The sequence below is a fragment of the Leptosomus discolor genome, chromosome 4 (assembly GCF_034619465.1).
Source record: "Leptosomus discolor isolate bLepDis1 chromosome 4, bLepDis1.hap2, whole genome shotgun sequence".
Classification (NCBI taxonomy): Eukaryota; Metazoa; Chordata; class Aves; order Leptosomiformes; family Leptosomidae; genus Leptosomus; species Leptosomus discolor.
This window is the reverse complement of record NC_141394.1, coordinates 57,357,689-57,428,867: the sequence shown is the minus strand read 5'-3', so window position 1 is coordinate 57,428,867 and position 71,179 is coordinate 57,357,689. Positions and strand designations below refer to the sequence as shown.

General features: G+C 43.5%; 4 protein-coding genes across 4 annotated transcripts; 3 read left to right on the top strand and 1 right to left on the bottom strand.

The window, feature by feature from the left end:
* The first annotated feature begins 13,551 nt into the window (after positions 1–13,551).
* RHOH (ras homolog family member H) lies at positions 13,552–14,127 on the top strand. Its single transcript, XM_009954694.2, has one exon. The coding sequence runs from the start codon at positions 13,552–13,554 to the stop codon at positions 14,125–14,127; it is 576 nt and encodes a 191-aa protein (XP_009952996.1).
* A 24,839-nt stretch (positions 14,128–38,966) lies between these two features.
* LOC147415678 (uncharacterized) lies at positions 38,967–40,475 on the bottom strand. Its single transcript, XM_086464822.1, has 2 exons — positions 40,310–40,475; positions 38,967–39,877 (listed from the first exon to the last, which is right to left on the bottom strand). Exons 1-2 carry the CDS (start codon positions 40,473–40,475, stop codon positions 38,967–38,969), a joined length of 1,077 nt encoding a protein of 358 aa, XP_086320948.1.
* A 1,066-nt stretch (positions 40,476–41,541) lies between these two features.
* LOC147415677 (uncharacterized) lies at positions 41,542–43,265 on the top strand. The gene is made up of 2 exons (XM_086464821.1): positions 41,542–41,699; positions 42,353–43,265. The coding sequence occupies exons 1-2, from the start codon at positions 41,542–41,544 to the stop codon at positions 43,263–43,265; spliced, it is 1,071 nt and encodes a 356-aa protein (XP_086320947.1).
* Positions 43,266–53,645: 10,380 nt separating this feature from the next.
* CHRNA9 (cholinergic receptor nicotinic alpha 9 subunit) lies at positions 53,646–58,242 on the top strand. The gene is given in 4 exon segments (XM_009947439.2): positions 53,646–53,774; positions 54,581–54,735; positions 55,401–55,933; positions 57,713–58,242. Coding segments are annotated over 4 exon segments (1,332 nt in total). The 5' UTR covers positions 53,646–53,660.
* The last annotated feature ends 12,937 nt before the right edge of the window (positions 58,243–71,179 follow it).

The window sequence follows — 71,179 nt, the reverse complement described above, 5'->3', positions numbered from 1 at the left end:
GAGATAGGTGTTGTGTAAACCTGCAACATCTCAAAGGACAGCCTTCTTCCCTGTTTGTGAAGTACATCAGGGTTATGAGGAAATTGTTCTGCTTCATCTTAAATATTCCCAAGCAAATTGAAGTGAAGATTTTACTGTGAGAATTTGAGAAAGGTGAAATTTAGGTTCTTAGGACTGAAGTGAGATTCAAAGTGTTTTTAATTTGTCAACATATCTGTCACTGGCTCTGGTTCCAGCAGCTACCTGGCCCTGCTGGGTCTCACAAGCGCCTCTGCCACCTTCTGAGCTGGAAGGGCTTCATTTGCCATCTAAATGGCCACAGCTGTAAATCTTTGCTTTCATTTCACCCCTACGGCTTCTCCTCCTCTGCTTTTTGAGCCAACTGTGGCGTGCTCATGATGTGGGACCCCCTTAGAGAGCAGTATGTGTGCGTGTGCATGTGTGCACATCTGTGCACACCCATTTCTAGATTCTGCTTACAAAACCTACATCTTACAATGCTCTAGCAGCAGTGGGATGGACTTGTCACATTGCCAATGAAAGACTGTTAATCTAAAAGGTGAATGAGAAGGGAGCACACAGAGGCCGGAACCACCCCTCTGACACAGGTCCCTGTAAAAAAATCTGAATGTGGCTTTAAGATTTCCTAACTCCTTCTTTCAGCTGTGTTTCCACCTGTGGATGGGGTGGGAGTGGTGTCGTGCCATCTGGAGGAGGCCAGCTTTAACACAGTATTTATCCTGAAGAAAATAACTCACAGAGGAAAAAGGTAGGATAAATGAGATTAGCTAGTTGTTAGCAGGCACATCTGTCAGCATTTTTTTTGGTGTCAGTACATGCCTGCCTGCTGCTGCTGTCAGAATAAGGTGGGATTGTGCAATGCATTGTGCTGCTTTGTGTTTCACGTTTCCAAACCCCACCGTTTAGCTCAGCGGGTGTTTGCGAATGTTCCAGTAGAAAAGACCATACACGTATATTTATTTGACTTTGGAATGGGGTTTAACCTCATTTTTCAAAGACAGGTCTGAAGATGTCTCACACAAGTGAAATCAAATTTACCAGAGAAAATGGGTCCAGACTTGATGTGAATACCATGTATGAGACTTGGGCAGTAACCACAGGGTAGAAAAGCCCCACGTGCTTCCTGCTAAGTCAAGAGAGTAGGCCTTGGTGGGGCATAATACTGAGTTTTATATTCACTAGATTAGGTGCTGCAAACCAGGAAAAATGGTAATTTTGTATTTATACCGAATCTGTATTTTTATAAATAATCTGTACTTACTAAGTTCCAGAGCAAAGAATTAAAATTTTAAAAATGGGCTTGATTTTCGTGTATAGCAAGACACAAATTCGTAGTCCATTGGCAGGGCAAAGTGGCTGTAAATTACTGTAATTTAATCCCATTTTAAGGGAATGTTACCATGCCAAAGCAGTGTGAGATGGTCTTATGTCTGAAGAGCATCAGGCCTCACATGATTGCCTGTATCAGATAACAGTCTCTACATCTACACACAGCACATGGTTTACTAAACCATGCAGTTGGAGATATACTTCCAGAAAGTTACTAAAAATACTTTTCCATCCTGCTGTCCAGCTTTCAGAAGAAAATGTTTATATGTAGAACTTTAACAGATTCTGGCTCAGCTGCTCCATTGGGAGTGTGGCTTTGGGGTGAAATGAAAGCATTCTCCCTTCTGCATAAACACGGTGACCGAGAGACTGATGCTACAGTCACATCAGCTGATAACAGCTGCCAGTGCCAGTGATAGCAGGGAGGCAATCTCTTGTGCAGCGAGGGGAAGCCGTGTAAATCCTTTGCAGTATAGCCAGAGCACAGAGGAAATGAGCAGACATTGTGGTGACGGTCTTGCAAGCTGTGCCTCTGGCCTGTCTTGTAGAGCAGTGGGTCTGCACCAGTGGAAACTCCCAAGCAGCTTTTCTCGGTGACTCTTTCTGATTGCCAGTCGGGAGGACACCCAGGTAGGGAAAGGAAATTCTGCCGTTCCACCTCTTGCTTTTTCTGTGCAGCTCCATGTGCATAGGGGCTTTAAATGAAAAGGATTTTCAATGAAAAGTACCTCTTCTCTCTAAAGCAAACACCCCCTATTTTCTCTGTAAAATGTTGGGGCTGTGATTCTACAATTTTCATTAAGAAACAGTTGAATGTTACTGAATGCACAGTTCAAGTGATTAATTAGATTTGGCATTGACCATACACTGAAAAATTGCAGATTTTTTTGTGATGTTTTTGATTATGATTTGAACAGAAATAAAAGAAGTAACCGTGAAACGTGCGTTTTTCAGTCTTGATGTGACACATCAGGCATCGTGCTACACAGCTTAACAGCATTTCCAAATTAGGTCCTCACTTTTGGCCAGCGGTGTGGGGTTTCATTAAATCAGCAGTTTTCAGATGTTTCCATGCTGTAAGCACAGCTCACAGCTGAAAAATATCTTGGGATAACCCCAGTGTAGTAGTGAAGAAAGGAAGTTGGCTGCAGCTGTCGCAAACCCACTATTAAAGCATTATGGCTTTAAAATACTGGACAGGATCACACAAATACAGCAAAGTGATGTAACAACAAAGTTTGTGGGCTGTAGGTCTGCTCCACAAAACCAAATACGGTTTCATATGCACTTGGCAGAATTTAATTGTGCTTCAATTCTTGTGTCAGTGAAGAACTGGAAAACATTCCTAATCCACCAAAAGCATCCGTCTACAGTGGAAGGGGAGACATTTGGAGCCAGCAAAACCTCTGTAATGCAGTAGTGAGTGTGAGCACTGGAAGTCACGGGTACAAAACTGTGGTGTATCGGGTCTAAAACACGCAGCTGCCAAAGCAGCAGGGAGCAATAGTCCCAGCAGTCACAGTCTGCTGGAGGCTTGCCAGAGGATCGCTCTCAGTGCGGGCACAGCTGCTGGAGGATAGCTGGGAACACGGTCTGAACGCTTACTGTGTGCATGTATTCCTCGCAGAGTGGATATGGGAGTATTTGCTTGTGCCTAGCTCCACTTGTGGCTGTGCCCTGTGTTTGCTGCAGATTCTTTGATCTTTCCCACCCTGCACAATCGGTTGCTGCTGTGTCTGTGTCGTACTTCTGCACAAGGAATCGCATTTGGTCTTTGGTTACAGAAGCCAAGAAGTGTAAATTCCTAAGGAATGAGTGTGGGGCTGAACTTGGCATGCTTGTCTTTACCTGATGAAATGTATGAAACTGCTGGAAACCAGACGAGGATTCTGCTATGGTTTGGGGGTTTCCCCAATGGGGGGCTGTGGTGACCTATCACATAGGAAAGACCCAGCATGTGCCGGAAAGGGAATGAACACCTTTCCTAGCAGAAGGTGGCGGTTATATACTGTGCGTGATGCCGCTTGTCACACACAAGTGTGAGCATGGAATACTGGTCTCTATAACTGACACTTGCCCAGTTTGAGGTTTTTGTACCATCTGGTGATATTGCTTTTCCTCATGAGTGACAGTGAGCTGCTTTTGAAGGTTATCCTGCTTTATGTCAAACTACATGTGAGACTGCCTCTCCTAATATAAAAGTGTGAGACCAAGACCCCTATGTAGTTGCGGGTCTGTTTTGGTCGTCTCCTGTGCACATGGTCATTGAAAGATTTCATTAAATGACTGTGCTTAAAAACAGGTATAGTATTTAGAGTTCAAAGTTATTGAATTAATGACATACTGAATTATCTATTAACTTCCTCTCATCATCTATGTGCTCGTGTTTTTCTCATTACAAAAATATATTATAAAACATCTGTCTTAAAAACCCCTCATGTAGTTTCTTTTGTTTCCATCAATTTAAATGCAGGTTTTTAAATTCATGGATCTTTCAGTGGAATTTTAATTCTGGATAAAAAGACATTGGGTAAAATATCTCTGAGTTTGAATTAAGTCCACCAGGATTCAAAAATAAAGCAGGGGAAGTATTCTCATAATGTTCAAATGTAGCTCTCCTAAAATGTCTGTCTTTTCATTTGTGTGATCATTTTCATGCAAAATATATAAAAATCAAGAAAATCAAGGAGAACTTTCTATGCTTCCCACTGAAAAACAGAAACTCCGCATTAAGATTTATCGTAGCGTGGGGATTTGCATGATCTTTAAACCAACTGAAAGCCAAATTGATGTCAGCTTTAAGTATCTGAAATGGCTTCTCAAAACACTGAGTTGAAGAATGAGTGAGAAGGATTTGTGCATTACTTTGGTGGTAAAGAGAGGAGGCTTTTCTCCTCTTAACCTATTCCATATGACCCAGTGCTGTCTGCAGTATGATATTTTATATAAAGGTGACAAGAGATTAAAGTTATTCTGGAATCAGAGAAAAGTAAAGGAAAACAGGCCCTAAAATGTATGTTCTGCTCTAGCATATGGTTGGTGTAAGATATAAATCAATATAAAATCTGAACTACCAGGTATGACTTGTGCTAGCTCCAGAAAGAAAAGAAATCTTGACAGCATGTTCATTTGAAATTGGTTTTAATTGGTTTTAATCATAACTGTGTGCAGGACATAGGCAATATGACGTAGGCAAGTATGCATGCCCATTTATTGTGTTGAATTTAATTTACTACAATTAAGGAATTCTAGGGAGGCTACATAGTGAGAAAAAATATTTTCCTACCTGTCCTGTAAATACATATTAACTCCTATTTTATCCTTGTGCTGGGTACAGTGCATGAATACTGAGTTGTGGGATAGATTGTGGAAGGTAACTCCTTTTTTAATTTATAAAACAAATAAAAGGATAAAGACCTTAAATCAACAAACGCAGGAAAAGTTATGATAATTGTATGTTTTGTATCGCACCTCTACTTCCAAAGTGATTGAAATTATTTCCAAGCAAGCTCTCCAAGTTTCTAACATTTTAGTGTACATGTGTGCACACACAAAATATAAAAATGAACTTAAAAAGTTGGCAGTTCCCCTGTGGCTGAAATCTAGACTATGTTTTTAAACAGTCTAATAGACACAGAGACAAGAAAAAGCTTTTTGTTGCTGGCAATTCTAAGGGGAAAAGCTAAAATTTTCAGCCAGTTTCTCAGTGTTATAAAATAAATAACCAATCAAATTATTGTTGCATATTTTACTAGTTGTGTTCATTAACTCGAGAAGTTTAACATTAATCACAACAGAACTGAACAGTGACATGGGGTAAATATGCATTCTTCCCAAATAAAAAAATAATGTATTTTAGCAAGAAGTCGTCATTGTGAATTGTTTGAGCAACTGAAGCATCATTGTTTGCTGCTCAAAACACCTATATATTCCACACATTTTATTCTTATCACAAAAGATGCAAAAATAATCTTCCATTAACCACAATGGCTAATTCAGTTCTAACTAATATTTTCCTCCTCTACCTTTACCTCCCACTGAAATCAAACTTAGGCAAATACAGGACTTAATGAACATGGAGAACCTCCTTCTCCTCCCCCCCTAAGGTTAGGGGGAGAAGATCTGGGCTTGAGAATCTTGTTTTGTGATAGGCATTTTATAAATCCAGAGCAAAGTAAAACCTGAATAGACCTCTGAAAGTAACCTTGGAGATCTTGTGAGGAATCCATGGAGGGCAGCGGAGAAACGGTAGGACAATTTATTAAAGACTTTTTGACGTTCAGGAGGGTGTTATATGATCTGTATCATTCATGTATTAGCTTTTAGCTATACCATTAATATCGATTGCCTGGCATTTTTAAGCCATGAAGATCAGATACTGTACAAACAAGGGAGAGGAGTGCAGTCCTACCGCAGGTTAGAGTGAAAACACGCAGAAGTCAGCCCTCTCCACTGCAGTGGGCTCGACTCAGGCTCTGAAAGAGAGGAAGCCCCTTTGCTTGCAGATGCAAGAGTGTATGTGGAGTTGCCAAGTCGTTACTTTTAACATTTGCCATGTTACACTTTCATGTGATTTAACACAAATCCAGCTTCTCCTTAACAACAAATCATTGTAACATATGGTAAAGATGTGTCTAAAAAATGTAATGGCTGCATACACAGTAGAAATGTAATTGTTTACAATGTATTTGTATATTTGTCTGTATGTAAGACTTTATTATCTATCAGGTACACTGCAAATCCTGATTTAGCACAGCGGGCATTTCTACCCATGTGTACGCAAATACACGTGCGTATCTATATGTAGAAATAAAGTAATTTAAAGAACATGGTAATTTCAATGAGGTATCCATTCTTAGATGTAGAATATACATGCATGCTTTCAGATGATGGTAAGATATCTTTTCCTGAATATGCAACTATTTTGTACAGCAATCTGCAGCAAAGTCTTCTGCAAACAAATTAACATCAATGTGTATATATATATATATATATACACGTCTTTATATGTATATAGACATACAAACTCACATACATGTACATATGGATGTCATATTTTTCGTACATGGATGTATAGATTAATTATTGAAATATGGTTTTAAATACAGACTGATTTAAGTATTTTTGTTTATATATATGCATATACACTTCTACGCATCCAGTCTAGCAAAGAATGCATCATTCTGCAAGAAATTACAAATGCTTATTTAAAGCTAAAAAATATTACTTGTGTATGAAAGGGAAATAAATGAGTACTTCATGATGATTATGCCTGTATCTGCAGATGGTAAAAAAAAAAAAATCCAAACAGAAAGAGGGAAAGAGTTGGGCTTTCTGGAAAGAAAACACAATCGTTTTTGAAAGGTTGTAAGTAAGAGAATACTTCATATTTTGTCAGCCAAAAAAATTTGTGGAGATTTAAGGGAGTTAAACCTGTAAAAAAAATCTACAAAAATATGTTATGAGTGCTTTTTTGATTGGTCTCAGACTTCAAGAAAAGTGAACTGTGTTAAAAGAGGATGTGGCATGAAAAATTTGAAGTGGTTTGGGGCCCAAAGCTGCAAACATTTCCACATGTGAATAATTCTACACACACAGTAGTCTCATTGAAATAAATTACTTAAATATCATGCATTTTATAATATCAGTCCTTCAGTTTGGCTACAATGCAGTTAGAATTGGGTGCAAATTTGCTATTTAGCTGTGAGTCCATTCTGATAGAGTGACTTTTCATAGGTACGTGTGATAGCGCTATAGTCAGCACGTAGCGCTTTATCCATGTTCATCTGCAAGTGTATCTGTATTCCCATCTGGACCCAAAAGTAGTTCTGTGTCAGTGGTGAATATATATATATATGTATATGTATGTATGCGTCTGTGTACAAAAACAGAGACTATGAGGGAACGCAGATGGACAGATGGTTGGCGAACTTCTGTGCTCGAACATACACACGTGTGACATTTGCACACCAGCTGCTCCATGTATGGCTGTGTCTGTGGTGAGACTCAAGAATTTATTCTCCGTTTAAGAGCAGAGAAGAAAAATTATCACAGGGAAGGGTGGGAAAGAAAGGTGGCATACCCAGTATCTTGCAGAAGGCAAACATTTGGTGAATGCAAGGGCATGTGCCATGCTTTGGGCACAACATGCCGCTCCATTTCTGCTGACCTTGGAGGGTATTGGATCAGAGTGAGAATGGGACATGAGCTGGTCCTCTGTGAAGGGGTTACTTTCCTACACTCCAGTTATCCACATTTTGATTTGAAGAGGATGCAACATTTATACTGAAAATGGGTCACTTTTGAAAATGCCCTACAGTGCCATGAATACCACATAGTCTGTAATTTACCATGTCATGCCATAAACATGTGGAGAAAAATTACTTCAGACTCATGGCTTGAATTTTGAAGCAGGTACTTAGCACTGCCAGATCTCATTGACTTCTATTGAATTTAGGATCTCGGATCAATACATGAGAGTCTTACAGATTTTTGTTCATTTTTGGAGTGGTTCTAATTATTTGTGTTCATGTTTAATTTTTATGTGGCTGAATCAAGGTGTGATTAGTCACAGCTAAAGGGTTCTTGAAGATAAAATAAATATTTCTTTTGTCTAATTGGGTAATTAAAATGGAAGTTAAAAATATTTTTTCTCAGTGACTAGAGTAAATTGAATAGATCTCTAGACATGTCATTATCTGTTGCTTGTATGTATTAATTACAGGTACCGTTACTAAAGCAATGAACTAGCAATTTTTCATTTAAGATATCTCATTATACAGCTTTATATGTATGTGCAGTCTGTAAGCATGTGGTAAATATGTACATTTTCTTATAAAGAAAGCTTTCATCCCTGTACTAGGACTTCATGTCTCATCAGTATCATAAATATACCAGACAGCTGAAGCATTCTGCCAATGAAATAACCTGCCATCTTGCTCTTAGGCCAGGGAATAAGGATGGTCCCTGTGGTAGCCTGCTTGGAAAGTGAGTGAGTTGAATGCAGATTTTTTGGTGGAGTAGTTTGGGGAAAAGATGCAGCACCTTGCGAAGGGACGGCTGTAAGCCAGTTCTCCTTCATGGCAGTGGTACCACCACTGAATGCTACTATAGAATGAAACACTGACACTGTCTGAGGCAGTGGGAGGCTGTTTCCAAGACTGGCAACACAGGGCCACTTCGTACTATAGATCAAAATAATCTTAAAATGAGTTTAAAAACCATGAAGCAGCTAACGCAAATGTCAGAGCATCAGTTTAATGAATGTATGACAGGAAACTTCGCAGCAAGGGGCCATTTGCTTGCAGACTAGCTGCAGTCTCCAGACAGACTGCAGCTGATGTTCTAGTTTTCGATCGCCCTGTGCTGTGGCAGCGAAGGCCTGTGCAGCAGTCTGGACGTTTGTATCTGGATGGATCAAGTACAACTCACACACGGAGTTGAAAACAAGGCAGCATGACCTTGGCAACCTGGAGATCTAGCTGCACGTCCAGACTGGATCCACAACAGCCATGGTGTCTCCGTCACGGGGGCCAACCATCTCCCCTGCTGCATCTGCTGAGTGCCGCCCCTAACCAGGGAACAGTGTCTCTGCCCTGTCTTGATTTCCTGCCAGCCTTTCTCCTCCTCCTCCTCCCCCTCATTCTGCTAGCAGGAGTTGTTCTCAGGCCCCGTCTGTGCCCTGCAGTGCCCACTGCACCCACAGAGGTGAAGGTGTAATGCTGCACACTGTTCTGGTCAGTGAGGGTAGTCTCCATGGCTCCTTCCTCTCCTTGAGAGCCTCTAACTAACAGATGCAGGGAGAGATTTTATGTATCTGCAGTGCAGCTAGAAGGAGCAGTAATTACAGTCAACACAATAGAGAAGAACTGTAGGCCCTGTTTTGCAGACCCCACCTCTGCGTGAGGTGGGACTTACAGGAGTAACGTGGGCAGGCAAAGATAATATGTGCATTCAAGCATCACACAGCAAGTACAAGTCTCTCCAGTGGGTTTAAACTTTTTTATTGGTATAAATATTTTTATTTCCTCACAACGTCAGGTCTCTTCAAGAGCTAGTATACACAGTGCTCAAACTGAAAAATTAGCCTGCTGTTATCCTGCTATCAACAGGAACTGCAGTGTAATTGCGGTAGGGACCGGATAATGGTAATAATAGTTAGCATGTTAATTGCTTTAACTCTCTGAAGCACTTTGTGACTGCCTGATCTAAAAAGCCTGTTGTCTTGCCTGCGTGGTTTGTTTATGTATGAGCTAATTCCTTCCAAACCCCAGCCCACCCAAGGGCGCACTATCAATATCCAAGATAGATTTTGAAATTAAAGTTCCTGACTCTTTTTATTCTCCCCTCTCATAAGACACTGTCTGTCCCCTGCAGATGTTTAGCCGTAGTGAGCCATGCACTATGATCTTATAGTAGATGCCAAAGGCATTCCTGGTATAAATGAAAATGCCATTTGGTTCAGTTGATAAACTTAGCCCTTCTGATACAAGCAGTCCTGTTTTCCGTTGTTGGTAGAATTGTTTCAACAAATATTAGATTAGTTTTCCTTGGGATGTATATTCACGTGAATCCTCCACCTGCAAAGAGCTTGATGGTACTGTGCTCCTTTTCGCATCCCATCGTGTTACAGGTTGATAACACGACTCATCTTCATGTCATATTCAGCCATGACCAAGTGTGAGGAATTTACTTGCATGAGATTGCTGAGGTGCAGGACAGGCAGCGTGCAGAGAGCAGCTGTTGTACGGCTTCTTATGCTCACATCATCAGTGAAGTCCGAGGGCTCTATAACCACACACCAGTGACAAGGTTCTGTATTCCAAAGACAGAAGAAATGAAAATAGTAAAGCAAAGAAAATAAATGTTGCATTAGTTACACAGACAATATAATACAGTTGAAAAAACAGTGCTCTATCTAAAACTGTGCAAGAATTTTCTTTGAGGTTAATGTCAAGGTTTATTAAAGGTCACTATTCAGAATGACTGCATCAGAATTAGACATATTCTTATACTTAATAATATTACAAAAACTCTTACCTTATTATTCAAGCAAAATCTTGTATTGTTGCAAGTGTTGAAAGCATAAATCAAAGTAGAGTAAAAGAAGATTCAGGTTTATATCTGGAATTCCAGATCCAAATGGACTTGGTAAAGTTAGTAAAATTTGGAAAACCAAATTGCTAGGAAAAAAATAATCTGTCAGCAGCTTAGAATCATCAAGGTCACCAAGAATAGATCAGAAGATTCTGTGCAGTCTTTTAATGTGTGTAGCATGCTGTACTGTCAGACCAAGACCGGAGTATATAATAGGAGAGAAAGGAACCAAAGTTTTTGCAAATATTTACACAACTGGTTGTATACTGATGTATAGAAGTACCCAGTACTGGCCTGTCCTTTAAAGGACGTTGTTTTCTGTTGATGTGTAGTCTGAAGAGTTTTCCATTAATTGAGGTGAACTTGTGCAATTATTTTACCACACTAACACTGCTTTTACCCTGAGGCTGTGTCAAGGGCAGACTCTATGTGTATAATCAAACACGTCTTTAATATACACATATGTAGTCACAACTATATATGGAGGCACATGAACTCCAAATGGCTGTGAACAAAAGAAAGATCAGGACCATTGACAGCAATCTGTCCATATACTGTTCTATATACTGTTCATTTTTATTCATCAATGGATTGTAAAACAATATGATTTACCTTGAAAATGATTCCACCCTGTTGTGGTGGAATATTTCAGCTTTTGTTGGTATGTATGTCTACTAGTCATATTCACTTGTCCCTAATACCTTTTTCAGTCTTTAATCATTCGTATACTTTCTTTCAAAGTAGCCAACATAATCAAACCTGGTAAATCAACAAGCTGAGTACCAGAACAATCCTTTTATCCATCTTTCTCTGTCCTGGCATTTATGAAATAGCAGAAATCATGCTTTGGATATCCTTATTTTCCCCAAATTCAAATATACACAAAATAACGAGCGTGAAGGCTTTGAAGACTACTTGCACCAAAGAAATGTTTGTTCTGAAAAGGAGACTTGGTACACGCTAACTTTCTTGTGGGAGCAACAGCTTTGTCTGAATCATACGCTACTGGCTTTAGTGAATTGCAGTGTTTTCAAACTGTACTGCTGACACAATTTTGAAGTAGAATACCCTGATGATGCATTGGACTGTGTATCCTGCATATACTTTTTGAAATTTTTGTAGATGTATTCTGTAATTGTCTCATTTAATTCCCTTGAGAGCTTGTTTGGGGAATGGAGAAGGCGAGACAGTGGACTTAGACCTACTGAATCTTTAAAAGCAGATTCCCCACTGCTGCCACCAAAACTTAAATTCACGGAGCAGCTGGTTTCCCGACAGCCAGGAATGCTGTGAAGCAGCCTCGGCCTCCATCCCACTTCCTAGAAGCGAGCTGAGATGGCGAGAGCACGGTCGCGCTCGCAGACCAGGAAGCGCCGTCTGTTGCAATGACTCCTCTAGATACCGGTAACTCATGTACGCATGAGGACTGCCTCGCAGGCTTGGGGCCGCCTCTATAAAACAACGTGCTCTGGCCAAGCTGCTGGCACACCTTCTTTCGGCCAGTGCATCGGGTGGGAGAGATGCAGGTGTGCCAGCAGCACCAGAGGAGGTAGGGCGCTGTCTCACAGCAAAATGAAAGCAGGGAAGTTGCCAATAGCAGTTGTCAGTGCTTGTAAAATGTTATCTCTAAGCTCGTCTAGTGCTTTTCTCTTCTTTTCCTTTGTTTTTTTCCCCTTTGTGGAGGAAGCCAAAGTTTTGAGCGTGCTAGAAATGTGGGTGAGGGCTGGTGGTGGTGGAGTTAGGGTAGTGAAACTGGAGAGCATTACAGTAATGCAGAGTATATGTTTTTTGTGGCCATCATTAATTTCTGTGCAAATAACCTTAAGCTGTGACTTCTTTCTTCATATACGAAGGAAACAGAAATACATTATTTGTGCAACATATACACAGCATTTTGAAATCATTCAGTAACACATTTTAAAATTACTTTAATTTAAACTAGCAGAACTCATTTTCCTTCAGTTTTGCAGTTAGTGATTTTCATAGCATCTTGCGTGTTGCCCTGTGTGAGAAGTGAATCTTGCACACAGCTAGTGGGGAAGAGGCAAATGTTTTCAAAATAGGAAAATTTGACTGAATGCTGGCAGGAGCTCAAAAGCAATGGCATGTTCTGAAGAGGTACTCTCAGTTCATTTTTACAACAGAGTAAATGCCAGGGCAGCTGTATCCCCTTCAAATAAAATTGTTTGACTGGGACAAGCACTGGTGGTGTGGCTTTCTGTGGCTTGTGCTTCTTGCTTGTTGAAAGTGATTTGTAAGAAAAATTTTGAACTCTTGTATTTTTGCTGTGAATCCTTCGTTGCTTTTGGAAACTGTTAAGGTTCATGTCGCTTGGGTTTCACACCTGAAGTCTTTGCTTCCTCATTGTCACAAGTGGTTCTGTGTTACTGTTCATTATAGGGTTGCTTAAATAGTCAAACTGGTTAGTGAAGGCTTTTTTTGCTCTTTACTACCTCTAGAGAGCACGGGTACATTTTCCAGGGAATCTGAGCTGATTGGTTAAGAGGGATTCAAGATTCGTCAGTCTTGGTAAAAGTCAGAGGCAGGAAATGTCTCACTAAAAGCAGTTTAGTAGCAGTTATACCAAAGTTAAATTGATTTTATTAGTTTTTTGGACAATTGGAGGGAAAAAATAGTTAGTGTCAGTGGAGAATGGCAGAGGTGATAGGACTGTTAGGCCCTGTGGAGCAACAAGATGGTTGTTTATGTGAATGGCTGTTGCAACCTGCAGCTGGCTGGGAGGGAACGGCAAGGTTCAGCATCCTTGATGTGGGGTGCTTCACGAGGCTGTCCAAAGCCATGCCCAGGCATCTTTATCCTGATGAAGAATGTCTGTTCTCTGTGGGTTATAAATGTTACATTTTATTTTTACTCTTCCAGAAACATCATTTGACTCACTGAAGAATTAATACCGACAGCACCACAGAGCTGTGGGGGAGAAAAGGGGAATTTAGACTCAAGTGACACAATCAAGTCTTGAGAATTAGAGATCTGGATGGTTTCTCACCAAATGGAAGTTATCTAGAAAGCCTCTGAGACGACTGCATCTCTCCATCCCACTCCTGCTGCGCAGAGACGGTGCTCTTGGCTGTGGCCATTAATAAAATGCTAGATTCAATCAAGTGCGTCCTGGTGGGAGACTCTGCAGTGGGGAAAACATCCCTCTTAGTACGTTTTACCTCTGAGACTTTTCCAGATGACTACAGACCCACCGTATATGAAAATACTGGAGTGGATGTCTTCATGGATGGTGTACAGATTAGCCTAGGTCTTTGGGACACATCTGGCAGTGACGCCTTCAAAGGCATTCGCCCCCTCTCATACCAGCAGGCAGATGTGGTGTTAATGTGCTACTCGGTGGCAAACCACAATTCCTTTCTGAACCTGAGGAGCAAATGGATTGGTGAGATACGCAGCCATCTGCCCCGCATCCCCGTTTTGGTAGTGGCTACTCAGACTGACCAGCGTGACGTGGGGCCCTACCGTTCCTCCTGCATCAGCCCAATAGACGGGAAGCGTCTCGCCCAGGACGTGCGAGCCAAAGGCTATTTGGAGTGTTCTGCCCTCAGCAACCGGGGGGTGCAGCAGGTGTTTGAGTACGCTGTGCGGACAGCAGTCAATCAAGCCAAAAGGCAGAACAGGCGGAAGCTCTTCTCCATTAACGAGTGCAAGATCTTTTGAGGGCCGTCAGCAGTGGTTTTGCCCGCATTCGTTCTTTCTGTCTTTGCACAAAGATACTGCGGCAGACAGAATGGGAGGTGAATCAAAGGAGGGGTCCTCTCCGGATCACAGTGCAGGTGCCCCTAGTAAGACAGATGTGCACTCTATCTGATCTGCTCTCCCCTCAACACACATGGGCACTATCTTGAAAAACGAAACGTGCAGGTACATGCGCTTATTCACAAGCCTGTGTTTGGACTTCGCTAGCCTGGATTGGAGCAGGCCTAGCCTTGAGATCTGCAGATAATAGCTGTGCTGATTTTATTGTTGTTGCTGTTGATGTTCCTCAGTTCTCGGTTTGTCTGCATTTATTTAATGACAAACTTCTGCCTGGATCAGCCCCCACCTCTTGACGTGTCTGTCCATGTTGAGTTTTTTTTGCTTTAAGAACTTAGTGTATAAAATCTGACCACTGTATATTCTATATTTAAAAGACTCTCGTATACATTGTTGTAAAATCCTGACAGTTTGTTTTCATATTGTGGAGGTTATTCCTTTAGCTAACAACAGAAGCAAATTGTCCTGTCCATATCATAAATGGCCTGCAGGCAAGCCTAGCACTTCTTAGACATGCCCAAGGCACTATGTAACAGTAATCAAATCCAGTATGTCCAGCATAGGAGTGATCAAAACTTAGTGACATTTGACGGCTGTCCTGTTGCTTTGTGAGATTTATTTTGTTATCTTAGTCTTGTTCCTCAGCAAGGAACAAGGTAGGACAAACCAGGAGGAAACTAACCTGATTCTTCTTAGACCTCACCAGAAGGGCCGGCTCATAGTCAGGACTGGTTTAGACATATGGTTGGGGTGGCAGAGATGAATCTGTGCTGTCATCACCTCTGTTGTCCTTGCTGTAATTCTGCAGGCAAAAGAATTCAGTCTCCAGGAATGAAAGGTATTTTTTCATGAGCACTAAAATTCTCACATATTTTTAGTGTACTTCTTTTCAAAACAGTGGTTTTAGCGAAACCAGCCACCTACTAGAGTAAAAAATAAAATACATGGCAAAGTTGAATGTGTGTATTTAGAATGGCTAAATAACTTTTTTTTTTTCCTGAGTTGTTTTTTTTTTTTTTTTTTTTTTTTGAGTTTGCATACTAAGTATAACTGCCTGGATTGTATCAAAATAAGACTGAAACAGGCTTTGCATCCTGGGGAGCCTGGCAAGTCTAAGAGTCAAATCCTGACTCTTGGGCCAAGTTACCCTCCTGCACAGAAAGCCAGGCTAAGGAGGTGGAAACTCCAGGTGTGTAAGAGAAGTTTACTAGAAGACAGGGTGGGGTCAGCACACAATGCTGTGTACATTCCTCGTGAGTTGTGGTGTTCCCCTCCTCCCTAGGTTATCTGTCCCCTCTGCCCCACACCATCTCTCAGGTCTTGCAGATGTGTCTCATCCCAAGGTTTCTGCTGCCCGTAGAGGAAATCCTCTGGGGTATTTCTTAGTGCAGCAAGATTTTTTTCCTCCCTTTTCCTGTCCTTTAACTAGCTCAGAATTGACCTTTGAGGGGCTTATAGCACGATGCCATGAAAGATGGCACATAGCGCAGTAGGATGATTCTCTCTCCACATGGATCCCGAGAGAAAGGTCTGTGTCTGTTTTGACTGAGCCCTGACTTATGTGTTTCAACAGGAATGGATGCAGTGGCTTGTCTGATTCAAATCCACGGTGGGACTTTAGGAGTTACCCTACTAAGCAAATAAGCTATAGCTCAGATCTTATCTATGTACAGTTTGTCCCTGAAAAACTGGTTGGGTGCTCTTCTCTACACTCTGTTCTACCTCTGAGAAATTCCAAATTAAATCATTCCTCTCCTATGAATCCCAGAGACTATCTCACCTGTGATGTAGGTGAGCAAGTATTTGCATTGCAGACACCTTGAATAGCAGTGGTGCACAGGACCCTTGAGGTGATCATCCCACCAGCTCCCAGGCTGTTGAATATTTACCACTCATCAAACAGATTGTAAGGGAGGCTTCTGGTCACAAAACCATACTGGTCTCATGTGAGGTTTTCATATCAGCTTTAAATCTTTTCAAGCTTCAGCACCCAAGCACACAAGACGAGGTCTCCCATTACCGCCCATCTTTCCTGGGCTCTTCTCTTTCCTACTTCTCTTCAGGTGTTGATTGCAAATCCTTTGCCCCCTGAAACACTAAAACTGACACGTTTGTAAAAGAACCTGAAAGGCGTGATACTTATGCAGAGTTATGCAAGTGGCTAGGTATTTGCAGTCCTCGGTTAAAAACCTGTGGCTTTTGGAAGAAATATGTTTCTACATCTCAACCCTTGCAGTGCCTCTTCACTTAAATTTTTGGCTTCTGTAACCCTAATTTAAAAGTAGCCATTGTTATTGTTTAAACATTAAAGATCATATGCAAAATGTCACATTGTGAATCTTCAAATCTGTTACAATTCTGAATATTTTTGTTATGGTGTCCGCTCCACTAACGGATTTAATACCTGGTCTCAAAGTTTTTTGAGACATATTTTTGCCAGCATGTTCTATTAAATGGTCTTTTTTTCTCGATGGATTAAGCTTTGTTTACAACAGTTCGTGCTGCTGTTTTTATGTGTTCAAGAGCAGTAACCACTAGGCCAGGAGTGTTGCGGTGTCTGCCACAGGATGCCAGATTCAGAGACCAGAAGGCTCCAGAGAGTTGTTGTATCAGATAAAGCCAGATGAAGATGCGCTCCAGAATCACACCAGAACTGAAAATTCCATCTCATCCATATTTGCTTCACAAGGCTTGTTACAGTGTATTATAAAATCAAGAATTCAAGGTTTGCCTGTAATTCAGCGAGGCAAAGTGGATAGGCTTCCCTGGGACACCTGAGCTGACAATACGGGATGCACAGGGAATTTAGGGGTGGCTTGACATACTCCTGAGTGTGCATCCTAGAGCCAGTGCAAAGTGTGAGGCCACCAAATGCTGGCTGATTTTTAAAATCAAATTGGAGAAAGGATAAAGTAACAGGGAGATTTTGGTTTGGTGCTATGTGGAAAAATAACAGCTCAGATTTTTACAGCTTGGTTATTTTCAGACTCTCAAAGCTAAAAGGCACTTTTTACTGGGAACAAACTGTGAAGTACATTATTTTAGTGTCTGTAATTATGCAGCCTTCCCTGAGCTATCGAACTGATGTGCTCAAAAACTGTGGCAACTCAAATGCAGAGTGAAATCTGGACATATCAGGACTCAGCCGAAGGTTCGGTTGAATGGCTTGTCAGGGTGGGGCTTGCTCAACTGCAGCTGTGCTGCCCACAGCATGAACAGCGAGGGACTGCTGAGGTCTCCCGTGAAACTTTGCCAGGGTGGTTTTCATAGCATTACTAGGGCAACAGAATTCCTGGGTATGTACGGCTCGGTAGTAAAAATCTGGCTCTAATATTCAAAATACATTCAAACGACAGCTGGACACACATGTTAAGTTTCAAGTTCTTTTGCTCTGAAAAACAGCAGGTTGGGGGAGATCGAAGCAATGTGCAGCCTTGCCTCAGGTGGGTCGAGCTGTTCAGCTAAGGGAAGAGGCCTTGCCCAAATGTTCCCTTTCTATCTTCTCAGACAGATCCCTGTCAGTTTGTTACTCCGTTGATAATTTTACTTTCGCTTGCTATTAGAATGGGTTAAAAGTTAAAAAAAAAAAAAAAAAAAAAGAGAGATAAAATACTTGGAACTTAAAACAAGAACCGCAGTACCGCTGTTATTTTCGTCAGCATCTGACTTCTCGTTTTCACAGAAAACGTAATTTTGGGTCACTAATTTTTATACTGAATTCTGCAAGTTGGATAAAAAGTTGAGTAGATAGGTATGCAACTATGATTTAAATCAGGAACTATTATTTTAGCAGAAAAAAAGTATTTTCCTTTAGTAATTTGCAAAATGTGGTGAGTACGTTACATTATTTTAAATACATATTTCCCAGCCTTTTTATACTTACTTGGTCTGTAGCATACAATAGAAATATTTTCTAAGAATAAATAATAAAAATACGTTTCAGATCTTCCCCCCTGATATTTCATATGGGAACTTATTCAGGACTGTTAGACAGAGTTGGTACTGTTTTGCGTGGTATTTGCAATTAACAGTTAGCAAATATTTGTGTAACTTTTGTGGGTACTCTGCGATTGCTAAGGTGTCTGAACACATACTAGCTAATGCTTGTATTGATAAAGAAAATGCTTTTAAAGCAGTCTTTTTATACATGGCATCACAATGAAATAAATCACCATAGGGATCAAACATGAAGAAAAAAGAAATGTCGGCACGCTGACATCTCAGCCTTCCCTGTATTACTATTGCATCTGAGCGAATACAGCCATTAAAATAATTTCAAATAAATGGGGCAATTCATGTCTTTTATCACTTTCTCCTAATGCCTCTGCTACACAGGGCTTGGGCTAATATACAAAGAATAAAAAGCTTCATTTCAGAACATGATAATGGCTTGTCTGCTCCTGTCTTTGTGAGCAAGTTAACTACCTTGACTTAATTAAAAGTCAGTTCAGCCTCTGAATAAAGCCAGATATGAGCACAGTCGGGTTAGCCAAACTCCCTTGTTAGGAATGACAGTAATGAACTCTTGTCTCTGAATGTGAGGAAACATGTTTTATGTCTCAGAGGTTTCCTCACGGACGTAAGTGCAAAAAGTCCTGACCAGTTATAAATGTGTACCTGTCCTAGCTGACCTGCTTGCCCTTCACGCTGTGCTCTGACCAGCCAGCTGTTGAAATCAAAATTCAGGAAGAAAACAACCTTTGTGCATATCTAGGTGTTTATACTGCTGTAACTGCTTAACTATAGCTATGTGGCCTTTCTCCTGCCCTGGACCTCTTACTCCATCGCAGCTGCTGTGGGCCAGTGCAGTCTGTGTGGCTGGGGGGACAGAAGGAGAGCATTGCCACCCGGCAGCCCTGCCCACGCAGCCCCAGGGAGACAGGTTTTAAGCAGGACAGAAGAGATGCTCCCCAGGGCTCCCCTTATACCAGGCGTCACAGGCAATTGCCCTGCTCTGCAAATATAGCTGGCTCTGCCTCAGTCAGGCTGCTGACACTTGCAGGTGCTCTTGCAGTAACATTTATTTTGTGTGCCATTTCTAAAACCAGTGTTTCTCCAAGGCATCACCCAGGCTTGGTTTCTGCAGGCACTGTTGTGCTGGTAGGACGGGCTGGAGGGTGCATCTCAGCTTTGCTGTGCTCCAGCCTCTGCATTTTGGGGGGGTGTCTCAAAAAGCCTGCAGCACATCCCTTCCCAAGCACAGGGAGCCAGCCCCCAGACTCTCAGGGATCAGCTGCAAGAGCCCCGAATTAGTTATTAGCAAACAAATAGGCAGCTGTTGTTGCCTTTCTGGTTATGAAGAAGATGAGCGACATGCCTGTCTCAGGTCTTTCACAGCCACCCTACACAGGGCTGGCTAGGGGGGATTTCTGTCATTACTCCTCTCACCTTGGACAGATGCTAGTATGATTCATGCAGGGGTGGAGCAGAAGGGCACAGGCCTGCTTACGGCGGTGGTTGTTGCTGTCTCTGGAAAAGAGGAAGGAAACGACGACCGATGCCTCCGCACGGTGTGAGGTGCTCGCTCGCCCGCGTCTACAGCGTTTCCAAGAAGTCTTCATCGGGCACCCCAGCAGCTCCCGACTGTGTCTTGGAGGATGTGAGCTGACCTCGCCTCTCACGCTGACACCCAGGTGTCTCCTGGGCTGTCTTTCCTAAAGGCTTCATTGCTGTTCAGGTACAACAAAAAGGTGAGATTTTTCGAAAGAGCAGGCTTTGCTTTGATAATCAAGATCCCTTGCAAATGCCGACTGCCCTGGATGTGATTGTGTGTGACTGCTAGCCACAGGCAGGGCCACGGTACCTGAAGGTGGAAGGTGAAGCTGGAAGGCCAGTTGCAGTGTGTGAGGGGAGAGACCCAAGACCTCAGCTTGATAGATGAATTAATTATATAGAAGCAGGTGGAGGAAGACTTCTGTGTCTTATATGCCAAATCTCTGGTAACACATAAGCAACTGCTAAATTTTCTCTTTCTCAGAAAACTCTGGGGTTTTTAATATAGAAAATGCTAAGTGACTTTCTGGCTATTACTTAGACTAAACACATGGATTTATCTGCCACTGTGGCAGCAGATCTGCTGTTTAAAAGACAGTGTCAAAGCCATCCTGCTATGAACGACACAGTGTTCAACACAGCCTGCATCTAAGTAAGTGTTAAAGGTCACAGAATTTTGTAAGAGACTGGTTTAGGGCATCTAATAGATCTTGGGCATTAAAATACATACATATATTTTGAATTATAATGTAATATGTGGAATTTGTGCTGGTATCTCATCTGTCATAGAATTATTGACCAACTAAACCAGAGCTGCAGCCTTGGCTCATGATTAAGGCATTGGCTTAGACAATGAATGCTGCTGTTTAATCTCTCTCCCATCATGCAGAGCTTGACCAAAGCCAGGTCAGGCCAATGGGGAGCTTTTAAATTTAACCAGGCTCTGGATCAGGCCTGTGTAAGCCTGCACAAGTAACTTCTAGATACACAACTCCAAACTGACTGTTGGTGTAACCAACCTGTTCAGGATCAGCTTGACCCAAACGGATTTGCCTTGCCTGAGCCTGCTTTCCACGGCTGGCTGCTGAACGGCAGGAGGATGAACTGCAGACGTGAAACACTACCACACAGACCCCCTGGCTGTCCCCAGCCCCACCGCCACAGCTGGGTGACACCGGGTGAGCCCCGACTCCGCCTGCCCCTATGTGAAACAGGGAGATGGCAGTGACCTTTTTTTAAAGTACTTTCGGATCGGTCATGAAAGATATTGGCGCTGGTGAGTACTTCTGAGTTTGCCACGTCCTAGCTCCCCTTCTGAGAAATGTTTCTGTGGGCGGGTTTGAGCTGCAGAATTTGCTCTGAATGGCTTTGTAACACAACGTTATGGGATTAGGGCTTTCCAGCGTTTCAATTCACTGAAGGCATAGGGAGCAGGTAAGCATAAGGGACAGAAAGAGAAGGGACAGTATATAATGATGTATTAATTACTTCACTATTTTAACAGATTGTAATCATGACTATCAACACAATGCCCTTTTTAATTGTACAAAACATGGTTATGGGCTGAGCTAACATCTGACTCATCAATGACACATCTAGAAATCCAGTTATCCCTGGGACAGTTACGCTGAGAGCCGAGAGGGTAAATCAGAGGGACGATCCCTCCATACTTACCCCTACCCCTTGTTCTGGACTGTGCTCCTGCATTCCCTGTAGAGACTGGACTCTGGGCTGGACTGATCTCAATGGGTGCAATAGGGACATTCTTACAGTAACGATTTAGTGCCCAATCGACAGGTCTCACTGAAATGTCATCATTTTGAAATCATTCCCATTTCCTTTATGGGTGAACAGAAGAGGCTGAACACAACCTGAGCAAGAATTTAGGTTGAGCATGACCAGGGACAGTAGCCGTGAAGTGAGCAACTATGGTTTTTTCACCTTTAGAATTTCACCCTTCCATGACAAAATGATGGGGAGAAATTACCAATGTTCCCCAAATTATTCCTTTGCGATGGGAAAGATTTTTTTTTTCTGCAGTGGAAACAGTCAGCGGTACCCATATGGAGTCTCAGGCTCCTGATGCAGTACAAGACATAACTCAAGGAGATTAACTCAAGGAGAGGAACTTCTGACTCTGCTTCATGTCTTCCACAACTTTCCACCTGGCTGCCAAGAAAAATGATGCACTGCCCTTGCCCTGGAGCATCCTGATGTTTTTGTCTCTCTAATAAGCAAGGCCATAGCTTTGCTATTTTTCTTTGACTATCCAGAGGCATTTAAAGAAAATGAGGCATCTTTACCCAAGAAATTCCCCTCCTGCTTTCATAGCCGACACACGCTTTTGACTCCCACTGCTGAGATGTCACAAATCAACCTGTAAGTTAGAGATGAAAGAAATCCTATGAGCCTTGCCTAGCAAAAAGATTAGTTGGGAAGTTGCTTTTCCCCCCTGAGAACAGCTAGTTCTGGTGGACTTGATCTTTGCAATAGGTGCCAGCCAACGCTGGCAGAGTTAACTCTCCATGAAACTGCACAGCAGAGACTGGAGGGATATCACTGCATTGCGTATTAAAAACATGAGTGATATGGCTTTAAGCAGAGAGTACAAATAGCATATGAAAACAGAGACGGCTTTTGGAAAGATCTAAGGCAGAAGAAGTTGATTAACAGAGTTCCTGAAAAGCTGCTAATTTTTGATTGGGGTCTGTGACAAATCATGCAGGGATGCTATTGAGCTATCCAAAACTAACAAGGCATTTCCTGAGCAGAGGAACTTATCTGTTTGCAGGGTAGCGCTCTGACACTGTGCATATGACAGCAGAACCAAAACAGTGGGAAAAATGAAACCTGAGGCAGGGTGGCATGGAAAAACCCTATGTTTAACTCCACAAAATCAGTCTGCTGAGCTGCATGTGCTGTGACAAGAGAAGCTATGAGTGTGCCAGGCGTGAGGAATGAGATGCAGGAGCAGCAGTGGACTGCATCATGTCTGCAAGCACCAGGAGAAGACACCTGGGGTGGGAAGAGGGGAAGACAAAAACCTGGGAGCTCAGAGGTGCTCTTCACAAGAGCAATGGACAAAGCTGCAGCAGGAGATGGGCACAGTCAGCATGAATGTGAATGGAAATTACCTTCATTTCTGTACAGGGCAGAGGTATGTAAGCAACAGCAGTGCTAAAGATAATTATGTAACACTTAGAGAAAACCCCTGGGCTGAGGAAAAAAAGCTGTGTGAGGGCCTCTGAGGACTTGCAGGTATATGAGAAGATAGGGAAAGAAAAGCTTTGATTGGACCAGAGGCTCCCAAAGCTGCTACCGCTTTGTGAAGGTATGCTTTTCTGGTGGGACACACAGACAACAGGGACTCTGAAGCGCAGCCCCGTACTGGTGTTGCCCTGGCAGGTACCTATCACAAAGGAACGAGACACACTTTCTCTGAAGCACAAAGGGAAGGCAGCAATGAATCAGCCATTTTGCTGAACAGGTCTCCGAGAGGCAGCAGCTTGAGAAAGCTGAGCCACAACTGAACGAAAAGAGAGGACTCACGTTGCTATCCAGGGTGGCAGCGATGGGTCTGCAAGGCCACGCAGACCTCCCGGGGGCTGAGACAGGACTATGTCGGGCAATAAGGCTGAGTCTAATTCTTACCATCCCCTGGCTTGGCTGGGGTGGTGATTAGAGACATAGGAGACTGGCCTCTAAGGAACATCCATGGCCCAAGTGGCCAGCAGCATGCAGAGGTGCCTGAGCTAAAGCCACTAGTCCCCAAAGCAGGAAACATGTGCCTCTGTCGATGTGGTACTAAGAGACAGGTTCACCACAATGCCAGGTCTTACTTTGACCTGGGTCTAACAGGGTGCAATGGGCTTCGGGACTCGGCTGCAAGACACTGAATTTGCAACAGAAGCTTGCCGAGATGATACAGCAATTGGGAGCAAGAGGCACAAAAAAAAATGAAATAAAACAATGACAAGTTCATTGTGTGCCTCTAGTGCATGCACAGCTTTACATGACAGCAAGCAGCTGTGAGGGACTTCACATCCCTGCAAGTGTCTTATGGTTTGGTGCTCCCAGTGGGATGTGAGTGAAGAAGCCATAGCTGGAGCAGGCAGCGACTGTGATGGACTGACGTCTGCTCCTCCTTGATCTCACAAATATTACACAGGATGGAGAGGGCAAATAGACAGAATCAGAGTCAAGCAGGGTCAGACTCACGTCTGCAAAAAACAGGTTTTCTGTCAGTACCTCTTATGGATATTCACTGGCCACATGGAATTCATTGAAGGGATCTGGTAGCAGCATCAAAACATCAGCTAGGTGGGTAGGACTGCCACTTACAGAGGGTGGTGCAAGGACTCAATTTTTCTCTGTGGACTGAGGATCAGGGGTTGGGGCTAGTGCCAAGGCCAGGTCGAGACCTGTTTGAACTTATCAAAGAGGCAGGAGGTGGAAAGCACAGTTGCCTTGTCCCTCACAGACCAGCTGGAGGGGTAAAGCAACCATGGTATTTGACAATGCAGTCATACTTCTGCTTCCCTATGAGCACCTGAGCTTGGCCCAGGGAGCCAGCCTGTAGCTTCCTGATGACCATGCCAAATGCCTGGGGAGCAAAACTCCCCTGTGCATTCCTCTGCATCCATCTTCTGAAGGTTGTTTGGGACAAAACCTGGAGGCATGGTAATGTCGCCTCCTGATGTGGTGACCACATTCTCAGGTATGAACCCATTGGCAACACAGTGAAGGAATTAGGGGCTGCCAGATGTCAAAAGAGCAATGTGTCTCTCTTGTTGCTCCCCATCTGGACAGCTCAGCACAGCTGATTCACATCTCTTTCAGTCCAGAGGCCTCCACTGTTGATCTTCCCACATGTAAAAACCTTGCAAAACCACTTTTCTTTTCACAGGCTGAGTGTATACAAAGGACAGGTCATTGAGAAGCAGGTCTGTGTCTTGTGCCTCCTCCCAGTGTGGTCCCGGGTGAATGAGAAAGCTCCCTCTTGATGTAGCAAATGTTGATCAAGATGCAAAACCGCTTGAACGATTGTGACAGAGATGCTGCTTGGACATAGCAAGGTGAATCCCCTAAGACAAATATAAAGCCAAACATTTCTACAGTGCAAAGGATGTTGGGGTCACAGAATGAAAAATATCAGGAAGCCAAGGGATGGAGATGATGCAGTCTGCAGGAGCTGACACCATCTGCATTTTGTGATCAATGCTTTGTGCTTTTTGCAGGTAAGTGCGAATGCTGCCAGGGGTGCAATGAAAATTCAGTCACGTACCTATGCTTCAGTTACCTCCAGTCTGAGTCAATCACTGAATGATCCAACAATGCACAGATTTAGCATCAGTGGCCACAAAATGAAGCCCACAGTAAATAGCACAAACAGGAATCATCTTTTTTCTTTCGTTCTCTGAAGTGTCCAGCAGTTTGTTTAGCAAACTATTTTTACAGGACCACAAACCTGCTCTGAGTCAAATTGGAGAGCTCATAGTTACTGCAAGGAATAATCTATGGCTTTGAGGTGTATAGTTGTAGTTAAGGGGAACTTAGTCCAAACATGTAAAACAGCTTACTGGGATGGTCTACACACCTGCAGATGGGAACATATGAAAAGCAGTTTAGGTTCAGAGCTGTACTAGACCACTTGATCAAATAGTAGTGAAGAGTTGTAACAGCAGCAGTGGTGGAGGCTCTAACAATGAGAGAAACATAAGGATGTGGTTTGCTCTTGAGAAGGTCTTGAAAGAAGGTAGGAGGGGGAAGGAGGACAGAGAGGTGGGCTGCTGTAAGCAGAACGGTAGGAGCTAAAGTGTAGTGAAAGGAAATAGCTGAGGCTGTAAAAAGTCTAAAAGGTTACTGAGAACTGAAGAAACTGAAGAAGAGACAATGTGGCGCAGGGGTGATTTTCCTCAGCTCTGTGCTCATGTTCTCAAAGGCTGTTCACTTGGTGTGGTTTGCAGCACAAGGGGGTATTTGGACAATTTACTCTGACTCTTTTCCTGACAGAAAAGCAACAAATGTGACATCCCAAACTAGGAATTAATTGATCGATGAGCAACATCAGGAATTACCTGCATTTGCTGGTCAAACGGAAGGGCTCTGCTGTGAGGCCAGCCTCTGCCACGCAGAAAAGCGTGGAAGGGCAGCTAATGCCACCCCCAGCCCAGCACTCTCAGACAGAGTTAAAGGTGAAGTCTAATATGCTCCCTTAAAAAAGCAAATTTGTTTTGTACCTGATGCTGCAGCAGGCTGTGACACCTGTGCATGGCCTCACGCTCGCCTCGCCAGCACCTGCTCCTCTCCCAAACCTTGCCCAGGGCTCAAGGCATGTGTCCCGGCTGGGGCACTGTGGCACAGGAGAAAGGAAGGCTGCCCCTCAGCCAGCATGGCTCTGCCCAGGGCCAGGAACTTGGTCCTGTGCACACAGGAATTCTGGGCTCAGGAGTGAGTGTGGTGGCTGTTTCGGAGGTGCTGGGGCCAGAGCGACCGTGGAAAGAGGACAGAGCACCTGTGAATGCCCTGGGGTTCAGGGAGGCACCACATCTGTGACATCCAGTGACACCAAGTGGCAGCAGTCAGGGTGCAATAGTATTTGAGGCACTGAAACGTAGGGCTGATTTTTTCCTCAGGTTTGGTGACCTTGGGTTGCTAAAGCAAAGGTTTCCAAGCTACAGCCTCACCCTAAACAAGTTTTGCATCACACTTAGGAGATTTTCACTCTGCTGGAACTCAAGCTGTGGCACTGATCTTGCCTGGGTTTGCTGCAGTCCTCAGAGGAGCTGTCTGCCAAACATCGAGCAGTTTGCACAAACAATCTCATTTGCCAGTTGAGTAATCGGGGTAAAAAAAAAAATCACCTTGTGCCTAAGATGAAGTGACACAGAAAGCCTTCAGAGGGACTGGCGCTCTGCTGCAAAGACCTGCAGGTGCTTGAGGGACCAGATGGCTCGTGATAATGCATAGTCCTCTTGGGATATGATCTCTACATACCGGTGGGTTTTGGCAAAGTTTACTTTGTTACTAAAGTAACTACTCTGAGCATAGCTTAGAGCAGAGCTGCTGGCCCAACAGCTGGTATTTCAGAGTGTTTCACATCCACATGCCCATCTGCACGGCACTTCAGAAGAATTGTCGAGAAAGAAGCATTCACAGAATTGAACAGAGACAAAAGATTCGTAATCAGCAGCCATAGGTTACGCAGTCGTGGGCTGTATTCTTCCCTCCTTGCCTTGCAAGAGCATGCTCACAGGCTCCACTGGTGCCAGCTGTTTGTAGATGTGCAATGGTGTGGGCAGGGTTCTGCTTCTGCCTCCCACCCACTCTCCCAAAAAGCAAGCCCAGAAGCATAGCAGAGATAAATAGGTACTTCTGATATACGATTCCTTTGGTCTGTTCCAAATATTTCTAAGGTGAACCGTGCCCGAGAAAAGCATGTTTCTTGCTTTTGCCTGTAAAAGGAGTCTAGATAACTCACTCAGCCATAGGTGTTGCAGTACTGTGATATCTGAAGATGTGGAGATTTATTCCACCCTTGTCTACAGACACTGTGCACAGACCACAGTTAGCACAGCTTCTGGCACCCTTCTGCGCCCTTTCTGTTACTGGTCTGGTGAGTCCTGCTGCAGCTATCGCCACTGTGGTGCCTGTACGTTACAGCAGAATGGGTGAAGCTGTCTTTCCCAGGGATCTGTGTCTCAAAGGTGGATGATTTCAGCTCAGATCACAGCATTTTCACTTAAGTTGTTTGCATGTTTCCATGACATTTTAAGGAACTGAGTATCTCTGAGATTTTTGCTCCTCCATTGAATTTAATTGAAATTTGCCTAAGCGTGAACATGTTGTTGGAGTGGAGCGAGACAAGTAGAGAGCAATCACATAATCTTTGTTTTCTTGGGAATTCAGGCGACTAGAGTGATCACCTTATTTCTGTGGTTAGTCTGATCCCTAGGGAAAAATCTTTCCGAAAACCCAGCATATTTAGCTACATAATGCACACGACAGAGACACTGCTTTTGAAACTGTGGGCAGAGATATAACAAAACAGATTTCTTCTTGCATTTAAACCTTATTTTCTATTACAACGCCATTGAGAGGGATGGAGGCACTTGTCACAGCTATTTTTTGTCTTTCTGAAGTTAATTGCACTTTAAAGGTGGTTTTTTTTTTCCCCACCTGTCACACCAGATTCAGAACTAGAAACTGCCAGGAACGACTTTGTGCAACAAAGCAGCATGAAGGTATGATCATCTATATTTGATGTAGAATCAAATAAAACTCAGAGGAGTTAGAGACAAAGGTAAGCTTATGGGCCTGAATATTCAAAGTTCAGCTTCTGCATCAAGATGAAGACAAGCTTATTTTACCTTGTACACTTGAGGCATTTAATCTCACAGCAGCCACTTCAGAGGCTTCCTGTTGGACAGGGAATAAAGTCAGCTGTGACCAGCTGATGTCAGACTTAGGATTTATTGAGACAGGGATGGACACTGATGGTGTATGAGAGATGGGCAGAGTGAATGCACGGCCTGATGCTAATGCAATGGGTAGAGCCCTCCCTCTTTAGCCATGTCACTTATAAAATCGTCCCCGTCAACTTTGCAGCTACAATTAAATCCAGAGGGGAATTCAGACTTCATTTCGACTGGATTAATGGCGAAACTTGTCTGTTCTTGGATTTTCAGCCATGAGGTTTTCTGCCAAAGCAGATGTGTGTTAAGTCTAACAATTTAAATGAAGTATTGTTCATCAATTACACATTAAGGTTAAGACCTTAAAATCTTTCCCTACACGGTGCAGTGTCTGGGCGATCACCCAGCATGAATGTGGCTCTCTCTCCTGAAGAGAATGGAAATTATTAACCTTGGCACAGGTTTAGCAAGCTGCAGCATGGAAAGAGAGAGGCTCTGACTCATCTACTCTGCAAACAACCGCATGAGACTGCAGTTTCACTTTTTGATGTGGTCTTGTTACAGAAGTGTATGCCAGCTGAATTATCACGATGAAATACTATTCCTTCCACCTGGCTAAGCATTTAGTAATTTTGCTTGAGATTCTGGGGGAGGAGAGCTGAAGCTACTTCAGTGGGCGTCGTACCCACATATCAAGCAATAATTCAATCCTTAATGCCTTTAGGGTGGAGCTGAGCTCTCCCACTTTCTTTATCCCCTTTATGGAGGAGGAAAGGGAAGTGCATGCAGAAAGGACTGGGTCTTGTCCTCTGAGGTCCACACACATAAGTAGCCGTTCAAGGAGACTGCAGTGAAATAAGGAGGCCTCTGCTGCCTGCATGACAGACAACGTTTGTTGTATAAAATGTTTGGTGAAATTAGAGCACACTCCTGTGTTTTGTCAGAATGATGTAATGAGAGAAGAGGGAGAAGATTTTAGATAGATAGTCTCTTCGTTGATATCAGATGAACCTCCCTCTCCCTTACTGTGTGCATCTGTAGATCACTGTGCTGCACCACCGCTATGATTTGGGAATGCTTCTAATTATAAAGTATGCCCAGTACGCATTTACAAATGACACTAATTTTGGCATCTTTGTCAGCTATACCAAGAAGCAACTAATAACAGTCACTGGGCTCTGCCTACTGGACACCTCCCTTGTGCTATGGTCTCCAGCCCTGTTGGGAGGGGATGCAGCATATCCTCCTACAGCAAACAGTATTCTCTCCCTTTAACATTCACTAGTCCTTAAGTAAAACTTCTCCTGGAGTATTCCTTGGATGGGGATTTCAGGACAAGAAATACTTCACTGAAAATCTTCTCATTGGCATTCCCAGCATTTGTCACCCACCCTTCTCAGACAAATGCCGTGGGGAAGATGGTGAGACACCATTGGGCTCAAGGTGACCAAAAATCGGCTGTTTCACATAAATTAGAGTGACTGGTAAGTTTTCAACTCAGACAGCCTGATCAATTGCAAGTGGACAACTCCAAATCTGAAGATAAGACAAGAGCCTTCAGCCTGTAATCTCACTCCTCTTCTGAATTTTAAATGCTTGTTCCTACCTACGATGAGGAGAAACATATAAATAATATAAATATGAGGAGATCATATAAATAAAACCACTGGATAACTCTGTGAAAGTCTGACTCCTGCACTAACAAGCATTTGGCTACTGAGTCCTTTTATCTCCCACTTAACGGGAGATAACAGGTCCTGTTCAATGGGAGCCTGACCATACTCCCATTTAAAAGGAGTAAAGGTCTTCCTTATCCTGTAACACAGAACACAAATATGACACCCCAAAATAGGTACATATCATTTGATTAAAGGACACATGAAAGCTTTATCTTAGCCAGGGAGCTAATTGCCTGAAATTAAGAGATGCACTCTGGACTGGATTAGGCCAGAATGCAAAGCTTACTGTGAGTAAACTGCTTGGTTAAAATATCTCTGGGTGAATGCTCTCGCTCTTTGATGAAGCGTGAAATCATTTACACCTTTTTACCTTGTGTTTTACTGAGTAGGAGTGTGTATGCATGGGTAGTTATCATGGAATGAATGACGTGCTGTAAATTCACACCGTCAATTAATCTCTTCATGTGCCCATGCTATTAGACAGAGGAACACCCTGTTTCTGGATGGTGGGCGGAGAGAGGTGTGAGGAAGATACATTGTCAAAACAAAGCTGCTTCTGTGCATATGTAGTAGGAAAATCAACTGGCTGAGAAACCTTATGGCCACAAACAGTGTGCCTGCAGGCCTCCCTGCAGTCCCAGCTGTCTCAGGCTGGCTCAAAGGCAGCACACCTGGTCTGCCCTGGAGAACGGCAAGGGGAAGGGACCACTGGCAGAAACGGGAGCTGGGGTGTTCAGGGCATCATCTTCAACTCAGGTGCCAGCACCCCAATTAAAATTGATAGGCACCCAAACCCCTTCTTGAGGATTCTGTAGCCGCAAAAAGAACAAGAAAAAAGATTATTGCTCGCTTCTGCAGAACCAGGTGGGGAAATTTTGTGGAAGAAGAAAAAAGCTGAACTTGCTTCAGTGCTTATTGTATGTCTGGAGGTGTAGAGATAGGCACGCCCCCAAATCTTTGGCCCAGGAAGCGTTTCTTTGCTACCTGCGCTCACGTTGGTCTTGGCTGTGCTCTGCTCATAGGAGTATTATGTATTCCATCACTGGAATTTTCAGCTTAATTTTTGTCCTGGTTTGGGCTAAACCAGAACCAATTCTGGTTTAGTGCTTTAACTTTTCAGTTAAGTCTCCTCTAGCTAACTGCAGTTTCTGAAACAGCAGCCTGTTTTTTCAGACAGTGACTGCTTCTAGCAGTGATAAGGCCTGATGTTTATAGTCCGTACCAAGGAATGGGATGCAGAGAGGCCCTTGCTTACACTTGTTCTTATAGCGACCAAGGTCACTGCTAAATCTTGTACTCCATGTTGGGGTCACAAGCATGAAAAATGTCGCACCTGCAAGGAGGAGCGAACTGGACAGGTGACCCAAACCTGACCAACAGAGTGTTCCAACCCATAGACGTCATATTCAGTATAAAGCTGAGAGATCACGAGGGTCTCTCTCTCTTCTTCGATGGTCGACATCTGAGGAGGACTCTGTCTGTTCTTCTGTCATCGATCTGTGCATCCCTGAATCCAGTGTCTGAGTCCAGCTCCTGCATCCCGTCCCTGTCTGCTGCCGAGTCCAGCCTGGGACTGCCCTAGTGCCAGCCCTGCAGCGTGGCGGTGACGTATCATCATCAGGGTTGGGGGAGTTGGGTTTGGTATTGGTGTTGCATTCATTTTGTATACATTTGTACATATTGTATATATTTCATTATTTCCTTATTCTTATTATTATATTTTCTTTTATTTTTATTGTTTCATTAAAGCTGTTTTAGTTTTCTTTTCCAAACCGTAAAGTCTCTCTCCCTTGTTTTCTCTCCTTTTCCCTTTTGGGAGGGGAGAGGGGTTGATAGAGAGCGTCTGTCATTTGTTAGTGGCAGGCCCAGCCTCAAACCATCACAATTTTGCTGTTTAATTTTCCTTCAGGAGCCTTCAGAGGTCTTTATTTTTCTTCAGCCTCCCTGATGAAAAGTAGGCAGGTAGCCACACTTCCAATTCAGGTTGGTGTCCTGGGATGAGGAAGTCTGATGATGGAGATGTGCATAAGGGGTTGGGGGAGGCTGGGAAGCTTCTCCTGGGCATGGGAGCTTCTGGCAGCACCCACCTCACTGCTGCCCTAGCCCAGCTTTTGCAGACACTGTTGCAGAAAACCAAGTAAATTGTTTTGGTTTTTTTTTTTTTTTTGAAGTTACATTCTTTGGGTAACATTAAGTACTGAGGTTAATGCTGAGTGTTAAGATACTGTCCTGGTTCTGGAGTTTTTTCTCAGTGGCTCAGATAAGGTGGGGGAGCCGCTTGTGCTTGGTGCCGATTGACAAGAGAGCTGAAGTAAACTACACGGCTTAACCACAGGGGCCTGTTTTCTTTCTGCACCGGAAACACCTGCCTAAAAGGCTGAGTTCACTTGGGCTGTACGAAGAAAAGCCCCAAATGAAACTTCCAGCCATATAGCAGCAGGTCAGGAGGTGATATTTGGTACACCGGTTTAAATTCAAGGCAGCTCACTGTGTTGTTTCACCAGGTGCACGGCAAAGATAGGGGCGCGGGGTAGCAGACTTACTTCTGTGAAATGCATTTTTCGCAGCAGGCTGCGTGCTGCCAGCTCACTGAGAGGTGCATTTCACCTACTGGCGGAAAAGGATTTGGAAAAAATAAATTACAACAGAACAGCTGTGTGCGATTTGTACCCCATACTGTGAGGCACTGGCCTCGGAGCTGCTGGCTCCAGCAGCAAGGCACAGCGCTGTGGTCCAACCAGCCGGGGATGTGATATGTGAGCAGCTCTTCCCCGAGCACCGCTGCCATGGAGGGTGTGGCGAGTGCTGGGTCAGCACCCACCCCGGTCCTCCAGCAATAGAGGTGCTGCAGCCCTGCCCTGGCGTGGCCTGGACCCTCTGTGCCCCAAAAAGGAGTACCATGTCCTCGGCTGAAACTTTGCATTTCTGAAATTTGAAGGGATAGCTTGGTGGTGCTTCATGAGGAGGAGCAGTTGGCTGTTGCTGTCCCCTCTGAACTCTTTGACATGTGGTTTGCATGACAAAAGCCCAGGGCAGGTCACAGCAGGGAGCGCAGGAACATGCAAACCCTGCACCCGTGCCTAGCGAAGTGCAGCCCGCAGAGGAGGGGCAGCCTGTAATGCCTGATCGGACAAGCGGTTAAACGTTTTTGCCTCCTCCTCCTTTCAGCAGCTACCCGCTGCACAGGATTCATTGCTTGTGCCCCACTTGTCAGCATTTCTCCTCCAACTAACTGATGGCTTGCCAAGCTGGGGCACATTTAAATCTCAAGATCTAGGAAAAAGTCATCCTGCCTCTTTTAAACTTTCCTAAAACGGACCCAGTAAAAGTACAGGCAGTCTTTGGCAAGCTGCCTAAATCTAGTACATTTTCCATGCATAGTCTTTGTCCAATAAGCAGATCTAAGTTCTAGCACTGGGGACCCTGGTGGGGACAATACCTGTGGCCCATGAACGCCATCCCCTGAGTCTTGCAAGCCCAGCTGGGTCTGACAGCTCTTAACCCTCCAAATGTCATCTACACACTCCCCTGGGCAGATGCGTGGAAGAACAAATGCATGGATGAACACATGGGTGAATGCACAGATGGATATTGGTCTGCAGGGCACTGATCCCACCGGCTCCTTGCTTACAGTGAAAGCAGCAGGTGATCTGTGTGGCTGTAGCAAGGTCTGGAGCGCTACGCGTTACCACTGGGTCTCACACCTAGTCTGTAGGGGTGACTGCAGTTAGCAAGTCTTGCAGAAAGCGATGGCTCTGAGGGCTGAGCGTGCCTGAGGCAGGTGGATGGCGTCGGCTTATAAGCTACCATATCCTGAACAGCTCACACTGCTGCTTGTTGTGAGCAGCACTCAGTGCAGGGCAGCTCTTGGGACACAGTGGATCTGTCTCCTAAATGTCTTTTAGCACTTTGGTTTGTAGTAGGTGGGCTTCTGTGAAGCTGCCAAAGGGTGCAGTCTGGGCACTTGCAGAACCCACTTTGTGAACTACGTGGTGAGGGCCAGAAATGCTTGTGGAAGAGCTAGCCTTTGGCAACCATCTCATGTCCAGGCATGGAAAGACAAGGGATCAGCTGAAGGTTAAAACTTAAATATCCATTGAATAAAGAATGTCTTTAATAAAAAAAAAAAAAAAAGAAAAAGAAAAAGAAAAAGAAAAAAGGAAAAAAAAGCCAATAGAAAATGTCCTGACACTAATGTGACCTCAGTGGCAGAAAGACAGCCATGTCCATATATTCAGAGTTTGAGGAGACACTGTAGCAGGAACAAGATGCTTGAGTGGGTTGCTAGAGCTCTACGAATGACATGCATTGCTGCTGTTCCTCCCATGCTTGTGGAAGTTCACCTTATTGTTAAATTTCCCTCAGGCATCATGCACAGGGTATACTGGTCACTAATAGTGCATCTGCTGGTTCATTCTATTGCATAACCAACAACAGTGCATTTTCAGTAAGATCCTCTATGAAGTTTAACCCCCTAAAGACTTCCATTCCAATAGTTAGTAACAAACAAACTGCACAACATGCCTGTAGTGTGAGGACGTGAGAGCTCATGCTGCTGAGCAACTGCAGGTGAGAGAATGGGGTGTACCATGAAGTGACCAGGCAGCTAATGCTACAGCATGCGGCTGTGAAAGCCAAGCTGAGATGCAAACCTTGGTTCTGAGTTGAACCTAGTCTTAAAGTGAATCTGAGTTTCTGAAGGAATGAGGGCAACAATGAGGACACTGTTCCACATGACATCCTTGTCTCTGAACCGTGGAGAGATGTGGATTTAGTGGATGGACAACTCGGTGGATCAGGAATTGTCTAGATGGTTTCACTCAAAGAGTCATGGTCAATGGCTCGATGTCTGAGTGGAGATTGGTGACGAGTGGAGTTCCTCAGGGGTCAGTATTAGGACCGATACTGTTTAACATTTTTGTCAGCAACACAGACAGTGGAATTGAGTGCACCCTCAGCAAGTTTGCTGGTGACACCAAGCTGTGTGGTGAGGTCAACACACTGGAGGGAAGGGAGGCCATCCAGAGGGACTGTGACAGGCTGGAGAGGTGGCCTCATGCAAACTTCATGAAGTTCAACAAGGCCAAGTGCAAGGTCCTGCACCTGGGTTGGGGCAATCCCAAGCACAAATACAGGCTGGGCGATGAGTGGATTGAGAGCAGCCCTGGGGAGAAGGACTTGGGGGTGCTGGTGGATGAAAAACTGAGTATGACCCAGCAATGAGCGCTCACAGCCCAGAAAGCCAGTCACATCCTGGGCTGCACCAAAAGAAGCGTGGCCAGCAGGTCGAGGGAGGAGATTCTCCCCCTCTGCTCCGCTCTGGTGAGACCCCACCTGCAGTACTGCGTCCAGCTCTGGGGCCCCCAGCGTAAAAAAGACATGGAGCTGTTGGAGCAGGTCCAGATCAGGGCCACAAAGATGATCAGGGGGCTGGAGCACCTCTCCTATGAGGACAGGCTGAGAAAGTCGGGTTGTTCAGCCTGGAGAAGAGAAGGCTCTGAGACGACCTTCTAGTGGACTTCCACTACTTTAATGGGGCCTACAGGAAAGGTGGGGAAGGACTCTTTCTCAGGGAGTGTATTGGTAGGACAAGGAGTAAAATTGAAAGAGGGTAGATTTAGATTAGATATTCTTTCCTGTGAGGGTGGTGAGACACTGACACAAGTTGCCCAGAGAAGCTGTGGCTGCCCCCTCCCTGGGAGTGTTCAAGACCGGGTTAGACGGGGCTTTGAGCAACCTGGTCTGGTGGAAGATGTCCCTGCCCATGGCAGGGGGGGTTGGAACTAGATGATCTTTAAGGTCCCTTCCAGCCCAAACCATTCTATAATTCTAGGAACATGCCAGCTAGTAAAGAGCTGAGTAAATCTAAATGAGTGGTTTGTACTGGACATTGGGGTCCAGCCTACATAACGCTGTTGGAATTTGCGGCTAAAGAGTATTAGATATCTTTATAAATACTCAATGCAGAATGCATGTGTGAAATAACACAAAAGGCTTTAATAATTTCAAGGTCTGAACTCTTCAAGTGCAAACTTGTAGGATATGGTGTCTAAGGCTTGATCTTCCTAAGGAGTTTGTGTGCTACTTCCAGTCTTTACATTAGTTTACCTTGACTTTTTGAGGATCATGTTTAGATATGATTTTGCCCCGCGCTGCTACAGACTGAGCCTGGAAAGAAGAAACAAGTCTCTATCAGCAAAGTATATGTCTGCATGTATCTGGTCACAGCATTAGGGTAAAACAAGGTTAAATTTGGCTGTTTTAAGTTGTCAATTGATTCCCCTTCATTAGGAAGTGGCTGCATTTCAGTGCTGTTGCGCCCAATGAATTACAGTACTTTCTAATGCTGTGATGCAAAGCTTCAATCCTATGATGTGCACAAGGCGTAGCAACCTGGCAGGAAAGCTCCTTGTAAGTTTTAACAACACATCAGTTAAACGGTTGTAATTTCCTTTCCCTTGCCTGGTTTTGTTATACGGGAGTTGTTGCTGCAGTAACTTAGCCTCAGGATACGCAGCAATTAAAAATATAGGTGGTTGCACTGTAGGAAGATAATGCCGCAGGAAGACTACTTCACAGAAGTGTTTTTAGAGTGTAATTTGATGAAAACTTTTTGGCAGGAGAACCAACCCATGCCATTTTCTTACTTGGCCTCAGCTCAGCCAGCGCAGCTTTTTGTAGATCTACACGACAAAGTTAATCTGATTATTTTTAATCTATGTTTGTTTCTGTACTTGCTTCAGGTTTAGCTGAGCAAAGTGTACTAGCTGAGGGAGATGGCACAGAGGGGAATCAACAGTGGTGGATGAGAAAGGGCTTACAGTAAGCTAGTACTGCTGCTGAGAAAAGGCTTGTGAACCTGTATGTGCAGCACAGCCTTAAGAATTTTTCCAGGAGCTCTTCTCCCTGTTGGATGAAAACTGACTGTCCACATTTGGAACTGCTTACAGAGTGGACGAGGAATCATTGCGGGACAGCAGCTCTGCACATTGCCATTCGGCTGATTTTTGTGAGTTCCTCCTCCATGCTGTTCTTTCCCCATGCCATTCTTCCCTGCTTGCTTGGCATCATGGAGATTACCACTGGGGACACCCAGAGAAGCCTTCCTGACTTTGAGTTGGCTATAGCGAGCTCTACATCCTTTCTTGTCCCATCTCTTAGGTGAACTGCAATTACATCAATATGAAAAGACAGCACATTTCAATCTTTGAGATTCTTAGTGTGAAGCTGTCACTCTTACTACCATAAATACCCTGGTTTCTGTCTGAGACAGGTCAGCATCCCCTTCCCTCTCAGAAAATTGAGGAGCAGTAAAATAAGAGCACTTACCATCATTTTAGCTGAAAGCACTCTTCTCACAGCCTTGGAAAGATCACCAGTTCACACAGAGATGTGCTGGGTAGGGATGGAATGAATTTTCAACTGCACAGCTGAGGACAGCCTCAAGGTTGCTGTTCCCCACACTACTGTGGTTACTGCAGCCTGCTATGCTTCTGTGATGTACACCAGTGCTTTTCTGGTAGCACAAGGGACAGTAAAACAAGTCCTCCAACCTGTCATTGCCACATGCCAGCCCCTCAGTTTTGGGATGAAAGAGCAGTCCAGGACTCCACGTGTGATCACACAGCATAAGGCTGAGCAGTCATGCCCACAAGCACTTGGGCCTGTGCAGTCCATTCCATCCCTACCATCATGCACAAAGCAGAATCCTGCTTCTCCTTCCTTAACAAATGCCTTTTCCCTCTTGAGTAAGACACTTGTGAATCAGAGAACCCCCTTGCATTCTCACAATAAACCAAAGTCTTTCCCCCTCACTCCTCAAGCAAGCCTTTTCCCTGCATCCCCTGAATAACCAAGGCTGGTGACACAAACTCTTCCTTCTGTCTCATCGCCCAGCCTAAGATCTCCACTTCCTCTGGCACACTTTTCGTGTGGGTATTTTAACTAAACCCATTACCTTGCAGTCACAGAGAGAATTCTAGCCACTCCGACATACCACTTAATAGTCATGAATATGACAAAGATGACCAGGATCCAGTGTCACCATTCTGCAACAGCTTGCAGTAAAGCTGTAAAAGCTACCAAATGTAGGCCAGGGAATTAATGGATTGTTGTCTGTCTTTGCAGTGTGCTCCAAATGGAGAGCAGAGCAAGAACTTTCTGCAACTAAAGATCCTCTTGGAAACTAGATTGGGTATTGAAAAGCGCAGTATGATGCTGGCTGTTTTCTGTACACCTAGTTGTCACCTAGGTAGCTCCCGAACACGCTGGCATGATGCACTACAGGGGGCTCCATTTCTTCAAACACCCTCATTATGAAAAGTGACGCTCAACCTTCTTATGATCCTGCTTCTCAGACACTATTTAATCTGTATTAGGAGTCTTTCTTTAACAAGTGCTCCCATTACAGAATGAGGGCTATTGGTGTTAGCTGTCTCTTAACTTACCTTCTCTGCTACAAAGGATCCTTTGAACTGAGCAGAGTCATCTTTGATGTGTTAGCCACATTTCAATTAAAGGCTATTTTCGGTTAGTATCCAGGTTTGATACATCGTTTGAAGAGGGAATCAGCAAAGGATGCCAAGAATTGTCAAGGGGAAGGCTTCTATAGGTAAGGAGACAGCTGAGGTTGTATGTAGCTGCTGTGCAACTGCAACTTAGGACAACAGAGTCAGCTTCCCTGCTGATGTCACATTCAGTTGGCAGCTAAATTCCCTCCACACTCACAGTGCCCAATCACCAACCATCAGCTAGCTGTACTTCTCATTACATTAGACAGTAAAAAGGATGCACACTTGTATCACATTAACTTGTCACCACTGTGATGAACAGCTTTTGACTAGGGCATAACACAAAGACTAGAGAAGTTCTTGAAAGAAAGTGCAGTTTAATATAAGGTCACAGAAGGTCAAAATACAATTAGAACAAACAGGCCGAATAGTGTGCACACTGACCCACACATCACAGCAGTTTTAAAACCATGACACTCCATTCTCAAAGCCATCCCAGGTGGGAAAAGCCATCTCATACTAGTTACACCCCTTCTCTGTAACTTTACAGAGCACTCAAACTTTATTTTGTATAAAGTATAATTTCTGCATTGCAGAAGATCCCCCTTACTATGGAAGCCTAACAGATAGATGGAACTATGTCTTCTTTAGGATCTCCACCACCACCTCGCTATTCTGTTAACAGCTTCATCAGAATACCCATGAGATAGTGCTGTTACAACGGTCCCCAGCCAGAAGGAATGCTCACCATACTGGTTTGGAGGAAGTCCAGCGAGACCAAGAGCACGGCGGAAGACACTTAGGAACTCCCTCTTTGTTACAGCCACACTGTCTGAGTGCACAAAGAGAGGGCCTTCTCCTTGCGGCCGTGCTGCTGCATAGGTTCGGAGAGCTTCAACAGGACATACCCACATCTCTTTAGATAATCTCAGTTGGATCAAATACCTCTCTTGACCCATATGAGATATATGCAAACAAAGGTTAGCATTCCCTTCAGTCAGCCAGAGGTCACTCAAGTACAGGAGCTCTGGCTGTGCTACATTTTGGTGATTTAGCACCATCTCTTCTATACGGAGTGCACCAAAAAAAGCTACAGTAAACATGGCACGGAACAATACACACTCATAAGGAGAGCTACACACAGATTCCAGAGTCCCCAGTAGAGATCTTAAGACTTCAATAGTTACAGGAGTGCGTCTATTATTTGAAGGACCAGTCCTATGTTTCAACCTTGATATCATATGACAGATAACAGGATCTTGAAGAGGATCAGGATGATCTACCATTCTGGAGATGAAGGACAGTCCTTCCATATACATTATTATTTTTGTGGGAGGCAGACTCTGGGACACCATGATGACCAAGAACTCTCTCACTTGATCCACTGGAATTGGCCACACTGCAGACAGAGCCATGCCTTCTCTAAAGAAAAGGAAATTCTTCAGGCCCTCGTGGTAGACCTTCCATAAGTGGCTATCTCCAGAGTCCTCCAGTAACAGCAAAGCATTCAGGGGCCAAGGGCCCAAGGGATGCTTCTCAGGAACCTGGCTGAGTTCATCTGCTGAAAGAAATCCACATCAGCAACAGTAAACAAGGTGGTCTCACTGACAGTAAAGCAGATGTTTCTTCCCTTCCAGCACATTTCAGCTTTTGCTTGAACTTCTCTGAGAAAAGGCTGTCCCATACATTCTTATGGCTCTCATCTACACACCAGAAGGATTATATTCTCAAAAGCCATAAAAACAGAGTGATTTTTCTTTTTAAAGCAACACCTCAAGCCTGGTGACAGATCCAGCACACTACTGCAAGGTTTCTGCAACCACAGACCTCCACCAATGGGCACAAGAGGTTAGGAATGCCAAAGCCTACTACTGAGGACCCAGAAGTCTTCCAGCACTGGGGTTAGACCTCATGGAAGAGCTTGCCAAGCCTTTGCCCACCTCCCCCACCACACAGCCAGCCGGCCAACTCCCCCACAGCCCACACTCACCAGCTCCTTCCCCACTGCCAGCCTCTGCTCCACTGGCACCCCACGATCCGGCACAACCCCTGAGACCACGCGGCAGCCACCCCATGCCGGGCTCTCGCCGCAGTAGCGCCAGCAGCGCCCAGAAGGGTGAAGGGACGGCGGACGGCTCGACCCCTCCACTCTGCATGGCCAATAAAATAGCGACCCTTCAGCCAGCAGTAGAAAGCGCAACTCCTGCACGGTGCCTCCGTGCCTCTCTTTTATAGCCTGGCCTCTACTTCTAACCAATCGGAGCGTCCTCTGTCCGCCCTCGCCCTCTCTTATCCAATCGCGGAACGGGCCGCGTGGCTCTGCGGCCCGCCCCGCCCGGCGCCTGGGCCTGAGGGACGGCGCCTGGGCCTGAGGGACGGAGCCGGGGCTGCGGGCCGGCCCAGCGGGGTCCCGCCGTCCTTTTAGGGCGGGTGGGATTTCACTGCGTTTGTTCCGCAACGGGGGGCTAAGGAGGAGCCGGCGGTGAGGGAGGGTGCGCCTCCGCCGTCCCTTCACCCTTCTGGGCGCTGCTCGTGTTCCTTCTCCCCCACCTCAAGCCTGCGGCACTTCGTCACTAAAGCGAGATGACCCGCAGCGGGCAGAGGTGAGGGCGCGGTGCGGGGCCAGCAGTAACGGTCACCTCTGAGGGAGAGAAAGCTCCCGGGGACGGGGGCTGCCGAGGTCCCTGCACAGCTTTGTTCAAAGGGAGGCCAGGCCGGGTCTCCCACCCAGGTGCGCTGTCGGTAACGAACAGCGAGGGATGGCTGATGAGTAACTGGGAGCGGAGTCAGCGCACCTCGGAAAGCCCAGGAGAGCAAGGGGCAGGTAACACAAGCGCTCCCCTCTCCTTTTAACCGTATTAGTAAGATATTCGGCAGAAGGCAGCGTGCGAAGGGCCTGTGAGCCTCACGCCCTTCCGTTCGCAGTCCCGCCCGGCTCCGCACCCTCTTCTCGCGCCGCGGCCCCCCGCTAACGACCGCTTCACACCCGCCGCCGCTCCCCTCCGGCCGCCGCGCTGGGAGGGGCCCGGCCCGGCCAGGCCGAGCGCGGGGCCGCATCGGGCGGGCAACCAATGGCTGAGCGCCGGATCGCCGGCGCTGCTCCGAGCACCCAATCGGAGGAGGGCGTTGCGGCCCCCGCGGCTATAAAAGGGCCCGTGGAGGGCGGTTGTGTGAGTCTTCGTGCGGTGTTGGGCCGGTGAGCGCTATCCTCATCCTCCTGCCATGTCCTGCAGTGTCCGCGCTCCGGGTGGGCCTCCTGCCACGCCATTCTGGGAAATGCTGGCGCTGCTGTCTCAGGAGCCGGGCATGGAGTGGCTAGAGCTGGCCCTTGCTGGACAAGGGCAACCAGCCACCTTCTCGCATCACAGCCGAGGAGCATCGTGTGGGACCGCAGCGGTGGCGCACCCAGGCGGCCCCCAGCAGTGCGGGGAGCGCGGCGCGGCGGCGGCTGGTAAGTGCGGGCTGTGCGCTGTGGTGGGGGCTGCCAGCACAAGTGGCTGGGGGCTGGCTTCTGGCTCTGGCCGGGGGGCGAGCGGATCGCTGGTGGCCGCGGCTCCCACCGCGGAGCCTTTTCTTGATTTTGCTCGAGTTCTTGTATGGGGCTGGAGCTTTTGGAGGGAGGCCTTGAGGGAGTTCCCCTTCCTGGACTAAGAAATACGCTGCCTTCTGGCAGGAGTGTGCTGTGTGCCCTTTGCAGTTGTAAATTCTGTAAGCCACACCCGGAAGGCTTCGGTTTAAAATTGTTTTGCTTGTCTTCTCTGTTACTGATGCACAAACCTGTAAATTCCCAGAGCGTTATCAGATCTAGTGCCTGAAATGGGCCTGGTGTGTTGCTTGTACTTTCTCATTTGAAAGATAGCTCAGCTCTTTAACAGCTCTGGGTGTAGCTATGTGTGAATGGTCTTTAATCAAATAAACTAGCAGAATATTGTCTATGGATGTATTGCACTGAGGAATTCTGTTATTGCCATTCAAGTGGCATGCTTGTGCCTGTTGTCAGCATGTGCTAATGTGTATCCTCTTTTGTAGGAAGGGAGTTTAGCCGCACTGCGAAACATTCCTTGGGACATTGGCCTCTGAAGACTTTGTCGTTGTTGGAGTGCTCTGGGGATAGTAGGCTTTGGCAAGCCTGCCTCAAAGGACTGAAGAAGTTCCTTGTTTTTAGGAAAAGCATGGGAATGCCTGCAGCCTGGCCAATTCCAGAGGAGCAAATTAGAGGGTTTTTGTCTATGGAATCTCATTATTTATCATCAAAGACACTGGTGTATGTGGCGGCACTGTCTTATTTATCAAAATTGACTGGTAACCCTGATCCTCTGGAAGATCCTATAACCCGTTGCATGGTGATGGGGTTGAAACGTCGAGTGGGCATCCTAAGGGATGAATATTTGCCTATAACGATTGAGGTGTTGCGATCTCTCTTAGGAGCTCTGGAGTCTGTATGCGTAACTCATTATGAATGCTTGCTGTTTCGTGCATTATTTACTGTAGCTTTTTTTGGAGCATTTCGAGTAGGAGAGATGGTGGCGAGGCACCATGATGTACTGCAGCCTGAGCTGCTGTACTTGAGTGACCTCCAGCTGATGGAGAGGAGAGTGGTGTTTCGTCTTCGTAACTCTCCTGTGGGTCAGGAGAGACATGTCATCAGCCTTGGGCTGTCTGGAGAGCCATGGGTGTGCCCTGTTCTGGCCCTCCGGAGCTATGTGACAGTTCGTTCGCAGCTGGAAGGGCCGCTCTTCCTTCGCTCCGATAACAGGGTTGTAACCAGGAGGGAGTTCCTGACTGTCCTCCGCTGGGCCCTGCGGCTGCTGGGGCTCTGCCCGGAGCAGTATGGCGTGCATTCCTTCTGGCTGGGGACTGCTGTCACTGCTGCGCGCTGCGGGTATCCTGGGGAAGATGTCACTCGCCTGGCAAGGTGGCCCTGTATGATCCCGGAGAGATCATAGCTGTGGAGACCAATGGGAAAATAGAAGCTAATGAATTAGCTTCTGTCTGTAGAGTCAGCTTTCAACTGCATAGTTTCTAGTGTTTGGCAGTAATTTAGTATTAACACCTGTAATGACTTTTCTACCTCGCAGTGGGGTGATCTCTGAAGTTCAGTCACAGTTGCTGCTTGTGCTGTCTGTACTGTTAAGGGTGGGGGAGTGTCAAACCTGCTGGGTATGGACCTTGTCTGTCTTGACAGAGGAAGTCTACAAGAGGTTTTATTTTGTATGGTGTGAGTTAATAAATGTTTCCTTTTTAAAACCAGTCTCTGCCTACTAGTAATATTGTTGCTCTTTAGCCAGATGAAATTGTAGTTTTGTCATTCATTGCTCTCAAACCTGACTTTGAAGTTTTTAAAGAAAACTCTTGAGACTTTAAGGTAATCATTGTAAAACAGTTGGTAGTTAAACCGTATCTTCTGGTGCAGCTGTACACTTTTTAACATGTCACTATGGTCAAAAGGGAAATACAAGCTACATTATTAGGCCAATAACAGACACCAAAGGACTAGCTTTTTAAAATGTTGATAATCATAAGATGTTCAAAGTGATATCTTGTACTGTTTAAATGGGGGATAGCAGCTTTTCTATTCAGCAAACTCTGCCTCTGAAAATGTTTCCTTTAATCCTCTAGACCCAATTCCCTCTGAGCATAATTAACCTAATCAGTATTTTAAATAACAAAACCAGCACATAGTTCACTTAACAGTTAATGATTTCCTTAGGATGTGATACTTGCTGTCCTTAATTCAACCTGTGCTTTTTGCCTGGATTTAAAGTTACTTTTAAAAATTGAGGTGTTTTCAACCGTAATCATAAAGTACAATGTCTTGAGAACTTCTAATGTAATTATTATAGCATTTGTAGTACTTTGATAGCATGTGGTGGAATATATTTTTCAACATATGGCTGGACTGGGAAGGGAGTTGGTGAGTCAGATGCTCACCACAGTTGTCTGCTAGAGGACTAAGCCTTTTGATCACCCTTATTTTTGCTACCATTGCTCCTAACCTGGACCATGGTTATTGCTTAGTGGGCTAGTTTTGTATCTTACTCTGCCCTATGCCCTTTTCTAACAAAACTATGGGCTACAGAAGTGTGGGAGCTAGCTGAAATTTAATGCTGGCTTGATCTCCATGTAGATAATTAGCCATGATTTCTGAGACTTCTGATTAGTAGAAATTAACACTGTCTATGTAGGGCAGCACCAATCTGCTACTCTTTACTATGAGAGTGGCGTTGTTTTCACTGTGGGAATTAACTGCAGTGCAGCAAGACTTCTGTGGTTGCATCCATATCAGAGATCTTTGTTTTAACTGCGGTTCAGCTAAAAGCTGCCTTAGTTTTGCGGCTTTGTTCACTAGAAATGCTTGTTTGTGTCGTAATTTCTGTTTCTGTGTGTGAAATCTAATTGTAAATAGAGCTAAGGTGATGCAAATGTAGCATCTGCCCAGGAACTTATCCTGAGGTGCCCACCAGCTGCTGCTGCTGGTTAGGCTGAGCAGACACTTGGAAGATACCTGCGTAAGGAACTGCTTTCTGTTCTGTGGAAGCTTTGATGGATTTGTGCTGTCCCCTGTGTATGTGATGCGTCTGCTTGCTGGCTTACGCTGTACCCATGCATGTCAACTTCTAGTGCTGTCTGTTGTCTTGCTGGGAAAGGTCTGTGTATTTGCTGTATGTGGCACAGTTTTGACAGTGGGGGGATGGGGGACTTCAGGGGTGGCCTCTGTAGGAAGAGGCAAGGGGCTGCCCAGTTCATATTTTTGTTTCCCAGTACCCAAGTATTTTAATTGGCAATAAATTTTTTTTTTTTGCAAGTTGAGTCTGTTTTACCTGTGACAGTAAGTGATCTCCCTGTCTTTAGCCCTCTGTACAAGTAGATCAAAGCAGCTGCACCAGCATTGCAGACCTGGGAGGTATGAAAATGAACACAGTACAAAAGCAGCTTGGTGGATATGCCTGGCCATTTAACACACTGCTAGGACTCTCCCATTTAATTGATTTCAGCAATAAATTGTGCTTCCCAAATGGTAAGGCAAGAAAGCCTTGCAAATATTTTTAGAGTGTAAATGGATGTTCTACTAAGACAGGAATGGCTGTATTAATAGTAGTATCTTTAATATATGTGCTGTTTTTAAAGCTTAGAGGTAAGTCTGTCTTCTGGGGAACCTGGAATTTGGCAAATAAATACCATGATGATTGTACTACAATACAGGGAAAATAGATGTCTATCTGCCTTATCTGTAATTTCTATGTCTGTGATACATGAAGCAGAGGAAAAACATACTGATATTCTTATTTCTACCTACATTCTGTGACTGTAGCCAGAGATTGGGGTCTTGTACCCCTTCCAAGTGGAAGTAAAATCTATGAAGTAACTGGAGAGATGGTGAAGAATCAACTATAGTTGTCAACTTCACTGACTTCTGATCCCAGCATTGAGAAGAGAAATTTGTTTTTAAGGAACAGCTATCACGGAGATAATTAGCTTTTTTAAAAGCCCTGTTTCAAAAGGCTGGCATATTTTCAGATAACAGGGTTACAAATGCAGTCCTTGATCTATAATTACTTCTTGGATCTGTAGGTCTCCTTTTACGTGGCAAATAAAACTGAGACAGTTGGTAAGTAAATGAGACTCATTTTCTCCTGAATGTTAAAGTTTCACATCTCATCAGCTCGGAATCCTAAAATGGTTATCTCTAACAAATTAATATTTGCAAGATTTTCCCATTTAACTGTTTTAAAGATCCTGAATAGAAAAGGATGCAGGAAGGGTATTTACTTTAAGAAGCAAAATGGGGAATTATTTCAAATCACAATTCTCTCTTACAATTTTAATTAACAATTTCACACATTTTTATCATGTTAAAGGTGAAAGGCTAAGCATACTGACTCCAGAAAGAGCTAAATTGCTCTTGTACTACTGATCACTGTCTGCTGTGAGAATTCACTGTATTATGTGGAGGTGCTGGTCAATCATTATTTATGTGGAAGCCTGAGCTCTTGCAATTTATACAATTTATAATTGTTAAATTTAAGTAATTGGACTCTTTTCAGGAATAACAGGGAAGTGATTAGTTGTATTTTTTATTAAAGAACACAAACCATTCTTCGTACACTTGGTTGGTATGCATTTGATTCTATTATGATTGTGATGCTTATATCAAATACATATTTCTTAGTATGACAGAAATAATGTTACCCATTACTATGATACTAATTAATCAAGTATCAAGCGTGGTCCTTACACAGCTAAAATATTTGTTGTTGAAAATGTACCTCAGAGTTCATTTATGTTCTTGAAATGGAGGAAATTTGCAAGAAATGGCTTCTTTCCATATCTTCTGAAAAGGTATTAGGCATGACTAAGTCAGATAGTTGTCAGGTTTCACCCCAGGATCCATGAGTACTTCTTGCTCTTGCTTGTAGAATGAAAGCATGCCCCGTTAGTCTGACTGCAGCAATTGGTGACTTTTGATAGCAAAGACCCGAGTCTGGAAAGCTAAGGATAAATGGGCATATGCCTTTAAATCTCTTGGGGTTTTCTTTTTAGTTGTATATATACAGAGAATTATTTGTTCTATAAAAAGTGCTGAGGAGACTTTGAGACAATCTGCAAATGCAAGCAATTGCATCTCCCATGCTTTTTTTTTTTTTTTCCTTGCCTGCCACTGGCACCTGGATAGGAAGTAGCTAGCAAAAGACAGCCTGAAAGGTTGAGGGGTTCCATTGATTTGTTACCTGAAACATCCCCAAAGTGCTCTTTAGGTACCTGGAAGTCTTTATCACCATGACTACTTCTTCTGCTTACTTTAACATAACTGCTCTGATACTTTTAAGTGGTCAGTACTGCAATATTTGTAAGCTTAGAAATGAGTTTAATTGGTTTAGAAAAAAATCGCTCGAGAGGTTTGCCTAGGTGGGTATTTTGCACTCTGAGTAAAGCAGTATTTGTTTTCTTCCTCTAAATTTGGGGAACATGGTGTAATCACCTGGGTAGATTGTTCTGTGTGGTTAGATGGAGCAGAAACAACTAGATAATGCCAAATTTTACAATATATCTTTTGGCATCCTGCCTTTTCAGCCAGCTGCACTGTATTAGCGCACAGCATTGGTCTTAGCTCTTTGTAGGGAACACTTAAACTCTGAGGCACTCGGATAAGAACACAGAAGTTCAGATGTACCATATTCCGTGTTACGTGGATGTGAAATTATCAGGAAAGCAGATGTTTTCGGAGATGCTAGACCCTCTATGGAGATACCCTTGTGAACACGATGAGTTTTGGTACTGTTTTAAAATGATGTTCCTACCCGTCTTTGAATTTCAGAGAGAGCGAAACTTTAGTTTTGAGATAGTGTCTAAACTATTGCCTTTCAGTCTTTCTTCTTCAGATACTGCTTTAATCTCATTTTTTTGTGATGTACACGCAAGTGGAAGGAATTGCTTTCTGGGGAACTTGGTTGTTTTCAGCCTGCAGTGGTAGCTGTGGGGGCTTCCCTGTACGTCCAAAAGCTGAGGTAGTGTGCTGTCTTCCACAGCTCAAGAGTGATCACAAAGAGGAAGATGCTTGAGTCTGTCTGCATCCTTGTTACAAGGTAGAAATAGTTCTCTAATCCAGTTTGTTCTGGAGCATCAGGCTGACAGAGCAAACCTGTGATCTGGAACAGTGTCTAGGCCCAGAGGCTGTCTTTGTGTAGAGCACAGATCCTGTGATCAGCCATTCAAAGGCGTGGTACAAAGCTGGAAATGATCCCAGTGAGAGAACTGTATATAAAATAACTTTCTGATAGCTAAAATTATAAAATAGCTTTGTTCTTAACCCTGCCCAGATACTGAATGCTTCTCAAGGACAGATAATACCAGTCAGCTTGCAAGCATTCTCGTGAAAAAGGATGAACATGCTGCATTTTAGATCACATTCAATAGTACAAGGCTTCTAGGGGCAAAAGGTTTCTCTGCTTCAGGTGCTGGTAGGTGGTCAGCAGAGCTGCCTGTGTAAGTGGACCCAAATAAAATTTCTAGTCAGAAAAACTCATGACTGTAATGTGCAAATTAGGATTTCCCATCTCTGGAAAATGTGGCTAATATTCTACGTTCTCATGACCTGACATTGTGAATACCTCCTAATGTATTTCCTACCTTCCATGTGCACAACAGGGTGGAAGAAAATATGAATGAGTGTGCTGGTTTCAGGTGGTAGGGGATTTTTAGAGAGAAGGAAGAAGGAGGCAGTAGGTGGGTGAGAAAAAATGAGGCGGAGAGAAACATGCTGCATCTAAATGAAGTGCTGTATTCTCCTTCTCCAGAGCAGGCACAGTGTGGCTATTCTACTGGCAAGAAGAGCTGTTGTTACCCGTGCTGTTAAGACTTCAGTTAGTCTAAGGACAGAAGTCTGACTCTGAAGAGTTAGTGTGCTGCTTGACCCCATCACAAGATAATATTCTGTAGCAAATGCTGCAAAGAATGTGAAGGCAACAGCTTCTGGGGAGAAAAATTGGCAGGAAGGCAAGTAAAGCAGACTGTGAGACGCTTCTTACAAACTGCGCTTAGAAACCAATCTGTTCTTTATTGTTCTCTGATGAAGGGATGGATTATAAATGGTACAGACGGCCTTAAGGCCTGCGATAATACAGTATCTGTAGCTTTTCCAGTTGGAGGCTTAAAAGCTCTTAATGCTTTTTTATGCAAAAAATGGTAAGAATCCATTAAAAAAACCTCTGAGAATGTACATGTCAAAACCTCAGCCTCAGGAGCAAATTATTATTTTAGGCAGGGAGAGGAAAAGTTTGTTTAATTGAAAGAAGAAAATTTTAAATATGGTTTTACACTTTTTTCTTGCTTTGCTTATAGTTTTACTAAGATAAATATCTAAAGTTGGAAGTTTTAATGTGAAAGATCCCTCCCATGTCATCTCTCCTTCAGTCTGTCCTTAAAGTGCATGCAAAGTCAAACTTCCCTTAAACGGCAGTACACTGAATTCAGATTTTTCTGATGTCTTGATGACAGCATGTGTATTTGTCTAGAACCATAAAAAATTACATGTCATCTGAGTGTTGTACAAGCTCAGTGCACCAATGGTACACTCTTGTCCCACTTGAATGTAGGCACGAACACAATGTTCTGCTCTGTTAATAGCCCATATGCATTCTCACAAAGTCAAATGGCTGAACAAAATATGTGGATGCAGAGTTGGATATTGTGCCATGGGCCTTAACCGTGCTCTGCATCAGCAGAAGCAGCCTGTGCTCTAAATATGGTTTTGTATTTTATAGTTGTTGATGTATATTCGCTCACCCTGAAACCCTCTTGTGACTGGTCTCATGTATGGTAGGCAGACCCAAGAGCCCGATTCAGCCTCTAAGTGGTTTTGTTCCTTCTGCTTATCATTTTTCTCTAAAAATCTCTCTTGTCTCTGCTTGTCTTGTATCAAATGTAAGGCAAATAATCACAGAAATTAATCTGAGTAGATTAAAATGTGATGTGATTTTTTTTTTTTTGTGCGATAAACAAAAATAGTCTTGAATAACTGGGTAGATCAGTAGGCTGGCTAACAGGGCCATCTGCTGGCAGATGCACTCTAACAAGGCAACTGAATTTTGCTGGGACAAGTCTAGTTCTGGGAAACGTTAATGGCTTGATTCTAACTTCCAAACACCTGTGACTCTTCCTAAATTATCTTTGTAAGCTGCGTTGTACTTCATGTTAATTCCTGACTTTGTAGTAGAACTTATTACTGTAGAAATAGGGAACTATTTAAGTATAAATTTAAGGTCCATTCAAATGTTAAATGAGATGTTTGATTTGGGAGTAGTATTGCCATAGATTATGCTTTAAAACTATATTCCAAGGAAGTATGGTTTTGTAGATGTATCTTAGATCAGTGAACAATGATTAATTTTAAGACTTTCTCTTCACATAAGACTTCTAAATTAGGGATGTTTTGATCAAAATTACAGATCAGATTTCTTGTGAACGAATGTTTGGCCTATGAAGATAATTGAATTTCTTGTATCTTTAATATTGAAAAGGCTTTTGGATGTATTTCAGTTTGTTCACAACCACTGTGTAATCAAAGAAGCATCTCAAACATAACAAGTGTGTTCTTGTATATCTGTGCCCATGATTGCCTGTCTATAAGTCCAATATGTGGCAACTGTTGGATGTAGTTGATGGCTGGAAACACGGTACATCATAACTGAGAGGCTATGATCCATCTCTTTGAAAGTTTATAATGAATAACATGGAATATATGCATGTACAAGAATAAATTGTGTAGACAACACATGCTTCTTGCTTTTGTCTTTTGAGAACCTGCAGTCTCCTTGCAAGATGTCATTACAACAAAGGTGCAGGGCTCTTTAATATACTTGATCTAATGCAAATTATAGCACATCAGTCTGTGCTACTTGGCAGATATGTATTGATGGTGTAACAGGTCACAAGATTGTCTCATGCCTGTGACAAAGCAAGCTTAGTCTTGATTCCAGTAGTATTTATAGTAGCATACTTCAAGCAGTACCCTGGTCACTCTTGTAATTACAGTAAGAGAGCAAAGCAGTAGCTGCTTGCTGACATAATGGCAGTGTTCTGTAGGCTCAAGGTATCCCCTGAGAATGCACTGATTTGACTGTATCAAAAAATATTTCATCTTTTGTCTCTGACTTTTGTTGTCTCTAACAGCATATACCTTCTTCCACAGAAAAAGCAGATTATTACATATTGCCTATGGACTGCTCTGACCTTTTTAACTTCTAAACTGTTCTCTGCTTTTTTCCCCTTTGACAATTCAGCAAGTGAAGTAACTTGGAGATGGATTCCACTACAGGTGCTTTGACTGAAATTATTTATTGCTTACCTATTAAACCTGGCCACAAATGTCATTCATTTATAGACCCCCATGAAAGCACAAACATTAGCCAGTGAGTTCTGAGTGCTACTGTGTAGAAATGATGTGTATAGAGGGATCAGCTTCCTTCTAGCCAAAAGACTACGCAAGAATAAAGCAAGACTATTTTATATTATATATGTGTGGATCAGAGCTATTCTGGACCAATTCTTTTTGCTGGTAGTGCATTCTATATTTTCACCTTTCTATTTTAGTGACTCTTTCCTGTTACCTGTTCTAAAAGAATTGCAAAATGCACTGCAGGATATCAGGAGGGATGGATTGGACTATGGAAAGGAGGAAGCCATCTCCTCTTGTCTGTGAGAAACTTCTTAGAAAATGTCTGCAGTACTAGGAGACTTGGCAACGTGAGTAATATAGGCGGAGGTAACGAAGTTCTGACCATTGGGATAGATGGGAGGCCAGGTGTGGTATTGTTTCATATCAATACTTCACTCCTGTAAGTCTTCTGGCTAAATGCAAGAGCTGTCCGATAACTCTAATTCTTTGTAAAATCTTGTCAAGTTCACCTATACTGTACTGGGAAATGGTATTGTATCTGCAGTTTTGCTCCTTCTCCTGACTTACTGTGCTGAGTAGGAGTCTCAGAGTTGTCTCTGCCAGTGGAAGTTCTTGTTGCACAGTGATATTGGGCTGCTTCAAATATTGCCTGTGTTGTCTGACTCTGGTGTAGCTGCGTGTCTTCCATGTGGCACCAATTTTGTAGATGAGAACATTGTTTTGCTATGATGGGAGTAGGTAGTCTGAAGTTTGGGGTTTTTTTTTGGCTGTGTGACATTGGATGTGTGATGTACAGGGTGACTATACCAATTAAAGTACTGAGGCAGATCACTTTTGTGAGGGTCCACAGGTTCCACAGAACTGGTTCTGAGTAAGCTATTGCTGAACATGGGGGCATTAAAATGTGGCCCACCAAAGAAATGTGAAAGAGTTCTTCATAAACTGGTCAAAATTTTACATTTGTAGTAAAAAATGCAATGTAATATAGTTTTCCTGCTGATATCCCATCCGTTTGTCTTCTGCCTCAGTGCTAGCTTCAGAGCAGGCAGCTCTCGGGTTACAGAGAGAGGGAGGGTTTGTCAGAGCCCCAGGTGGTGGCAGGGACAGAGACCATCTATGGCTCTAGGACTGACAGCTGCTGAGGGAGGACAGAGTTGCTTCTATCAGCTCATCAGTGCCTCAGCATCCTTATGTTGCTGTGCAACTTGCTTTTTTTCATTTGTTAGTTTTGGATGGTGGTAAAAATTTTTGTTCCCTTAAGTGAACAGTTTTATTTAAGGTCCAGAAATGAAGAGAAATAGCCTGTCCTCCTTTTCCATCTCTCTCTGGTTGCTGTTTACGGCAGTGATGCTTCAAGGTGAGAATACTGCTTGATAGCTAAATGTTGCATTGAGGTTTATTTTACTCGAATAGGGGCTGGTGTCCTGATGAGTCTTACATGGTTGAGCTCCAGAAGTCTTTAATCTGTTTCATTTTACTGTCTCACAGATGCATAGACAAAATGAATGATCATGTGCAGCCAGAACTTAAATGCTCTTTATGAAGCTTTAATTTGTTAGTATTTCTTTTTAATTGGGAAGGCTTGCTTTGAACTCTTATTAGTCCAGGAAGTCACCGTGAGTCACTAGTGATGTACTCCAAAGCACTTGCTTCATATTTAGTGCCAGCTGGCATTTGCGCAAGTCTTGAGTGTTACTGTCCTTGCCCTTTGCTTGCAGAAATGCGTGAATCTGTCTAAAGGTAATACAGAGACTGCCTACAGAAACTGTGATGCACAAAACTGTCTGGAACAGAAAAAGTGTCTTTTAAACCCTAAAGTTTCAGTGAATTATCCTTAGTGACTAAGTCTGGACAGCAAGAAGCATCTCTAAATACAGGTTTGGAAGACATCAGTGCGAGGTTGTGTTCGTACACCATTCAATTACCAATTTGTGAAGAAAAGCAGCTCAGACTTTTTCCAGGTGGTAGTTGGAGTCATGCTACTTTCAGAAATTACTCTGTCAGTGCTGCGTTTAGGGAGATATCACAAATTCTTAGCCTGGGAGAAGGTTTGACTTCAGACTTTGCTTCTAATTTTAGCTTGGCAGATGTGTGCCTGTAAGTCAGTAATCTCTTGTCTATGAAAGATCTGTAAATAAATTATATTTACCTTCAAAAAAAAATACAGGAATCCCCTTATGCAGAGTTTTTTTCAGTGGGTGTGAAAAGCTAGAGTTAGCTGTTCTTTTTCTGCAGGTGACTGCTGTCTTTATTTGAATAGCTTCATCAGTTTTACCTCTGTTTCTGCACTAAATTATATTTTACAGTATATGAATGATATAGTTACAGCAAATACTGCTTGAAGCTGTAGAAAGGATGTCTTCTGATACTGCTCAGTGCTTAATCTGATGTATTGAACAAATTATGTTATCTAGCTGTAGAATCAGCCAAAGGAAAATATGCTCACATGCTGTTTAATGAACTGTTTGAAGATTACTCAAATGCTCTAAGACCAGTGGAAGACACAGATAAAGTACTGAATGTCACCCTTCAGATCACATTGTCCCAAATTAAAGACATGGTGAGTAAGAGTACAGTTCTCTTTTCTTAAAGATGTGCAGAAATGTACTAGCTGTAAACCTTTAGCTTAGAGTAGGAAAAGCAACCTGCATTTTGTTGTGACAACTTCCAAGTAATGCTCCTTCACAAGGGTTGTGTTCTCCAGTTCTTTGTAGATTCTTATCTGGTTGCAACATGAAGACTTCCATTAAAAGTCTGCAAGCTTAGAGCTGCTGAATTGTTAAGACTCCTCGTGTAGTTAGGCGTTGGTATTGCACCCTCCAGGCAACTTTTGCTGAGTTTTAAACACAAAGAGCAAATGCTTTTTCTAAGATGCCATTCACTTCTACATAAACTCCCTATTTTAGCCTTCAGTAACTTTTTCATAAATTTCGTTCAGCCAGATATACTTTTAAGGCAAAAGAAAATGTGCCTGGAAAGAGGATGGAAAATCACTTTTGTGACTTCTGAATTACAACTTTGAGGCCTTGCTAAGCTTTCAGAGAATTTGTTAGACAGAATCTGTTAGCTGTTTGATATTCTGAAGCTTGCAAAAGGAAATTCTTAAGATACTGGGAGCTTTAGACATTTATGGTGAAATGTAGGGAGGGTGCAGAGGGAAGAAGGTTTGGACAAGAGAAAGCTCAAATAAATGAAGCCCCTGTACAGTGTATGGGCATTTGTACATGTCTGAGAAGTACTCCTGTGGCCTGTCAGTATTCTGGCCTGATTTGGGCACTATTTTAAAGCTATTCAACAAATGCATTCTGCATCTAAAATGTGATTTTTGTCACCTTCAGCTAGAAATATTTCTACATTTTTGTGCAGGATGAAAGGAACCAAATTTTGTCAGCTTACTTATGGATTCGACAAAGCTGGTATGATGCATACCTCAAATGGGACAAAGATAAATATGATGGGTTGGATTCTATCAGGATTCCAAGCAATTTGGTTTGGAGACCAGATATTGTCCTATATAACAAGTGAGTGCGGCTGGAGAAAATCAGCTTGAACATTTGTCTGAGGGAGGGAGGGGGTTGAAGGAGGAATTGACACAGAGTCTGAACTTTCATCACTTTACCTTACCTTAGCAAGGGTTATGTTTGTTGTCTTAACATTTGTTGTTGATCATCTAAATATTTTGTAATAAAGACATAGACAGGAATTGGCAATTGATTATGCTACACAGCAAAGCTGTTCTGACTTTTTTTTTTTTTGCCCTGGAAATTGAATACTCTGGCAGTCTGAAGTGCTTTCTCCTTAGGCTGCTGAAGAGCTCTGTAAGATTGTCTGCAAAAAGGTGGTGTATGAAGGCTGCACTCCTTGTCTGCTCTCCCAGGCCAGTAGTGACCAGAAAATTATTTTCATCTTTGAATGGATTCTTACCCTACTGTATCCTGTTTGAGGTCAAGTTTAAAGAAGCTATGGCTGACAAATATAACGTAATTTAACAGCACTGATGTTTGGCATTAATAGGCACTGGTACTTGTAAATAATAGGTAGTAGTAAGTTCCTACTAAAATTCAGTATAAATATAAATATGCTTTTAATGTTGTGAAGCGAGGGTCTTCTCCAGTGCCTTCCCTTCCCTGGCTCACATTCTAGGTTGTTGCCTGTTAGTCCTGACTGTCACTTTTCTGTCTTTTAGGGCTGATGATGACTTTTCGGAACCAGTGAATACTAATGTTGTGTTGAGATATGATGGAAAAATCACTTGGGATGCACCTGCTATCACAAAGAGCTCATGTGTAGTGGATGTATCTTATTTTCCTTTTGACAGCCAGCAGTGCAACCTTACATTTGGGTCCTGGACCTATAATGGTAATCAGGTAGACCTCATCAATTCTCTTGACGCTGGTGACCTCTCTGACTTTGTAGAAGATGTGGAATGGGAGATTCATGGTATGCCAGCGGTTAAGAATGTCATCACTTACGGCTGCTGTTCTGAGCCTTATCCAGATGTGACCTTCACACTGATTTTGAAAAGGAAGTCATCTTTCTACATATTTAATCTGTTACTTCCTTGCATTTTGATCTCTTTCCTGGCCCCACTGGGATTCTATCTCCCTGCAGACTCTGGGGAAAAAGTGTCTTTGGGTGTTACAGTTCTTCTTGCTTTGACTGTGTTCCAGCTGATGGTTGCAGAGATCATGCCTCCCTCTGAAAACATACCTTTGATAGGTGAGCTTTACATGCTTTGTCTTTAAACATGGTTTATAGCAGAGCTGTATGTCAGGGAAACCATATAGAACTTGTGGCTTCTGGGAAGATAAACATTTATTAAAACGTAGTGAAATACTTAAAATCTGCATGGAATTTGTACAGGTATGCTGCAGCTTTTTAAGGTTATTTTGTGTTTATTTTAAATTATGAGCTAGCTATTTTGTATTTATTAAATATAGTTAGACATTTAGAATTATTTTAACATGTCATGTAATAAAGGTAGTAATAGGAAATAATTTTAGAACCAATGTATGAAGTGTAAGCAAGAGCTGTAAGTACAAGGTCAGACTGTTCCAAGGTATGTTTCTGTCAGGTACAGATGGTTGGATAGCCTGGCTGGGACACTCAGGGTTGACTAAATATTTGACAATTGATACATTGAATTGTAATGCCTGGCAATCCATTACGCTGAATTTTAATTTACGTCTGAGTTCAGAAGAGCTGATGTGAAAGGGTGGTGTTCAGCACTGTCCCTTCTGCCATCTGCCAGGACCCTCCTCCTGCTCCTGGTTGATCTGCCCTTGAGGCACAAGGCTGCCCTGGTGGGATTTCTGGAGGACTAGGAACACAGTTGCTTCCACACTGTCTTCCAGCTTTAAGATAATGCAGATCTCATTATTTTTAGTCTTATTATTACTGTATATAGAAAAAAATGTGTGGCTTAACTGAGACAAAACACTGGTTGATGAATAGGACTGTTGAATGTATTTCCCACACCAGAAGCAACTATTCCTGCCTAAGAATGATCTTGGGCTTGCTGTACTGCACTACCTTCCCTACCCTCCTATCACATTGTCTAAATTAAGGAGCCAGGACCTAGCTTCAGTCTGCTTTCTCTGTTCCCTCATTCTCCCTCACCATCCTTTCTGACCCCTTTCAAAAGCGGGATCACATCACGCTTGTCTGGGATGCATCCTGTGTCATGGATGGCAGCCCTTGCTTTTCCTGCAGAGGCTGCACAGCAGCAGAGCAGGGCTGGGAGGTGCCTCTTTGCATAAGGCGCAAGCCAAAGTAGATTAGTTGGTCAGCTGTGAACTTTAGGTGTGAGAAGCAGTGGCTGAGGAGCATAGCTTGTATTCCCTGTATTTGTAATCTGTTCCTGGCCAGAACGAGCTTTGTCCTTGTTTGGACCAGCCATGCTAAAATTTGCAGAGTCTGAAGATAATCCAGACAAAAAATCTCAACAGGCAACGGAGCCACCCTTCAGCTCTGTGCCTGGCCTCTTAGCTGTTGGTACACTAGTTGTGGATACCAGTGAGGTCTGAATATTCACTGGGCTGTGTGGATGTGAAGGCATCCATCTGCTGGTGTGGGGTGTGTCAATAGCACCAACAAAGTGTTATCACTTTTGTTAATACATCAGGAAGTGGGATTTCCAATGTGCTACATGAAGCCCTCAACACTGGGATTTTGCAGACATCAGCAAGTGTCCTGATAAACATTTTTAAACTGCATTCTAAATGGGTGTATTTTGAGAAATTGATGTTTTGGGTCGCAGATGTTTACCATGTTAATACAATAGTCACTTGTCTGATAAAGGCGTGCCAGTATGAAGTTTTACTTTAACGGCTTTAATCATTGTTTTAAAATGGTAAATTGTGATCTAAGTAGAGAGAATGGAGGTATTACAAATTGGTTTCACTTGTGTTTGTTTAGCACTATGTTGTCACATTGTTATTTCTGCATTGAATTGTTTTATTAGGGTAGCATTTTTAATGATTTTGGTTTGTGTTCCAGGAAAGTATTACATAGCAACGATGACCATGATCACAGCTTCCACTGCATTGACGATCATTGTAATGAATCTCCATCACTGTGGCTCAGAAGCAAAGCCTGTTCCACAATGGGCCAGGGTGGTTATTTTGGACTACATGTCAAAAATATTTTTTGTTTATGATGTGGGTGAAAATTGCACAAGTCCGAAAAGAGAGAAGGAAAAAGAAAATAAGTTAGAGGGGGATGATGGGTGTCAGAGGAGGCTCAAAGAGGTAAGAAGTGATCTCAAGGAGAAGCTCAATGGAAATTTGAATAAAAGCTATGGAGTTCATGGTGAAAACGTTAGGGAAACTGTTAATTGCTGTTCCTGTTACAAAATGCTAACTAAAAATATCGAGTATATTGCTAATTGTATTTGAGACCATAAAGCAAACCGGGCCAAAGGAATTGAGTGGAAAAAAGTTGCAAAAGTGATGGACAGGTTTTTCATGTGGATTTTCTTTATCATGGTGTTTTTCATGAGTGTGCTGATTATTGGGAAAGCAGCTTAACTGAAGATGAGCATACTCATTTTGTAAATATAAATAAACTGGGTTAGTTTGTTTCGGTGGAGCTCCAGGGCAGGGATGCTTTTGAGATCTGTCTTGCATTCTCTAATAGTAAGCAAATTGACTCTGTAGGCCATGACAGTGTATTGAGACATTGCTCAGCTGAGGGCTTTGTTAGTGACTGTCCTTGTCTTTTAGTACAGGACTGCATCCCTGATGAAGTTGCTGGGTAAGCACTCTGTTGCTCTGTCTTGGTGGGTGGTGGCCATGACTTCATGCTGAATGTAGTGGAGCACTGCAGCGATGGAGTAGACAGCCTAGTAGGGAGCAATGTATTCACAGGGCTGCATCTCTGCACCTTGTAACCTAGCCAGCACATTCTCTCCCCCAGAAAAAAAAAGAGTATTTATGGTATGGTGACGGTTCCTGGAAATCATCCCTTCATGGCTTTGTCTTATTTTTTTTCCTTTTTTTAGTGTCTTCCTAACTTACCTTTTTGTTATGGCTCTTTCTGGTCACTGTTCCTATCATTTCATAGGATCGACCTGTCTATATGCTGTCTGGTGTGCCTTTCACTTCTAACACCTTTGAGCTTACTGAACATGATGGTTACCTTGATCTTCTGCTTAATCATTTCCTGCTGCTGTATATTACCCCGTAGCTCCAGTAAGTCAAATTTCCAGGACTACTTCCTCACCAAGTTGGAGGGCCTCTCTTCCATTCTCTTTCTCTTGAGCTTAATAATAGGAAGGGCTTCTCCTGTCCTTCCTAGATGTCTCATTCCCCTGGGCATTTGTGCAAGATGGGTCTTTAAATGCTACTTGAGACTGCTAAAATAGGAGGCTGTGACTTTGGTCTCTGCTCATTCTGGTCATCTGACCTTTGCCAATATTCACCCTATGTGTCACTTGTCCACTCTTACATCCTCTTTAATACTTAAATTTTAAACTCTTCACAGTTGCTCTGTGCATTACTTAGCACAAAACCATGATGTTACAGGCTCATTATAGTGCCATAATCAACACTGCTTGCACAACATGTTAGTACTTATAGTGTGTGTTGCTGACACCACTAAAACCTCTTTGTGTTAATTTGTTAACCCTCTCATCTTCCAGAGCTCTCTTAGTCTATCTCACGTAGTAAAGAGAGAAGCTAGTACCCTAGGCATGCCTGTGGGAGATAAATTTCTTTTACAAAGCACCCTGAACTTTGAAACCATGATATTCTAGATGCAGTGGGAGAGGCAGAATAACACTGTAATGGATCCCAGTCAAAAGTTCATGTGATAAAGCTCATTTTCATGATTGTTGCAGTTAATAGGAACATACCTGTGAAGATGTAACTTAACGAGGAGCCAAAATGGCAAAGTGATGCAGTTGTTATGCCCAAATTTATTGGAAGAAAGGGAATTGTAATTATTATGATGATGATGTAAATGATACATTGAATTACTAATGGCAGGTTTTCTTTTGTGTGGAATAATCAATGCTGTAAGCTTACCTGGATTCTCATACATAATGCAAGCCTGAAAGTCCACATTCTATTGTAAAGCTAAAGTGGCTGGCTAGCCAAGAATAAACTCAGTATGTGGAAAAAGTCTCAAGTGTGTTCCCTGTATGTTATCAGTTCCCAGTCAACCAGGGTAACTTTGAATAGCTCCTTTCGAAGACAAGGTGTTCACTTTCACTGTGCAGAAAAATGGTTGCACCCATTTGCCGTGGAGTTCAAGGTTTGACACTTGAACTGCCTGTTTGAGGAAAGAAGTTTGTTCTTTGTTGTGGAAAAAAATACTGTCCCAGAAGCCTGGGGAGCGAAGTATTTGACAGTAAGGGTAACATATTTAGAACATGGGTCTTCAGCATGGAAAACAATGACCAAGGTCTTGTCCAAGGCTTATGGGTGGCATAAAGGAAGTAGAGAGTTACTGTTCACTGTGTCTTCCAATATAGGAACTGGATACATCAGATATACACAGAGTGTGACAGTGGAAGAGTCTGTACAATATGTGAGAATGTTGAGGAACTCCTTGCAACAGGATTTGTGAATGCTGAAAGATTATATGGTATTAAAGAGCTGCGGGAAAAACACGAAGTTGGCATACTACTAAATACAGGGTTGAAAGGTGAAACAATATTTCAGTGATTCATGACTAAAGTTCTTCATCCCATTGGTGGCATCCATTGGAGACAGCTTCTAGGTTTAGGCAGATCTTTAGTCTGACTCAATATCTTTCTTAGAAATTCACATTGTGCCTGTGCCATTCTGTTCAAAACAAACTGCAGCAAGGGTACAGTTGTGGGCTTCCCTTGTATAAGGGAAAGTTTGCAGTTGTAGATGGATGATGGTCCTTTTTATCCTGCTGGTGCTCCTCAATGTGCTGCATGCTTGGATGATGATGATGTTGAAATGATACTTTGCACTTCCCTAGCATGTTTTACGTGAAGATGTGATAGTACTAAAGAATTCTTTTCCTTACAAGAATGTGATTTGAAAATTATTCCTAGCTATCTGAGTTCATTAACTATTCAATTTGCTTTTTTATTTTTTTCTGTTTTCCCTTTTGGATCACTAGGCATTCTCAAGTATTTATCTTCCTTTATTTACATATGATGAACCTTCACCTTGCTCTTGTAACAAACACTTTTCTGTTTCTATTTCATAAGAGCCAGATCTAATAAAGAATGTGAGCAGCAGGTGATGGAAGCAGGTAGAAGCTGGTACCTGAATCATTATTGTGAAGCCTCATGATAGGAGCCTCAGAGTCACATCTTTGGACTTTATAATTTTCCAGGGTAAAACCACCATGTGGTGCTTCATGGCTGTGCTTCTGGTGACAAGGCTGACCCGAGGTCCATGCTACTGCAGCCATACAAGGGCTAGCTGGCTTAAAGCTAGCTAGCTAAACTGTAGGGACTGTAGTTTATGTGTCCCCCCCAAGTCTTATGTTCAGTTTGTGTATGTCTGTATTTAGCTATTTCACTAAGAAAAAACCTGCTCTAAATCAACCAAGTGTGTTAGCAGTCAGAACTGTATGCAACAGCTCTAGTGCTGAGTGGAGACAAGAATGTTTAATCTAATTGTCTGTCCTGATCTCTTCCTCTTTCCTGTGTGTGTCTTATGCTTAGATCTTTGAGGAAGATTAAATCCAGAAATGATGAATGACTGTGATTATAGTAACAGAAAAATAACTATTTATGCACTTGTCTGAGTAGCTCTACAGGCTTAACATGAAGGCAGCAGGGTGACTTTATATTTACTGAAGAGCAAAATGATGCTGTAAAAATACTGTTTGAGATCAGTGTGCTTCAGAGGCCTTTGAGGAATGAGCTAACTTTTTTTTTGTTGTACCATCTCTTGGCAGAGAGATCACCTGTCCCCTCTTGTATTAGAGTCATTGCAGTGTTAAAATGAGGAGAAATATAAGTCCTGTTATGCCTTCGCTGTGTTCTCTTCTGTGAGCAGGATTACAGAACTGAAGATGAAGTGTGATGGGATGTTGGAATGTTGAGTTTACAATGGTGCAGAAAAGTAGGAGATGCTCTTAGTTACCCAAGAAAATCTGTTTCTGTTTGGAAATTGCTGCCTGAAAGTACAGGCTAAACTCAAAAGGATCATCCTGGACAGTAAATGACATCTTGAAATAGAGAAGTGGGTTTCTCCATGTTTCAGGAATTCAGATGTTACATCATAAGCTATTTGCATGTTTTGTCCTCTAGTTAACAAAGCTTTGTTCTCTGACCCTGCCAGAAGTATGGGAAGTGTCTGAGAGTTGTTTGTCAAGAAGTGTAAGGACTAGCAAGAACTCCTGATCATGTGTGTCTGTCCAGTTTGAGAAACAGAAGGCCTGTAATGTGATTGTTTAGGAGATGGGGAAAAGGAAAGTGTGGGATGAGAGGGAATTCCGTTCATTCTGTTTATAAAACTGGGAAGAATCTATCTTTTATTCTTACAAACTTCCATTTCTTGTTGAAGAAAATATGTTGACTCTTGTTTTCAATCTTAAAATCCTTTAATCAGTGACAGGATATAGGACCAAAGGTGGCCTCTGGAGTTTGTGTGCAACCACCCCTTTTGTACTTTCTGGCAGAGTGAGTAACCTAGAGCTCAAAGGAGCAGAGCAAACTGAACATCTCTTTTCACTGATTCTGAAGTCCACTAGAAAGGAGAAATCTTTCTTTGTCAGAAACAAGTCCAGTTGTGCGGAAAGAACAAGAGGTAGCAGAGGAGCCTGTATCTCCTTTGTGTTGTGCAAATTAGAGCTTCATTGTCTCTAGATATCTTTTAAGAATTCCTTGCTGTAAGGTGGCAGCGAACAATACTGTTTTTACATTGCTTGTGGTAAGGAATAACTGAGATTGCAAGTATCCAGCTCAAGTTTGTTCTTACATGTTTCTTCCTAAATACTTTTCTGCATTTGGTTCCTAGTCTACAATCCACAGACCACTGAAGGTCTGCAAGGCTACCAGGAACACGTGGTAATTGTTCCATTGGGGTGCAGGGTCTGACCTTGCAGCAGGCTAGTGATGAACCAAGTCATGCCTGTTCTTGGTCGTGCAGGGTCCTGTGTTTCTTTGGTTGGCCATGACTGCTGCGTTTCCAGGTGTAGTTCTAGCCATTGTGTTTGAGAAGGCAATTCAGGGGTACCTTTGCAACAGGACTAAATCCACATAAAACTGGTTGGGGGGGATGTCAGTTGTTGAGGTGCATAGCAGTGTGGAGAATGTGATCTGTACTTAATTTCAGATGCAGTTTTTGCACAGAACTGTTATGCCTTGGTCTATTCTTGGGCACTCCTGCTTCAGAGTAGATGTCAATCTAGTGAACATCTGGAAGAGACAAATCAAGATTAAAAAATGGCAGCTACAGTTTTAAAGAGGGTTTTTAATTCTAGCTCCTGAAAATAGTTATTTAAAAAGATTCAGTGCTACCTTCTAAGTAACCCACCTAGAATTACAGATTTTTCTGGGGAGCAGTTATTGTTGTTTGCTTCTTCTGCCATTCTGAGCATTTACCTTTACCAGGTTCTGTGGCTTATGACACAGCTTCACACAGCTACTCACAATAAGTTTTCACCTCTGTTGCAAAAGAACTTGAAACAGATTTTTATATCCATTGTTTTTACTCATATCATTCTTCACTGAACAAGATTTTATCTATGGTGTTGGGAATTGCTGGGGACTGCACTCCACAAAGTCTGTCCTGCATTACCCTTTGGTTTGAAGAATGTGTTGGTTTTAGTTACTCTGAATGCGGTGACAGAGCTGGCAAAGGAAGAGTGTTGGAGCAAAAATAACATGATTTTTAAAATTACTTGGACCTAACAGAGATTATTGTAGGCAGAGTGCCTTTGAGTAAAATGAGTAAATTGGGATTCACTGGGTATTTGCTTGCTATGTGTCACCACTTACAGATGACTTTGATTAATAGTGATCTTAAATAACATCATATTCTTGTTTTGTTTGCTTGTGAATTCTTCATTAGCATGCTTAAGAGTATGGTAGCAGGAAATTATTGAGCCAGTATAATGTGAAGAAATAAAGAATGATACTGTGATTAATGCATGTATCTGTGTAGTTCTGTTGTTAGTGTACCATAGGTAAGTAATAGATCCGAATGTTTTATTCATACAGTATTTTTGGTTCTAGCTGAATGCTACCAAGCTACTCGCTGTATTTCAGTGGCAAGAGTGCCTTTTAGTGTTTCACTCTAACAAAAATAGACTCTAACTAGAAAGTTAAATAAATGGTAGTGCCATCTGGAGTAGCCTCCAGAGGTTAGAAAAGCCCTTCACAGTTAAAGCATTTGGCTAGAATAAGTAGTCCATGTTCAGTGGTGATGAAAGTGATGATGTGACCTCCATAGGGCCAAAGCAGTTTGGAGGAAGGCAGCAGACACATCTGTGTTGCAAAATAATGCTACATGACTTTTGCAAAATGAGGGTAAGGAAGGAGAGGGGGAAAACTAACTAGAAGTGAGGTGAAAGATGTCAAATTACCAGGAATCTCATTCACCAGCACCCTTGAGTTGGTTCACTAGAGCATGTTCTTGCAGTAGCACAGCTACTTCCATTTTGCATCCCATGCATTGGCCAGCCTGTGTTCAGGGGTGGACTGTCAGCAAGTCAAACGCAGCTCCCACCCTGGGGCTGTGTTGCAGCAGTGGGTCTGTTCTGGGGTAGGGGTTTCTGGCACAGTCAGGGACAAGGGTGCCAGCTTACCTGAGTCATGATGTGTCCAACCTTGCACCACCTTATGAGGGAAAGGGGGGACCCCAAGGAGCCACTGTTATCACCTGCTGGTAAACTGGTCCCACCTCATCCCTCTGCTCAGTTCCCAAACTGGTGGCCCTCAGTATGAAGGTAATCATACCATTGTGGTCTGGGAGATTGGCTTCCTCTGGGCTACTTTATAAGTTCTTTCTGGCATCCATGAATATTCAAGTAATTTTCTGTCCAGCTCACCGGCTTTCTCACAGGAAGTTGATAGATGTGCTTCTGACATGGTTTACAGCTGTTTAAATGTATTGTGTCCTGCAGGTTATGCCCACTTTCATTCAGCATGTTAATGCTCTAGTTGACTGCCTGTAAGGTATCTGTGGTGAGTGAAACTTGTGTTGCTTGTTTTCTAGTGTTTTTAGCATAGCTGGAAACAGAATGGTGATCATGAGACAATCTCTTTCCTCATAGCTAAAGGGTGGGAATTTTTCATAAAGACTTAGCACAAACATCATAAACCCAAGGGTAAACTGGCCCCTCACCCCCTTGCACTGAACCAGTAGTGTAGCACAAGCGAGCTCAGGGGTCTGGTGTTCAAATCTTAGTCACCTTCAGGTATGCTGCCTTAATTCTGCTTTTGAATGCCTTGTTCGTTACCCCGCAGAGGTTGTTTGAACTATAACAAAGAGCATTTCTCAATACCGTGGTTCAAAGTGGAGTGGGCTGGACAAGTGCTTATTTGGCACAGCACCCTTGAGCTGCATGAATTCTCAGCAGGGCTTCAAGGCAGCAAGTTCTGTGCTGCTAGGAGCATTGCGCTGAGACCTTCAGCTCCTGAGGCATCAGCAGCAAACCAGCCTGCAGGTCCTGTCCCCAGGGGAGGTGGGGGGAGAAATGAAGGATGGTGGTGAGAATGAGTTCAGGACACAGATGTCTCTTCTGTGAACATCAGCACCTTGCAAAAGCTCCTCCTGCAGAGTGTTCCTCACCTAAATCCTGAGACCTCTAGGGGTCACACGAGTGCTGTTCGGTTGCTAGGGTGCTTCAAGGCAGTGCTTGTAGGCAATTTTTTAATGATTAAAAAAACCCAACCCAAAACGCAAAATTGCTCTTGACTCTAAATGCTCTGTTTTCTCCAAGATGCCACAAGTGATGTAGGCTTGGTGCCTTGTTAGCATGCTTGTTCCTGCTAATCTTTTGTTGATGTCTAGGTAAACGAAGAATTGTGTCACGTGGGCCGGTGCAAAGACTGCTGTTCTGAAAGGCCTTTTTGTGGCTTCCTCAGATGTTATGCTTTAATTTACAGTGTGATCCGGGGGCTAATAGTCTTATGAAGAGAACTGATTTGAGGTACTCTGTTAGTCCTCGAAGTACTGCAGGTTGAAGGCTTCATGAGCACTGGAGATTGTTCCTGCGCCTAGACAGAGAAAATGCCTGCTGAAGGCATTGGGCGCTACAGCAGGAGGAACTTGATCCCTTGGCCAGATCAGGAGAGTTGTGTCAACTTATGGATTCTGACCAGCTCCAAGTAGCTTGGAAAAACAAAGGCTCTGTGCAAATGGCTTTCTTCCATGGATCTTGTTCTTCTGAGTTGCTTCTGAGTTCATTAGCCCTTTTCCTCATCTGGTGCTTGTGTTCTCTCTGGAGAGTAGAAAGAATCCTGTTATGCCCTAGATTATGACCACACGCATTATAAGAAACAACTTGAGCATCATGATACTGTTCCCTGTGCCCCACAAATGTGTCTCCTTGAGTTCAGTAGCAACAGATGTTGACTGGATATGGCAACATCCCTGACATGGAAGAAAGATTTGCTCTCACTATTACTTTACAACTAATTGTGTACCCTGCTTGCTGCAAACACATCCCCTTTATGTGAAAGGGGATCCTCTCTATGTATGAGAGTGTCTCTACAGCCAGCTAGACTGGGAAGGAGGAAATCAAGGCAGCTCCATAGATGGCTTTCCCCTCAAAAGGTGGACACATTAATAAATGCAATTTGTAATGCTTCTGAAGAAGGCAGAAGAAACAGGGTTCTGGCTGGGTCATCATTGTAATCCAAGCCTGCACTTGTTGCTGGAGAAGATGGTTCTCAAAATATCAGCTTAAAACCTCCACTGTTGCATCAGATTGCAATCCTTTGGATGATTCCCGAGTGTGAAGACTGTGCAACTCGCATGAGGTAACATGTAATGAGACTGTGCTGGAGGTAATTTGGTGCACTTCAAGTGACCCACAGCACTTAAATTGCAGCCTGGTCCTTGCCTATGCTTTAACCTTCCCCCAGGACACTGTTTCCATTGCACTGGCTTCTGCTCCTTGGAGGTGGTCCTCAGCCCAGCTGGGCGGGTGACTCCTTCCCCTTCCTCTCCATCCCAGAGAGTCTTGCACCTGAAGCTCTCCCTGCATGTGGCAGAGGGGAGGAGGCAATGCTGCTGAGAAGGCAGAATGGCTGCAGACATGACTAGACTCTGTCATCGATCTGGGTATATATGCTTGAACAATGATATGGTCAGCTTGGGGAGCAGAACTTCCTTTTTGTGGAGCAGCAAAATGTAGGTCTTGTTCATTTCCACAGTGCTGCAGCTGTGACTGTTACGTTGCTATTTTGTAGCGTGTCTTTTCTTTAAAATCTGAAAAACACAAAAACCAGCCAGAACAAGATTCTGGTAATTATTAACCAGATTTGTATGAGTATTGGCTTAAATCCGTTAAGTACATCAAGCCCTGCCTATAGTGAAGGAGGATGGGACTATTACTGATTTCAGAAATTCCTGTCTATGCAGGGCATCTGAAAGGCTACAAGTGGTCAAAAGAAGCCTTGCAAGGATGCAGTGGGACCTAAAATTGCAGGTTTTGCACATGAATGATGGGGCGTTACCACAGACCAGAGAGAGACAATGGGCAGATTCACAGTGGTTTGGCATCTAGTTCCAGTGAGATGCTTTAGGATATTAAAAATGAAGCACTGAAATGTCATTATAGTTCCAGGCCATGGTCCTGCTGCTGCTGGTCTTGTTGGGACTGAGGCCTACTGTTGTGGCTTGCCTAGCAGCAAGCAAGCACCCTGTGGTTTTTCAGGATGTGTGATTAAATTATTCTAGATGAGGATGAATACAAGACAGAGCACAGAGTGATACTGGGTTTTTTCATTGCCTCGTATGTTTAGCGGGGACACTTAGCTAGGACAGTCTGTATCGTTAGTAATTTCTCTACTCCTTCTGCATAATGACTGTAGCTTTTTCTTTTTTTATTACAGTTAAGTATTTCTTGACATGTTTAGAGATGGCATTTGTAGAAATAGAGCACAGTGCCAGAATAGCTGGTTTAGTGAAGCTCTGGATCATGCCTAGGCTGCTGACACCTGTGAGTGATTTGTGCCCTGGGAGCAGGACCACTGTTTTGGAGGTATCCCAAAGGTGTGTTGGGCTTGCTTACAGCTCTGCAGTTCTTGTGTGTTGACCCTTCAGGTGTACCCAGGTGTTACTGCTGGATAAACAAGCACAGGCAATTTGTATTAGAGATAAGGATTTCTCTTAAAATGGATTGAAACTACAGGGAAAGGGAATAGAGAATTTAATCCAGGAAGGGCTGCGGGAGGAGGGGGGGGGTGTGCCCAACAACACCCAGCTTCATTAGAATTTTGTTACTCTTTACCTGGTATATGAGTCTCCCCTCTTTTTATCGCTCATAGGTATTATGCTGTTTCGCTGTAAGTAATATCCCTCCAAAGAGCAACTTTATCTATAACATCTAATTCACCTAATTGCATGCTATTGAGAGAAAAGGGTTTCACTCTGGTGCAGAGTTAGAAGTTCCAAGGTTCACTGCAAAACTGGGTGAAAAAGTATCTTATCGGGGATCTATACAGTCACTTGTAGTTTGCTCTCGTTCCTTTAAATACTGTCCAACAGCTCTAGATCCTGCATGAAATAAGTGAGTTCAGTTTTATGACCTCAGTCTATAACAGCTATGGGATGTTTTGCAAACCTCCTCCTGAGGCAAGATCAATGCTAACTCCTTTCGCTGCAGTCAGTGGCTGTAGCGCAGCCTAACTTCTCTCTTGGCTTTTCTGCTTCAACCTTGCTGAGTCAAATGCCAGATGTTTATTACATGCTTTCTATCTGGGTTAATTTTTTCGGCCTCAGAATCTACTGATTGCTGTTTGTAAATTTTCCTGGTTGTAAAGGTCACAAAGATAACTTGGCCCCTATAGCTTAACCTCTTGGTACATCTCAGGTTATGAAAGGCAGTATTGAAGTCTGCTGATTAAATTAATTACTTTTCTGAGGTTTCATCATAAAGACTATTTTGTCTTTGTAGTTCACTTCCATCCAATTTTTGCATGACATCTCAGACTTGGGTTAAGAACCTCTAATTTTACTGGGGTGCAATCAGATGGTAGAAGCAGCTTTGCCAGATGTAAACCTGACTCTGAACTATGTGTTGCATAGGTGCCTTCCCGTGTTCATAGGGCTGGAAACCATGCTGTTGCTTTTGTTTTCCCTCTATGCTTTCTGCCTTAGCTAGGAACATCTCCAGACTGCTGAAATTGGAGCAAAGCCTGAGACTAAGACAACGGTGTGGTGGTGCCTAGAGCTATGCCAGCCAGCACTAAGTGTTCACTCTACCCCTGCAGACAACTTGGTTGTGAAAGTGGGTATTTGAGGGTTAGGTTTGCTTTCCAAAGCCTCATGTGTGTACAAATAAGGGATATAGTGTCCCAAACCAACCTGTTCCTGTTTGAGGGAACTGGGAGTAGATGGCACCAGGGTGTCCTCATAGAAACCTGGGATCACTGTGCTCCTTTCCTGGTTAGCCTTTGCTCCCTCGCACTGAAATGCGTGGGCCTGTCTATGCTACCCTTCCTGGAAGTCATACTGGCAGAGTCCAGCAGGGCAGAGAGAGCTGAATTAATCCCAAATCCTGCAGAATGGCCTTTTATATGAGCTGTGGGGAGGATGTGCAAGAAGCAGCTGTTTGCCCCTGTCCTTTCTGCATGCTGTCCTGTTCAGCTTGTCTTTGGCAAGGTGGTCCTGCAGTGTTTTATCACTGGGGACAGTGTTGCAAAGGTGGCACCACAGGTTTTCTGGAGCTCTCGAAGGACGGCTGGTTGCGGTCATGTGCTAGAGACTTAACTAGGCTTAGAAAGCTTTCCAGAGGAGCTGTGGCAGAAGACCACTACCTGCAGAGGCAGGCAGCCCAGAGATGTGCTCAAGCCTCAGCTACCTCCTCTTTATGCTCCAGGGTCCCTATGGACTGGCATTGCACCCTTGCCTTTCCTGCCAGGAGCATCTCCAAGGCAGCTGCAGCAGAGCCACCATGCTACCTGTAAAATGTAGCTTATGAGTTCAAACTAGGCAGTGAAGTACACTTATGGCTACATGAATCATGAGGCAAGATGCAATCCACTACGTTAAATAGGAGAGTCCTGAAATGTTTATGAGGGTTCATTGAAAATAAGTAACAATGTGATTTTTTTTTTTTTCACCTTCAAAGCATTTTGTGGGTCCTTATGTACTTGCACTAGGGAATCGGCTAGGTGCCAGTCTGTATCCTGGTACCATACCCCAGCTCAGACAGTGGGGCTGGGGCTTCTGGTTGTGCTGGGTGTGGTCTGCCAGGGTGCTGTGGCTGCAGCCGAGGGCCTGACCCCCCCAGGCTGCTCTCCTGCAAGTCCAGGCCTGTGGGGTTTATGCAGAGCGTATAGAGGAGCAACTTCTGCTGTAACATCTGCATCCTGTCATACTAGGGAAAAGCTGATTTCAGCTGTCTCCAGCCCCTTTGCTGGATTATGTTTTAGCACAGAATATGAAGGCAATGATCAAATGTACCTTAAAGCAGCTTTTCAGGCAGCATGTGGTGCAAGCTAGGGCAGCTTTAGAAAAGAAGGGTCTCCAAACAAGACCTAAAGGTAACATTCAAAATTATTCTTAAAAAAATGCATTTCCCTACCTTCATTTTCCAGAACATACAATCCTCATGTCTTCTCACTTTTTACTCACTGCATCACATTTTTCCAAAGCCCAACTTCACTGCTCTTCTGCTCCATCATTTCCCAACTTGGAAATAATTTGTAGCATGTCCTTGGTACTTGATCTCAGCTGAGATTCTCAGCTGAAGCCAGCCTTCATTTCACCTTGTGCACAGGACATACTGAATAAATGAGCAGTACTATGCCCAGTATGTCCATTATATCTGCTCCATTTCTGCCAGCTGTTAGGCTCTATCCCTAACCAGTACAGTCTTCAAGCATGATCTGAATAACCTTAACTTCTATGGCAACCACTGGCACTGAAGATGCCATCTACCTGCCGACACAAATCTCTTTCTGCAATAGCAGGTATGTTGTAAGCTTTAATTGCTCCTGTGGGCAGAGTGTGGCTGCTATTTCTCCGTATGCAGATCTCGAATTGCCTTGTGGAAAGTAGCTCTTTCAGCCATAACTCCTTCTTTAAAATCAATGGCAATGAATACCAACAAAATTGATCAGGATGAGATTTTCAAGGGCATGTTGCTCTAAACTGAGTTTAGTGTCTCACAGATGTTTTTACTTAAGCACCAGAATGAGGGGTAAATCTTCAAAATTGTGGAGCAGCTGCTGCTGGACGGGTCTGTATGTCAGATTGAAACACTGATTGTCTACCATACTGTCTCCAAAGGTGAATACTCCTTCCCATCTTTTCCAAAATGAGACATTGTTTTACATTTCAGGCCCAGGAAAAT

What these genes read in the sequence shown, in the direction of transcription:
- LOC147415677 (XM_086464821.1), top strand. Translation starts at nt 41,542, where the DNA reads ATGTCCTGCAGTGTCCGCGCTCCGGGTGGGCCTCCTGCCACGCCATTC. An exon ending in CATCACAGCCGAGGAGCATC is followed by an intron (nt 41,700 to 42,352) that starts GTGTGGGACCGC and finishes TTTTGTAGGAAG; the next exon opens with GGAGTTTAGCCGCACTGCGA.
- LOC147415678 (XM_086464822.1), bottom strand. Translation starts at nt 40,475, where the DNA reads ATGCAGAGTGGAGGGGTCGAGCCGTCCGCCGTCCCTTCACCCTTCTGG. An exon ending in TGGCAGTGGGGAAGGAGCTG is followed by an intron (nt 39,878 to 40,309) that starts GTGAGTGTGGGC and finishes TTCTTTCAGCAG; the next exon opens with ATGAACTCAGCCAGGTTCCT.
- RHOH (XM_009954694.2), top strand. Translation starts at nt 13,552, where the DNA reads ATGCTAGATTCAATCAAGTGCGTCCTGGTGGGAGACTCTGCAGTGGGG.